The sequence below is a fragment of the Neolamprologus brichardi genome, chromosome 23, assembly GCF_056152115.1.
Source record: "Neolamprologus brichardi isolate AB-2024 chromosome 23, ASM5615211v1, whole genome shotgun sequence".
NCBI lineage: Eukaryota > Metazoa > Chordata > Actinopteri > Cichliformes > Cichlidae > Neolamprologus > Neolamprologus brichardi.
Genome location: NC_142125.1, coordinates 44204028 through 44276116, shown reverse-complemented (window position 1 = coordinate 44276116; position 72089 = coordinate 44204028). Strand labels below are relative to the sequence as shown.

Sequence of the window (72089 nt, the reverse complement as noted above, 5' to 3'; positions counted from 1 at the left end):
ACGCATGCTACAAACTTTACCCGAGTCATTTAGACAGCCGTTAGCACATGATTCTCCTTATGGGGACCTGATATGTTTAATATGCTGCTGAGAATATAGCCCAGAAGAAGCGTATAGTAGAGCTTTTATTTTGGAAAGAGACATTCCTCTGTAATAAACTCTCTTTTCCAAAGATGAGTGATTCCTCCATCAGATAGATTTATTTTTTTTTATTATTTTGTTGTTTCAGCAACATTAAATTTAAAAACTGTACTTTTGAGTTAAAATATATATTTATAATTTTAATAAATGACAAATTAAAAAGGCATGAACATTTTTTTTGTATCGAAAAAATATCAAACCGTGACACCAAAGTATCGAACCAAACCGTGAATTTTGTGTATCGTTGCACCCCTAGCATATATGTATATGTATATGTATATATGTATATATGTATATGTGTATATATATATATATATATATATAAAGCTAAAAAGTTCAAGTTATTTTTACTTCCAATAGTGTTAACATACTGCACAGGTCAATGACTAGATTTTTTTACATTTTTATTGTAAGTGGGCTAAAGCATTTAATTAAAAGTACCCTAACATAAATGTAAATGCTGTAATTTGATTATTTTAATAAACCATGTAACTTGCATGGATTCGATGCTGGTGTGATCACAGTGCACACGTCTGATGTCGCTCACAGTGGTCCAAGGGATCGCTCAGGGAGTTTGTGTGTTTGCTCAGACACATGAAAAATTAGAGGGAACATTGAGTATGAGAGCCATGTAATGTCCATGTGTGCATGCTGACTGTGCTGCTCTGACCCCCCTCCTCCTTTCAGGGTGGAGCCTGCTGGAGTCCGATGGTTGAGACCAGGTCTGAGGAAGTGTAAGTGTGTTTTTAATGGGATTCATGACAACAAAGCAGCACACATTCAACCATCTTCATCATTCTGATGTCAGGAGTCATCATCAAAGTGTCAATCAATGAACAGATGATGGATCAATAACTGCAGCTGGATTGTGTTTGTTCTCTCCATCAGATTCCTGTCAACTCACAATCGACACAAACACAGTGAACACAAAGCTCCAACTGTCTGACAACAACAGGAAGGTGACACATGTGGAGGAGGTTCAGTCATATCCTGATCATCCAGACAGATTTGATTATTGGGAACAGCTGCTGTGTAGAGATGGTCTGACTGGTCGCTGTTACTGGGAGGTCGAGTGGAGAGGAAACGTTTATATATCAGTGAGTTACAGAAGCATCAGAAGGAAAGGAGACTGTGACTGTGTGTTTGGATTCAATGATCAGTCCTGGAGTCTGAACTGCAGAAGACTTGGTTACTCTGTCTGGCACAAAAAAAGACCATTCCATTCCATTCCCCTCTCCTTTCCGTTATTACTTCCTATTTTTTCCTCTCTGTTTCGCCATTCCCCCTCCTCCTCCTCCTCTGTCTCTAACAGAGCAGCAGTGTATGTGGACTGTCCTGCTGGCACTCTGTCCTTCTACAGAGTCTCCTCTGACACTCTGATCCACCTCCACACCTTCAACACCACATTCACTGAACCTCTTTATCCTGGGTTTATGGTCTTGTCTCGTGGTTCCTCAGTGTCCCTGTGCTGAGTGGGGTGTAAAGAGTGTCTCCTGTTAGAGAAACACTCTGACTGTTGAACAGATAGTTCAGTCTGTACATGTCTGTCTCTTTCACTCACAAACACGTTTTCAGATTCATGGATTCAATCAGTTGATGTTTGAAACTCTTCTAAATGATTCCTTGTAAACTTCTTCCTCTTCAGTCACAAACAAACAGGAAGTGATGTCACATGTGTTCCTGTCCACACAGCAGAATGAGTCTATTGGTGACAGTGATGTACAAACAGAGTGAGCATTTCTGAGGCCCCAAATAAACTGAGTAGTTCACTGAATGAACAATGGACTGTGAGCTCAGTTCCTTCATCATTAGTATGGATTATATACAGTGGGGCAAAAAAGTATTTAGTCAGCCACCGATTGTGCAAGTTCCCCCACTTAAAATGATGACAGAGGTCAGTAATTTGCACCAGAGGTACACTTCAACTGTGAGAGACAGAATGTGAAAAAAAAATCCATGAATTCACATGGTAGGATTTGTAAAGAATTTATTCGTAAATCAGGGTGGAAAATAAGTATTTGGTCACCTCAAACAAGGAAAATCCCTGGCTCTCACAGACCTGTAACGTCTTCTGTAAGAAGCTTTTCTGTCCCCCACTCGTTACCTGTATGAATGGCACCTGTTTGACCTCATCATCTGTATAAAAGACACCTGTCCACAGCCTCAACCAGTCAGACTCCAAACTCCGCCATGGCCAAGACCAAAGAGCTTTCGAAGGACACCAGGAAAAGAATTGTAGACCTGCACCAGACTGGGAAGAGTGAATCTACAATAGGCAAGCAGCTTGGTGTGAAAAAATCAACTGTGGGAGCAATCATCAGAAAATGGAAGACATACAAGACCACCGATAATCTCCCTCGATCTGGGGCTCCACGCAAGATCTCATCCCGTGGGGTCAAAATGATCATGAGAACGGTGAGCAAAGATCCCAGAACCACACGGGGGGACCTGGTGAATGACCTGCAGAGAGCTGGGACCAAAGTAACAAAGGTCACCATCAGTAACACACTACAACGGCAGGGAATCAAATCCCGCAGTGCCAGACGTGTTCCGCTGCTGAAGCCAGTGCATGTCCAGGCCCGTCTGAAGTTTGCCAGAGAGCACATGGATGATACAGCAGAGGATTGGGAGAATGTCATGTGGTCAGATGAAACCAAAGTAGAACTTTTTGGTATAAACTCAACTCGTCGTGTTTGGAGGAAGAAGAATACTGAGTTGCATCCCAAGAACACCATACCTACTGTGAAGCATGGGGGTGGAAACATCATGCTATGGGGCTGTTTTTCTGCCAAGGGGACAGGACGACTGATCCGTGTTAAGGACAGAATGAATGGGGCCAAGTATCGTGAGATTTTGAGCCAAAACCTCCTTCCATCAGTGAGAACTTTGAAGATGAAACGAGGCTGGGTCTTCCAACATGACAATGATCCAAAACACACCGCCCGGGCAACAAAGGAGTGGCTCCGTAAGAAGCATTTGAAAGTCCTGGAGTGGCCTAGCCAGTCTCCAGACCTCAACCCCATAGAAAATCTGTGGCGGGAGTTGAAAGTCCGTGTTGCTTGGTGACAGCCCCAAAACATCACTGCTCTTGAGAAGATCTGCATGGAGGAATGGGCCAAAATACCAGCTACTGTGTGTGCAAACCTGGTAAAGACCTATAGTAAACGTTTGACCTCTGTTATTGCCAACAAAGGTTATGTTACAAAGTATTGAGTTGTATTTTTGTTATTGACCAAATACTTATTTTCCACCCTGATTTACGAATAAATTCTTTACAAATCCTACCATGTGAATTCATGGATTTTTTTTCACATTCTGTCTCTCACAGTTGAAGTGTACCTCTGGTGCAAATTACTGACCTCTGTCATCATTTTAAGTGGGGGAACTTGCACAATCGGTGGCTGACTAAATACTTTTTTGCCCCACTGTATGTATATGTATTATATTAGTATCATATATATATCAGGTGCTGCTGCTGCTGGTTTCAGTCATTGTGCAAATGTGCTGTTTGTAAGGTTGTAAAGCTGCAGTCAGCTGAGACTGAAGAAGTCACCTGATCAGTGAGCAAACGTTTCTGAAAACGTCCAGATGAACAGAATTAACCTTTTGCGATCAGCAGGCAATGCAGCATCATTATTGTTCAGGTTCAGAGGTTTGCAGGAATGAACTGATGGCCAGAAACAGCTGCAAAGTCCAATAAAATACCAGCTGGAGTTTAGCTGCATTTGAAGAAGTCAAAGAAAAGTAAGGTTGGCAAAGGGCGATGTTTTCTTCCAAAGAACTGAAAACATGGTAGACGCCTCATTAGAAGAATAATCTGGACATTTGTGAGGAACTCTAACCAAGAAAGAAAACAAGAAAGCAACGTCAAACAGATCCAACAGACAGTTTCCATGACTGGAAGTGTTGAGTGTAAAAATGCTACATTGCATTATTGCATCCTCTCACCACAGGAGGTGCTGTTGGCACCACTGATTGCTGATCAGCTGTTCTCTGATGATCTGATTGATACTGTGAAAAACGGGACTCACTGAACTCTGTGACACAGTGAAGATTACAGAGTTTAACTTCAACATCTGACTGACGTCACACAGACAGAAGGATGAACCAGTGAGGCACAGAACACAGTTACTGGAGATACTGGATCAGCTCCATGTGAACCTCTGATGGAGAAGCTGCTGAGCCAGAGAAACATCAGGACATGACAGGCAGCTGCACTTATCTAACAACATGTAGCAGAGCTGATCTATGTTAGAGGATCTATCACAGCAGCTGAAGCCAAAGTCCAACACTGGATACCAGCTGAGCCTGTGCTGAGTGTAGTGTTACAGGAAAAGGGCAGAAACACTGACACTGGTAGCTCACAGTGATGCTGACTGGGGCACAGAGCTGAATGATGCAGCATCAGGACACTGTTTCAGTCTGACTGACAGAGAAACCTGTAGCTGTATCTACATGTGAGGCAGAGGCTACACAAGCAGCTTTCTATGTTTCACAGTGACTGAGATCTTCAGTGGGGGTGGACATGCTCCTGTACAGACCTCTGAGGAGAACCAAGGTGCAGTCAAAGAGTCCAGTCTGTCCTCACAGATGTGAACATGTGGTTTCATCAGGTCTGCTGTCAGCTAGCAGGCTCACATCAGAATCACTGTTCCTGAAAAACACAGTCTGTGTGACATCATCAGTCAGCTGATCGTCCCAGATCTGAATGGTTTCTGTCTCTACTGAGGAAGTCAGAGAATATCACTGAGGTGTGGATCAGGTCTGAGTGACCTGTGGAGGGACAGCTTTAAACAGTCCACAGGTCTCACGTCCTGCTCAGTCTGGTAGCAGATACCTCGTATTGTTCCAGATGTGCTGACATCACCAGCAGCAGCAGCACAGCTGTGTGATACGATGGATCTCAGTTATTGATCCAACACACAGTAAATACAAAGATCAGGATTTCTGAGAGTAATCATTATGAGTCTGAACACATGATCACTGAATGTTAGTCTCCACAATAATAAGCTAACACAACCAAACACAGCTTTCAGCTCTTATTTTGAAACTGGCTTATTTAGAGAGCTGTGATGTGAGCGTGCCTGGCTCTGAGGCACTTGGGTCAGCCTCTGTTGTTTAGAAGTGTTACAGACTGTGAATGACACAGACCTGTCAGTTTTCATGTTTGTCTGTAACACAGCTCAGGGGCTCCATGCTGAACGCATCCATCCAGTGTTATTGATCCAGGACTAATACCAGCATTGGGATCAATACTACAATACACAATCACATGTGTCCATGTATTTGACCAGCTTTATTAATTAATGATCAATCAAGTTATTTACTGCATCTGAGTCCAGCTTCATTTAAATGATCAACCCATGAAAATGACATCAGTCCTACAGAAGCACTGAATGCTAACAGGAAGTCATTGATTAAGGTGGAATAACACAGAGACACAACCACTCACAGTTAACCTGACCCCACTAACTGCATGTGTTTGGACTGTGGGAGGAAGCCGGAGTACCGGAGAGGACGCACACAAACACGGGAGAACATGAAGCTCAGCACTGAAACAAAGATGGTGGATTTGACCTCAGGACCAGGTGCGTAATTTCCAGGGGGGTTACGGGGGTCATGACCCCCAATAATCAGATCCAGCCAATATAATTTCATCATTCCAGTTTATAAAATTATGAATTACTTGGCAATAATAGCTTGTTGATTTTCTTTAATCATTTCAATTATTACCAGCAAAATAGTTTCATGTTTAATCATCTAGTAATGTAACCCCCCCTCCTTCGCCGCATACTTGGTATTACCCAACCAGCTTTCTCTACCAAACCTTCACTGTTTGCTGTGTTTGTTAGCGCAGTTGCTGGTGCCAGAGACTGTCAGTGACTTCAATCTGAGGGTTTGAAGTTTCCATGTCTGTGTGGTGTGAAGGCTGCTGGTTAAACTGGGACTCACTGGTTAAAGCACTGAGTGCTCATAGAGAGATGCTCCATGAGTCCCAGTACAGACTACAAACATGGTGGAAACTTAGCTTTGATATCCACACACTCTGCACGTCTGTGAGTAACTGTGATGAAGATGTGCAGAGATCTGTGTACAAACAGGAGAAAGACTGTAAAGACTCTGTGCTTCTAACAGCCTCTGTTAACATATGTGAGGCTGTTTGTTGTTGTTGCCATGGAGCTTTTCACTGTTTGGGTCAGCAGGTCATGTGATCAGGTTTGTTCTGTGAAAGCTCGACAATGGTTCAGTGTCAGGGTTTGTTTGCATTCATCAATAAATATCTAAATAAATCAAAGACTCCATGTTTTTTCTTTCATCATGTGACCTCTGCTCATCCATCTCTGTGTGTATCAGGATACATTTAGTTCATAATACACAGAAAAATCAGAGTTATTACCTGTAATAAATGTGAAAGTAAAGATTCCTGCAGCGATAACCAGGCAGGACTGAAACACATCCAAGCTGTCACCACGGTAACAGCACCGTCCATCCACAGGTGAGGGGAGGAGCAAAAAGAGGGACTTTCACCATACATACATACACCACAGTTGACAGGTAACCCTATTGGAGTCTCCATAGTGACCGGTGGTGTCCCAGCTTCAGCGTGTTGATGGGCACAGCCATTGTTACCACAGCTGCTGGTGGGGACCTGGAGTTGGTATACGCCGAGTTGTGAGAGGACAGAGATGGAGAACAGACATTTAACTATTTAACAGGAGATACGTTACGACTAATAGACGACTACTGTTTAAATGATGTCTTTGCAGCCCCCAGAACATTATATATATATACAGTATATACATTGGGTGAATGTGCAGTAGTAGCAGCAAGCAGGTGAATTCTGTACATTAATATGAATAGACATCTGACTATTTTACAGAATAGACAATATAAACATATTTAAAATTGAAGGAATTTGGCATGTACATTGTGCCTGGGTTTAGAGTGTCTGGAAGAGAGTCCTGTCTCAGTCAATTACAGATGATGTGAGAGGGCGGGTGTGTGTGTTTAGGGCCCGGATGGCTTGGGGATAGAAGCTCCTCTTGAGTCTCTCTGTCCTTGCCCGGATGATGCTGAACCTTCTACCAGATTGCAGAAGTTGGAACAGTTTGTTGCCAGGATGGGACGGGTCCTTCAGTATCTGCGCTGCTCTAGTCCGGCATCTCCTGGTGTAGGTGTCCTGAAGCGGGGGGAGAGCAATCCTGCAGCAGCGTTCTGCTGTACGGATCACTCTCTGGAGAGCTGTTTGGTCCTTCACACAGCTGTTCCCAAACCATGATGTCATGTTCTGTGTGAGGATGCTCTCCACAGCGCCTGTATAGAAAATCCTGAGGATCACTGGAGAGACCCTGAACTTCCTCAGTTGTCGTAGGTGATACAGGCGCTGCCTAGCCTTTTTGATCTGGACCTGAATGTGGGCAGACCATGTCAGGTCTGAGGAGATGAGGACACCAAGATACTTGAAGGACTGCATCTGTTGGGTCGGTAGGCGAACTGCAGCTGATCTGTGGTGTCTGGGATGGAAGAGGAGATGATGTTCTTCAGCAGCCTCTCAAACACCTTCATTACTACCGAGGTCAGTGCAACTGGCCGGTAATTGTTCAGGGATGAGGGTTTGCTGTTCTTGGGCACAGGGATGATGGTGGATCTTTTGAAGCATGTGGGGACCACAGACTTTGCCAGGGACTCGTTGAAGATGTAAGTGAACACACCTGCTAGCTGGTCAGCACAGCAGCGCAGCAGACGGCCGATGATGCTGTCTGGCCCCGCCGCTTTCCTTGTGTTCACTCTCCTCAATGCTGCTCGGACGTCATGCTCCGCGATGCTGGTCACCGGTCTCTCGCTGATGACATCACTGTCCTCGGTAGTCAGACGGTAGATAGCATTAGCCGCCTGGCTAACCTCGAAACGGGCGTAGGACTGATTCAGCTCGTTGGTGAATGCAGAGTCGGCATTGATCGGCGCAGTGTCCCTGGCTTTGTAGTCCGTAATGGTGCATAGTCCGTGCCACATACTCCGTGTGTTGCCCTGGTGGATGCGGGACTCCACACGTTCCCGGTACCGGCGTTTGGCATCTCTCACCGCGCGCCGCACACCATATGAGGCCGCTTTGTAGGCGCTCATATCGCCAGTGGCGAGACCCGCGTTGTAGGAGGCGGTCCTGGCGTTTACTGCAGTGCGGATTGATCTGTCCATCCACGGTTTCTGGTTTGGGAATGTGGTGACTCTCGCAGTGGGGATAATCTCCTCCGCTAGCATATTGACGAAGCATACTGCTACTTCTGTAAACTCGTTGATGTCGACTGCGCATGCTCTGAACATGTCCCAGTCGACGTTGTTGAGTGCGTCCTGTAGCGTAGCTTCTGATTGGGCAGACCACCGTTTTACCTCCCTCATGGTTACTTCTTCCCTCCGTATGTTTTGTTTATACTGGGGGATGAGGAAGATGGCATTGTGGTCAGACTTCCCAAAAGCCGGGTGTGAGACTGCTTTGTAGCCCTGCTTGTATGGCGTGTAGCAGTGATCCAAAATTCGATCCCCACTCGTTGGACAGGAGACATGCTGGTAAAAGTTTGGCATGACTTGTCTGAGGTTCGCTTTATTAAAGTCTCCTGCTACAATAAGGGCTGTGCCCGGGTCCTTGTTTTGAAGCGAACTCAGCACATCATGTAATTCGGACAAAGCCATACCTGTGTCCGCTTGGGGTGGGATGTAGACCACCGTGGCGATGACCGAGGTGAACTCACGGGGCAGATAGAAAGGGCGGCACTTAATACTCAGGAACTCCAGATGTGGCGAGCAGCCGCTGGAAAGAGTAAAAATGCTCCCGGCATCACACCACTTTCTGTTTACCAACACACTCCTCCACCTTTGGTTTTGTTTGACTCTGCCGTTCTGTCCGCGCGGAGCCCAAAGAATGAATCCGACGGAGTTACGGTCTGGTCCGGCACGGTGGGGGTCAGCCATGTCTCCATGAGTTACACAAGAATATCCAGTAATGTCCCTGCCTACAATTAAACACATTCACTTACCGAAAATCGGGGGTATCTGCTGTGGCAAATGGGTGCAAGCCTTTGACCACAAACTTAGTCACTGCTCGTCTATCCTGGCCTGAAAGGAGACGCTACCGGTAGACTGCAGCCAGAACTGCCAGCATCTGAGCCAGACTCTGTCTCTCTCATCATGGTCACCTAAATGCACAGTAATGGCAGGTTTTGTAATAAGGCAGATCGCGCTAACATAATATGCACTGTTAGTTGATTATTTACCTGCCGCATTAACAGGAGAGGACGTGCAAACATTACCGCTGCTGCTGGGTTGAGGTTCACGAGTCCGGAGCGGAATTAAAAACACGACATTCATTTAAGGTTATCGTGTGTTTTGTGAGTAAATGCTTTTGCATATTCGTAGTGTTTCCTCCCTTAAATGAAATATCTACTTTGCAAGTATTGCAAGTTGCCCTGTTGTCATCCGTTCTCGTAAAGTATAACAAAACTTTTGAGCGTTTGAGCCGCCATGTTTCCTGCCAGGTAAATGACACTCCGCAACGTGGTGACGTCATTCAGGGCGACTGGAATCGATAAGGGAATCGTTTGCAAAAATGGCAAACAATTCCAAGGAATTGAAACAGTGGGAACCGGTTCTCAACAAGAACCGGTTTTCGATACCCAACCTTAATGACGAGTATCCCTGATTCATTCCATCAAGGCAAATGGGAAAGAAAGCTGTTGTTAACAAACTAGATGGTAATGTGGCGTTTAGCTCTGATTCTACGCTCTGCTGAATCCTTTGAACCTGTTCTGCTGATCAGTAAAGCTCTACGTGCTGCAGCAGATTGACCTCATCTGTTTTCACAGGTGTGGACCTCAGTGCTGAGGTGCAGGAGAGTTTCATTCAGTTCTCCCTGCAAACCAGCATCCAGCCTGAAAATATTGTCATCTTTCCCAGAAATGGTCCTCTTATCTCAGAGAAGAAGTTTGATTTAAATAACTGCAATCAACAGTGATGTTCTGCACAGATCACTTTTCCATTTTCCTCTCTCTAGATGAGTCCCAGCTGCCTGACCTTGTGTCCAGGTGATCATCTCACTGAGGAGCTTTTACTGCTCTGAAAATCTCACGTCCATGACCTGTTTTTACTTTACTATCTCTGCTCTTTCTTTATTAACAATGCTCATAATATCACAAAATTATATTTTGAATGCTTTTATCCACCTGCTGTTAGAACCAAACAAATAAAAAGGATGAAATGCCTACAGTCCTTTGATTTATTACATTTTGAAACAAATATGAGTACATCCCTAACAGCACAGCTGAGACCTTTGTTTTAATCAAGCCTTTGTATCTACACACTTTGTAATGATTCATATACAAAACATAACTTAAATAAATATAAAATACACATAATCACAGAAGATGACCAAAAAATGCACCCATGTTCTGAATTTGCATCTAAAAACATGAATGTTTCCCTTTGTACAGGCAGATTTACAGCAGACAAAGCAACACGGGTGATAGACTTTGACTGCTCCAAAAACAAAATACCCACCAAGTCTGAAGTAGATCAGAGGAACTGTTGAGCAGACAGACTGACAGACAAACATACAGATGCTTGATTCATTAGTGCGGTAAAATGTTCTTCTTTAACAGCATCACTTCATGTATTTGTTTTCCAGGAATAAAGGTCTATTTAAACTGGACATCTCCTCAGCATCACTAGTGGTGTCATGGTTTCAAAGCTGTGCAGTAGAGAAAAGAATCTGAGGGATGATACAGAGGTGACCAAAGTTACAAACAAATCCAGCTGTACTGGAAATGTTTGCAGAGCTCCAAACTCTTTGGCTTTCTGTAGAGCAAGTATGGAAGAAGTACCTGAGCTAACTTCAATTTAGACGATATGAGGAAAAATGCCGCTTCCCAAAGTTTCCTACAAGTATCCAGTTTATATTTAGAGAAGCGAAGGCTCTTTATCCTGACAACTATTCCCTGGTGGATCCCTGTCCTGTGACAGTAGCAAAGAATGTGTATCAGTTAGGGATGGGTACCGGTATCCGGTGCCATCTTCTGACATAAACGGTAGTAACCAGACCGAAAAGCAGCGCACATTTCGGTGCTTTATTTCTGTGCTTTTTTTCCCTGAGCTGTGATACACTTTAGATTGTAGCCAATCATTTTACGTTTCCGAGGATAGTAGGCGGGCCCAGGTACGTACGTTCTTTTAGAGCAGAGCTTCAAATGGTAAATGGTAAATGGCCTGCATTTGTATAGCGCTTTACTCTGTCCCTAAGGACCTCAAAGCGCTTTACACTACATTCAGTCATTTACCCATTCACACACACATTCACTCACTGGCAATGGCAAGCTACATTGTAGCCACAGCTGCCCTGGGGCGCACTGACAGAGGCGAGGCTACCGGACACTGGCGCCACCGGGCCCTCAGATTAAAAATGCCCAAGGCGAAGCGGTCAAAGTCTGGCTATACTTCACAGCAAAAGATGCAAACTCAGCAGCTGCAACAAGTGCTTTAAGCTGATACTGTGATACTGTCAAAGGAGGTAACACCTCAAATCCGATGAAACACCTGGCGACGCATAGCGTTTTTTTTAAAGCCGAGAAATGCGCCGTATTTGATAGCTTGCTGCGAGACCTCACATGATGGCAGATACTCCCTTCACCCTGGCCAAAAAGGCTAAAACGGTACCGGTTTGGCTCCGGTATCGGATAAAACCTAAACGATACCCATCCCTAGTATCAGTATTATCAAAGCCACTTCACTAAGCAGTTTTTAAAGCTCTCTAGCAGATGGACTTAAGTGCCAGTAGCCTCCGTCTGCTGTGTACAAAGGTTATATGATTAATCACACAGCAGATACTGCACTACAACAGCAGCAGCAGTTCAGCTTCAGTTTGGTTCAACGCCCTTTTTGACCTATGAAACAGCAGAAAATGAAACATTTCAACACCCATTTGTTAGCGTGAGCTATTCTGCTGTTTTTCATCATTTCACAGGTGAAATAAAATCATAGTACATTTACTTTGCTTCCTGTAGGAGTGATCATGTCCAGTCTGACTGAGACCATGTATTACTTATGAGGAAACCCAACTTTGAGATTCCTAATCAGTCAGCTTTGGAAAAAACTGTGTGAACAAAGCTCTCCTTTTCACTCTGAGGATGCTACATCCTGCACGGATAATAAACCTCTTACATGAAGGGCTTTCAAGTAGTTTTTAGACAAATGGGGGTAAAAGAGAAATTAAAACCTTAAAAGAGAAACTACATTTTCTAAGAACTGTCTGACATTCACCTCTCACACAGTGGATTGACTGGAGTTTGCTCTAATTTCAAGTGGTTTGCTGTCACAAAGCCAACATGAAGTCCGGCCATGGTTGAGCCAACTGAAGATGGGGTTTGAAGGTGGCGTCCTCATTTCCTCTGTGAGTGCGAGAGGATAGACAAAGCAAACACCATTTGGACAGCATTAAAATATTTACACTGATGATTAATGTTATGTCTTTGCACCCGTAGCGATGCATGTTGGAAAATAGAGACCTTAGCCACCAAGACTGATGTGCCTGGAAAATTCCCTGTGAGTACGCCCACAAAGACAGGAAACAGTTTAACCACCACAGTTAATCCTCCATCATCATCATCCAGTATTACTTTTTTTTCACATATTTTCTTCTGCTGTTTCCCTTTTTTGTCAGTCACGGGGTTTTTGACTGAAATGCGTGTGGTCGATGGGAAGCCTGACGAGCATGGCCTGAATCATTACATCAACACCGGACGGAGTGAAACCTTTGTTGAAAACAGATTATATGATAAAGTTGCATTTAGATTGGATCGACAGATTGATGATGTGTTATTGTCGAACTTCTTGCCAAATAAAGTGAAGTACAGTGCACTGCACTCTTGGTGCAGATGTGTTTAGATTGACACAAACTAACACTTTTTTGGACAAATGATGTCAGAGCTGGGTTACATCAGGGGGAACAGACGTCTCATTTCATTTGAATGCCTTTAATTTTCTAAGTGTGTAAGGAAAGTCACCCACCTACAATCATCAGCAAATAGAGACATTTTTATTCCCTTTGTTTTTCCTTTGTACATTATAGATTTTGAAGCTTTGTGAATTCATTAGAAGTTTGTATTTCTTGTATTAAAATTATGTTATTATAATATTTATATAGCAGGTGGGGGAACTTTGTGCTGCTTCAGTGCTCAGCTGCTCAATCTTCTGTCCCAGTGTTCATGTCACAGAGGACTACTTTCACTCACATCCATAACCTGCAACAGTTTTCCTTTTCATTTATTATCTCTGCTCTTTCAAACTTTTAATTAATGAAATGTCTGAAAACAATATTCATCACTTTGCTTTTATCTGCCTGCTATTATAACCACGTAGCATATACTGTATGTTTATTACAGCTGGCTAATAAAAAGTCTTAAAGATAAAGCACCTGTCTGCTGAATGTGCATCTAAAACAATGTTTCTCAGGAAAAAGTGCATCTATGTAGGAGAAAACAAAGAGTTGAGCCCTTGGTTTTAAAAGAGCAGCAGCAGATAAAATGTTCAACTCTCATTTAGGCCAGACAAAGCAACAGGGTCTGCAATTTGGAGATTAAAGATTATTTGTCTTGGGAGCTTGCGCTTGCTGAGTGGATGAGTGAGTAAAAGAAGATGGCTTTGTCAAAAACACTTATAAAGTTATAAAGTGGAAATCTGAAGAGCTATTATGAAATAAAACATAAGAACTTCAACCAAAGCTGTCCGCCTGGGTCTGACGGTAGAACAAGAAGAATAAATGAACTGAGGTATGAGCGAGCTACATGGCTGATAACACAGTCTGTGACAGCACAACAGCATACGAGGGTTCACTGTGAGCACGGTGGATTTTAGGAGAACACAAAAAGACTTTCACTGACTCGAAAATGATAAAGAGTGAATGGAAGCTGAAGCAGAAACACTTTTTAGTTTGGAAGAGAAACAATGTAACACTTTTAGTTGGAAACAAACAATGTAAAGTGCAACAATTTGCCTTAAATAAAAAAGAAATTAAATCCTTACTAAAACTATAAACATTTGAACCGTTTGATACTGAAAAATGAAATGAAATAAACTCAATAAATAATAAAAATGCATTCAAACTGATCAGCAACATTAACTCAGGGGCACAATATATGAAACACTTTAACCTACAAAACTAAAATGAATAAAACAGTTTGTGCTGATTTCTTTCTTTGATCAAAATAACAAAGTCAGCATTAATGGCTCCGACGAGCACGTTTTGCAGTGCACAGCTTTTCAAAGCAGGTTTGAAGCAGGATCCTGCAGCTCTCAGCTCCTGCTCAGTGTTTAGCTGGGACCTGTACTTGGTCTGCAGCAACAGCAGAGAAGCCAGTCTCACAAAGATGAGACTAAAGGAGGAAGAACGCCCACAGCCTTCTGCCCTCAGAGTGGATACAGTTGGTCCCAGTATCATCTTCTTCATCACTGCTAGTGCCAGGTTTATCACCTCTAACATGACTTCTTAACCTTGTAGTGACTTGGCTGCTCATGTCTTGTTGGATTTTTGAACTATCAACTTCAAAACAATCAGTGTCACTGTCCTTATCAGTTGCACAACTGCTTAGTGCTGATTTGGAGCTGATGTGGGAAGGATCTTTGTCTTCATCTGATTCACTCTTCAACAGAGAAAGACCAAAAACATTTATCAAAAGCAAGTAATTATAGCTTATCTTAAAATGATTAAAATAAGAAATATCCATATTGATTGCTCCCAAACACTTGTTTTAAATAAATATATTCTATTTTGCTAGAAGCCCAATTGTTGACATGTTTTTTCCCAAATCAAGATTACTTTTCATTCTTTTAGGAACTTACTAAAAGTGTCCTTGATGGCCTTACATAGAGGGATTTGGTTTTAATAACCTTTAGGATCAGCATCCCATTCATCTCCTGACCATCTTGGAGCTTTGGAGACACCAGCTTATTGCCACAAGCCATTAGAAACTCGAGGCTACAAAAAATAAATAGGGACAACAGCAATTGCTAATTAGTTAAATATTTTAAATATTAGTTAAATATTTTATTATATACTGTTTTGTTTGTGTGTATGCTTTTATGACTTTTAAATTCTACTGGTATAGTCCATATGTTTTTATGATGATGAATAATATTTTAAACTATATATATATATATATATATATATATATATATATATATATATATATATATATATATATATATATTATCTTTAAGTACAAGTCATTACATGAATACACACAGTAACAATAAACAATAGTATTCTACCTGACATCCTCTGGAATGCGTTCACCAAAGCTTTCCTTGATGTGTTTCACGACAGTTTGGTTGTCCCAGGTCTTCTGGAATTCAAAAGCACTGAGGATGTGCCCATGTTTGTGTAACCATAATTTTGAACCTTATTTGCACACTAATCCCCATGATGGAACTGGAAGTAGTATAACATCTTTGTTGAAATGGTCATGCTGCTGTGCCATAGCTCTGAAATATAAATATAACTATTAGATACCATAAACAACAGCAAGTGATAACTAATAATACTGAGATGCAGACAGCAGAACACTATGCAAACCCCTACACAGAATGCTTTCATAGACAAAATTGTTGTAGTTAGGCAAACATAAGGGTTAATTTTATATACTGTATTGTATTGTATTCTATATAATTATAGTATCTGCCTTGGTAGGGTGATAATGAGTGGCAGTCTGTTATTAAATTAAATTAATTAATTTATATTAATTAAATAAATTAAATTAAAAAACTGGAAACTTTGCCATTATAGGAATATGTTACACTAAGGTATTGCAGTACATAGGAGCCAGACTTACAAACACTTTGCGACAGCGCGTAAAAAAAAGAACGAAATAAAATACTGTTGGTATTTTAAAAGACAAAGCAGTGACAATATTGCGTGCAAGACACGGTAACTTTTGTGGGAATTTTTTGCAACTGACCCTGTGACATATGCATTTCTGGAAGTTTGTTTCTTAATGTACAAAATATGGAATGGGTAGATGGGGAAAGCAAGTCTGCAAACCGATTTACTAAGTAAGGTAATTACTAACTAAGTCACTACCTTTTTCTTCTGGTGCCTGATGTCCAGCTGCCGAAGCATTGCCGAGTTTGATAACGTGGTGCAGGTGCACATTCTCTCCTGACTGTAGATGTCGCTGGCATGGGCAAGCTGCTACGTTGACGTGAGGGAAAGAGGGATGTTAAGTGACTATCCAGTCCGTCCACACTGGTACAGCCCCATGGCTGTCGCATTTGACAAAGTTCTGATGGTCTCTGCTGAGGCTAATATACTGTTGAATAATGCGGCTGCTTTGCTTAGGCTACTAGCAGGTTGCTGAGTAGACATCTGTGTAGTGGTTTGAAGTGTACCACTTTTTCCTTCACTTTCCTGGTCTGGACACAACTTCCTGCTCATCTGAAACTCCTTCCTGTTCTACTGAAATGTCTTGGTTTTCAGTTGTGTGTGTGTGAGAGCGTTTCAGTTGTATGTGTGAGAGCGTTAAAATTAGAGAAACATAACCTGCACAAACAAAATAATTTGCAGGACAAATGTTTGACATCAATTTTGAAGAAGGTAGGGGGCCAACTTCACTCACATGTGTTTATAAGGTTGGGAAAACCTGCAGTCAGCTGAGACTGAAGAAATCACCTGGATGAGTGACGAAACGTTTCTCCAACTGAAAATGTCCAGATGAACAGAATCAACCTTTTGGGATTTACTTACCTGGATGATTAAGCACGCATCAAGACATTATTTTATTAAATTTTTTAAAATGATAGCAGCACAAACAAAAAATTTTGCACCACAAACCAACACATACGTAGCACAAACATTTGACATCAATTTTGTTTGATTCCACTAATGTGGGGGGGCTGGTTGACCTCTGATGACCTCTAGAAATTTTTATTAATATCTTTAAAATGATAGCAGCACAAACAAAAAATTTTGCAGCACAAACCAGCACAAACGTTTGTTGGATTTGGACACTCGTAATAACACAAGCTGAAAATACTCCTCCTGTTGTTCTTTTGCAGTACCTTATACCACCTGATGGTTTTGCCTCCTCTCTCTTTGTTCTTTCTCTTTGATTGCCGAAAAGCAGTATAAACATGCCACAGAGGTGGGTTCATGCATTTCAGTTTTAACTGTTAAGCTTTCTGCGTGCATGCCTGTCTGGTTGTGTGTATGTGTGTGTGTAAGACATTTGCTGTGTAAGTAACCTTCCTGTCGTTGCCAGGTCAAATCTCACAAAATTACAAATTAAAAAAAATTTGAGGCCTTGGTACATCCTCCACACTACGCACTTGAACATATTAAAGTGATGAGAACGTCTTTTGTTTAACTTGTGTTCTTGTGTTTTAATCAAGTTACATATGTGGGAATGGGAATCCACCTCCCACCCCACCCCCTTTTTCTACTGAATGAAAAAATGAAAGGCCCACTTTTACCACCTACTGAACAACCCACTAAACGACCCACTGAACGACCCACTGAACGATCCATTGACACTGAACTAAATTTTTTGGTGAAAAATGTTTCTCATGTTAATTTAAGAGCTGTTAAAACTAACTGGTCCGTTCTACCAAGGTTTATTTTGTTCTTCATTTTTGTTCTTCGTTCATTATCCTTCCATTTTCAGTGGGAGAATTGGTCCATTTTGACCATTAATAGTAAAGTAAGGGGTGTGGGTGCACACAACAGGACGGTTGAAAAAAACCCCCACACAAACAAAAGAAAAAAAGAGATCCACCATGTATCTGTCAAATATCACCCTTCTTCCTTTCAGGCCATATGTCTTAACTAGCTGTCAGCTTTAGAAATCGACATTTCTAAATGCTCTCATCACACTCACCAAAGATGAGCTTTCATTTTGTGATGGTGGCCAAAGTGTCCATTTTTTTTTTAAATGTGTGTGTCCATGTGGAGTCCTGCCTGTGGCCTCAACAATAATATTTAACTATTTAATGTTAGTGACAGAAGGAGCTGTGTGAGGCTGCTACCGGCAGTGATTCCCTCAGCAGCTGGATCAAAAAGAGCACATGTAACAATAACACATGTATCAGTTGTTCCATTGCGGAGTGATTTAAGTAAAAAACAATAACAAATACAATTTCTAGGTTCCATAACAGTTTCTATCATTACTTTATTATGGATTAGGTCAAGAGTTGTTAAATGTGGAAAATTAAATAATAGATTAATGCAATAGCAAATTGTGCCTTTTTCTCAGATGGACAGCAGATCAAGAGTGATAGAGGAGATGAAGGAGGAAGAGAGGCAAAGATTGAGTCATGGGCAGAGCCTAGTTTATTTCCCACAGTTTTTTTTTAAAACAAATTCTCTTGCTTCATGGTTCTTAGTGCTGTTACCAATCTTTGCATTTTATTATTATCTCATAACACTTGTTTAATCAGCTACCGTCTCTCTTATGAACTTTTTAATGTCTGCATTCCCAGTTCAACACAAACCTGGCCTCCAGAGTTGGCAGTTCGTCTTGTAACAGGAATGTTGCCGGTTCGAGCCCCGGCTCAGACAGTCTCAGTCGTTGTGTCCTTGGGCAAGACACTTCACCTGTTGCCTACTGGTGATGGCCAGAGGGGCCGATGGCGCGATATGGCAGCCTCGCCTCTGTCAGTCTGCTCCAGGGCAGCTGTAGCTACAACTGTAGCTGCCTCCACCAGTGTGTGAATGTGAGAGTGAATGAATAGTGGAATTGTAAAGCGCTTTGAGGGTCCCAAAAAGCGCTATATAAATGCAATCCATTATTATTATTATTATTATAAAACTTTATGGCACTCACAAAATTATGATATTCATAAAATTATCATATTCCATAACTTCCAAAAAATAAATTCTTTCATTATTAAAAAATAAAGTTTTTAAATATAAAACAGCATTTTTTTTTTTTTTTTACTTTTTTTAAATGGGTAAAAAATGGCATCTGGTGGTGGGTCAGTGCGTGTGCATGCGTGCGCGTCCGTGCCTGTGCGTCTGTGCGCGCCCATGTGCGCGCCCATGTGCGCACCTGTGTCTGGGCCTGTGCTTTATTTCAATTTATTTGCATTTGTTTAATCCGAACAAGGAAAATGAGAATCTAAATTTGATTCACAAACGCTCGCGGTCCCCCCAAGCATAAGCTCACCACGGCTCCCCATACCATAAACTTGATAGGGACCCCTCTATTCCCAAAACCTTATATTCAATAACAGGGGAAACCCTTAAAAAATCTTTAGTCTTTTTTCTTCAAACGATCCATCTTTCTCAAATTCAGTGCACAGCCTAACTGTGTGTTCACACCGAACGCGATGGACACGAACAGAGCGTCAGGTTTACATGTAAAGTCAATGGAAAAGCGCGATGACCCGCGATTGCGGGTCCCGCGAAAATTCGGAAGCAGATTTGCGTTGCGAAAACGCAAAAACGCCTGAAACGCGCATCAGTGTAGCGCATCTTGCGCGTTTGACTCACGAAAAAAAACACGCGCGTGAGTTTTTGTGTTGCATTTTGTGCATACATGCGTTTCGCGTCTACCGCTCGAGTTGGAAAAATCTGAACTCCAGCGTCAAATCGCGCCGCGACAACCAATCAGGAGCCTGGTGACGTGGCTCTGACCTAGGTCAAAGGGGCAGATCCAGCCAAAGCCCTTCATTCTTCAATGGAGGGAAGGCTAATCAACGCTGTAGCAAACAACCCGGAGCTGTACGACACCAGCTGCTTTCTGTACCGAGACAGGAATATAAAGGACGAGCTTGGAGGAAGATATGTGAAGAGATCGGGCAACCTGGTAAGTTCATTCATTTCTCTTTTGAAAGTTTTCACTGACCCGAGGAAGCCACACAAAAGCTAGCAAGCCACCGCTATTTTCCCACTGACATACAAATACTGTTCTGCTTTTATGCATGTTGTCATATAGGAATATATTTTATTGTTTATTAATAAACAGCACACAGTGGTCCCGCTCATCCGTCACTGCTTCGCTTTTTCGCTGATTTTTTATTGCACCGCACAGCATTGCATTCTGCAGCCTGATTGACAAATCTCCTCTGTGTCGTGTCTCCTGCGCTTGGCAAATTTATCATTTTTGGTTTTGATAACCATCATGTCCAATAGAAAAAACAGCACAAAAACAACCATAACTATGACCTTCATTCGGAAATACACACCTGCACCTGGAGGGAAAGAGGCGCATGAAAGTGGCAGGCAGATGAAGACAAAACGCGGCATAATAATACTTTTACGTTTTACAATCTACAAAGGTTTGCACTTTGAGAATCAATTGTGAGTACTGTGAGTAATGTTCATGTGTGTGGGGGGGAAAAAGTGTATAAAGTGCGTGGCGAGGGGCTAGTTATTCTGAGAACCCCTGCTGCAATAAATGAGGGACCTCTGTATATACTTTCTCTATGATTATTATATTCAACCTGTTAACATTTAATACTGTATTGATAGAACCAACTGATTCTGCAGCAGAGCATCCCCTGTTGCTTCTCCTGGCTCCCTGAGCTCCTGCTGCTGCACCCACAGGTATGTAAAAATGTCAGTTAAATATATCATACAGGACACACACAGTGATATTTGAGAAGTGAAATGAAGTTTACTGGATTTACAGAAAGTGTGCAATAATTGTTTAAACAAAATCAAGCAGGTGCATAAATTTGGGCACCACAAAAGAAATGGAATAAATATTTAGTGTATATCAGTGTGTGTGTCTCCTATATGATATATGGGGTGCCTTTGTCTGGACGTGCTTCCCATCCAGAGCTGCACAGCAGAGAGGGAAGTTCCAGCGCTCCTGGAATCCCTCTGTGATGGACCGCCAGTCTCCAGGTGAAGGCACAGCCATGAAGTCGTCCACTACACAGTCCCAGATGGCCGTCGCTACCTGGGGGGTGATCTGGTACACCGTGGACACACCGACTCTGAAACTGAACGCGATGGTCCTGAAGGAGGTGGCAAGGAACCTGGACAAAATTGTTCAAAATTAGTATTATGTGTACTGCAGTTACAAATACATTATTCAAATTCCAAAACACTTTTGTGATGTCAGATTTAAATTACAAAACATAAATCTTAAATAAAACATTTTGTAATTATAAGAATACTTACATGATATATATTAGATATAAAACAGTCAGTTGTGTTTTGTTTTAACTTTAACATATCATAATTTGATTTGTAGCAACCTTTACCACTACAGTGTGCCAATCACTCATAATTCCTAGACATGTCAATCAGGTAGGAATGAAGTAAGAGATTAATAGAAATAAAGAGTTGTATGTTGACATTTAGCCCTTCCCTTGCTTAAATCATTAATATTTTTGAAAAATTAACCTGTGATAAAACAGCTTATCAAGATAGAATATGCTAGATAGAACCATATAACTGTGAACCAAACTGTTCACAGTTTTATCTAACTCTCAGCTTTAAGAAAGGCTGGTGACCCCTGTTATAGAGTCTGACAGCTGCGAGGATTATATACAAATATTCAACTATACCAGAATTAAACCAGGTCTAAATAAAAAAAAAAGGAGTGAGTATCACTACAAAGATTAACCCACAGTGGTCCTCGTACCAGTTTGATATCAGCAAACAGCGAGAGCATACACTGATTAAAAAAAAATGTAAGCGGAAACAAAGAAATTAGTTTCAATTAATTGTTTTTCACTATCAATTTTTTTTTCAGTTCCAATACAAGATTTTTCAGTACATTTATTTCAGTTACAATATTTTTTTTCGGTTTCATTTTTTTTTCGAAGCAGGAGGTGTGTGCTCAACAGAAAGTCCATGCAGTGTTGTGTGAATCAGACCACATTTCCCATAATGCTTAGAGTTCCCAGCTAAAATAACCAATAACAAAGAGTCTCATGCTTAGGGTCAAAGGTCTTTATAAAACACCGTTCTGATTGGTCGTACCCAGGCATGTTGCTTTCAGGAACCGTTGGAAAACAAATTATCAATCTCCACATTATGAGACCGTACCAATGAACAGTAGTGAGGCAAAATGGCCGTTCAAAGTCTGTAAAACATATAAACATACTTATCATGTCATGAGTATAACCCATAGAACAGTTTGCCATGACATGAGCTTCCTCAAAAAAGTTTCTTTTATGTTGAGCCCATCATGCTTGTCCATAAAAAGTCCTCATAATAACATAAATAAGTGGGTTAAAAAACATCAAATCGGAATTAGGCTTCAGATTGTAAACAATAATGGATGTACACAGCTTATAATGATCCTCCGAGCTATGTACACAATCAAAATACACAAAAGGCACATGTTTTTATTGTCCAGTTCAGCTGATGCCACCTTTGGTGGCCAAACTCCATGCACAGTCCATACCTGTTCCCATCCCGGGCCCCCACGTCACTCACAGATTGCTCTCCAGGCGGGAAGTGTCCCCTCTTGTCCCGAATAAGGGGGTTGAAGCTGGGCTTAGGGAACCCAGAGGTTAGGTTTAGGATTGGAAGAAGATGGGGATTGAAATTAGGGCCCAATGTCCGGTTGGGGCTCCAGGCGGTTAGGTTTAGGGCTGGAATAAAGTCCCTGCATGGGGTTAAGGGGTTAAGGTTAGGGAAGGCCTCAGGGCCAGGAGTTTATAATGGGATGGCCATAAAAGGGCCTATACAAGTAAAAAGTGAAGGAAAAAGGAAAAAAGTAAAGAGAAGGGGAAAATTCCCTTAATTGGAGTTACAGCACCCTCTAGTGGGTTGTATTGGGGTTAAACTCTCACATAATGGCATCTGAAGCCTCCCTCAAGCACAGAAATGCATAAAATCAGTCACTCCGATTGGTTTCATGGAGATGCCCCATTAACATGATCATTCCAATAATCCAACATGTGCTCTGCAGTCTTGTCAGTCCAGCGAAGATCGTCTGATTCCGTGCTGAATTTATCCGCAGGTAGTGCAGGAATGTGCTCCTTTAAACCTGTAATGAAATTGTTTATGTGCAATAATGTGTCTTGTTCTGTTTTGGGAAGAGCAGAAGAGAAGTTAATCACTGGGATATAAAAGTCAGCTTGGGGGAATTTTTCTTGTGCTGTCCTCAGCGCCCTTTCAGCTCCGTTATTGGTGCATTTTTATCCCTCGCCTGTTATTCAGGCCGAAGGATAGAACCAGCTTCTCCACCGATGTGTCAATATCTGCTTTATCCAGAAGGATCTCTGCATGGCCCCATTTGGCTCCTGGGAAGCTGTCAATTTGTACTCCCTCCGCTACATAGGGAGGGATCATGCCCATGCAAGATAAGGTGAGCTGGCTTCAAACAAATGATTTTCACAGCATATTCTGCACCACATCTCTGTGCGTTCATCATTTCTTTGAACCCAGCTCACCTCCTGAAACCACTTTTCTGAGAATACGCACTTCTTTTGCTGTTCGGACTCCTGCTGACATTTATTCAGGAGTGGAGGAACACCACAGTAATATCTTCGGTGGCTGTAGCTCAGCAGATAGAGCAGGTCACCTACTAATCGGAAGGTTGGAGGTTCGATCCCTGGCTCCCCCAGTCTGCATGTCAAGTATCCTTGGGCGAGATACTAACCCCAAGTTGCTCTCCGATGCGTCCATCGAAGTGTGAATGTAGTGCACTCAGTATAGATGAAGTGCTTGTGAGAATGGGTGTGATTTGGTGAATGTGGCATGTTGTATAGAGCGCTTTAAGTACTCAGAGAGAGTAGAAAAGCGCTCTATAAGAATCAGTCCATTTAAAGGAGTTTGCTTCTTCGACATTTTTAAGAGTTCTAAACAACTTGCAACTTCTTATCTGGTGCGCGTCTTTGTTTGACAGCACATGTGCACCTGTAGGACCACTTATGTGCACTCCTGCATATATTTAAGGAAAGAACTGTGTTTAATGGAGGCTGTCAGTGACAGTCAATGCCCAAAAGGTTTTTGTTCAAGCAGTCCTGGCAGACGGCATCGCTCTTACTTTCCTCATGTTCTCATTTTATTTAACTGGAGTTGATAAATGACTTCATCCACTCATCTAATATGTTGAAAACATCAAAGCAAGAAACTTGCTCACCATGTTTTCTTGATACTGCAGTTAATAAATCTTTCGAGCTCAGTAACTTTAACAATTTATTTCATCAGCATTCCAGTACCTGAAAACATTCCAGCATTCATCATTGATAAATCTTGTATGAGAAGAAAGATTAAAAGTAATTGAGCAATATAGAGTTTAATAAATAATCACATCCGGTGCAGTGCAATAAAGTTTGCTTAAAAGAAACCTCAACATAAACAGACACTTAAGCTGTGTACATGCCGGAAGTGATTCGCTCATCACACATTGCTTTGAAGCTGGTGGTCGCTTGCTGACATTCCAGGCCCCAGTTGCCCAGATTACCCTGTAATATATTTACCACTACCCTGTAAATCAACAATATTCTTCATTCCCACAGGTAGCACTTCAGGCTTTCACCTGACGCCTGAAAATTAATAAACTTTTATTCTGAATCCCGTCTACTTCACATCACCAGTGGTTATTTTGCCCGCTGTAGTCGTGGAATACCCTTCACTTTCTGGTCAGCGTGTAGCTGTGAATCTCTTCCAGCGTCACAGTGGAATCTGATCTGAGTTTCAGGATTGCAGCTGTTAACTCAAATTAATGCAAACTTCTTTGTGTTGTGTAAACTCTCAGCACTTTCTTAGTTCTTCCATGTGTAGCTGTAGTTGTTCATGGTGATGTGTGTCAGGGCCGTCTTTCCCAGGGTGGAAGGCTGCTGCAGCTGCTGGATGGAAGCAGGATGGAGACCACAAGAGGACAGTTCTACCGAGGCCTCACTAACCTGCAAAGTGTTCACAGAATAAATACCACTACACTAATTCACACTTTCTCTCCAACTCCTATTTTAGAATAAATCTGAGGTTGTTAGCTGGCACTAAGTGCTGTGGACAGCACGTTGACACAGGTTAACAGACAAACAGTAAAACCAGCCGTGCAAACTAGCTCGTTCAACATCTGCATTATTTAAATTACCAATGCACGTGCCAGAAACCTGAGCGCCTCAGTGGGTACATTCAATAAATTATAGTGAATTAAGTGGCTGGCCTGACTGTGTGAAGAAGACAGAAGCGTCACACATGTTACATGCAGATAACCCTGGTTATGGTTTAGGCATCATCTGCAGGTTGCTTGCTAAGAAGTAAAGTTGACATTAAAGTTGATTTGATCACATTCAGGCTACAGCTCACACATACATGACATTCATGACAACTAAATCAAACAAAAAGCAGCTTCATGTTTTCTGTGTGTGTTACCTGTTGCTTGGTGCTGTGTACGTTCATAACCGCGGTAGGAGTATGTGTGTAAAGCGCAGCTGAGAAGTTTCCTTTCTGTGCAGGCTGAAGTAAAGTTAGGATAGCATGGAGAGACGAGGGGAGGACAGGTCCTGCAGTGTGGCAAGTACACGTATACTGAACACTAACACACACAGTGGGAGCTGAGAACTGATACGAGACAAAAGTCTGCTTGTCCAGCTGCGTACCTGTGATCTCCAGACTGCCGATGTTCTGGTAGGAAGAACCAACTTGACTTCTCACATTCACACAGCGGCTCTATAAAAGCATAAATCACACACAGTGTCAAATTCAACTCAGAAGTACAAATGACACATGAGATGGTTACAGACTGAGCTTCGTGTGTGTGCTGCAAACACCTTCAGAGTGTGCATTGTAGCTCCTCTGAAAGCACTGGGAGCCAACAGCGTGGGCGGTAACCCTGCCTGGGAGCCGGATGAAGCAACCACACCCTTCCAATTGATGAAGAAGTTGATGAGAGTGAAAGTGTGAAGTCCTTTCACACATATCACAGACTCAGGCTTATGGTCCAGAGACATGACGTGGCCCTCCTTATGACTAGAGAAGAGGTCAAGGAGTCACAGAAAAACACACAGAGTACACGTAAAACAGACTGACGTGACAGTGCTAATGAGGATACAGCTGTAGGGTGTGGAGGTCTGGCTTCTTGATTTTGTCCTGGACTCCCATCTCCTTCAGCCAAGACAAAGTGCTGTCTTCATCTCTGTAGTCTCCATCATGGTCTCCTCCATCAACTGTATTGTTCAGCTTGGAGCACCTACACAATGAGACCACATTTACACACGATGGCACAAAAACACCACAACAAAAGCTCAGTATGTCTGACTGATTGCTGTTTTTAGACCACGACTGATTACACTTTTAAAATTTCCAGGTTATTAGTGCCTCATTTTTCCTTATGGTACATTTAAAGCATGATGACTGGTTATATCTAGTTCCTTCTACAGGCCTTTATGGCTTAACTCACCATCGTTAAGGTAGACTTTCATATGTGGTGCTCTCTGCTTCTCCTTGCTAACAGTTTTATGGCCCTTGGGTCATTATCATAAAAATAACTTTACTTTTCTTATCTTTTGTAGAGTGCTTGTGTTAAGTCTGTAGGGTGCAGGTTTCTTTTTATTGCCCAAAAAGTTATTCCAGTCATTCCCCGTTTAATTAACATTTAATTTTACCTAATTAACAAGAATAATCCAGGCATCTGAGTCTCTTAAAAAGTATTAGATCAGTATCTGACACATGAATATCCTAATCTCCACCATGTATTTGGACTACCGAAGCCTCTGCTGCAATCTAATGAAATCCTTTCTTTATTCCTCTTGATTGGGTTGTGCAAACCATTTACATGAAGGGTAATCATACTATGTACTTGATTTTGCATTTGGTTGCTTTTTGTTCTAACAGTTGAGTTACGTGATGACCAAACGTGAGCTGTTGCAGAACTATGAAGCACACTGATGGATATTTTCAAACAGAAAGAATGAGAGAAAACAAAACTGGAAGAACTTCATTTTAGCGTTAGCTATTTTGGTGTGTGAGGGATACTGTAGCTAACCCAGCAGAGCCCCCTTAATGCAACAGGAAAAAAACAACTTCTAAAGTGTCTTCTGTGCATTTTGTCCATTTAGATTCGATCTTTCACCAAATGTTTCATTATTCAGTGGAACAAACAGTCATAACCCACCAAGTCATTGAAAGTTGGGTTCAATGATATAGTGAGGCCAGACACTCCCTGGTGCACTCGCCTTGCTGTCAGCGATACAAGCATCCAGTGCAAAGGCCAGGAAACTATGAATGTTAGAAGAAACATCTGTAGCACTGAGTGTTGCCAGTACTTGGCTGCTCCATCCAGTATTTGAATCCATAGTGTGGTACTGCGCCTGTATGGACATTGATCCACAGCCGGGTAAGAACGTCCACACGGACCAGCTTCAGTGAATAATTCTGTGAGAAGACGACTCCGCTGAGTTCTGTCCACGCAGGAACCAAGAAAATGTGGTTCCATAAAAGTGAAATGTGAACCACGATCAGTTATTAAACATGCCAGCGATGGCATTACTCCACATGCTTGGTGTCGACTTCTCTAACTGCACATTCTCTTATCCAAATTCTTCATTATTGTGATGCAGTTCTTTCAAACTGTTGCCTTCAGTTGCAAAGTTGTAATTTAGCACAGCCATTGGAAGCTTTGCAGGGTTGCTCTGTTAGCTCTCATATGTCCTGACTAGAGATGGACCGATCCGATATTACGTAACAGACCTAAATTACTGGATCGGATAACAAAAAGAAATAAAAAATGTAATCCGATCCATTAAATATCAAAAAAGCACCTCACAAAACTTGCAACAACTCGCAACTCGGCTCATAACCGTAGCACGTCGGAGCAGTATGCATCACGTGATAGAGCGGCTGTGGCGTGCCAGACCTGTCGGTGGTCTGGGTGAGCATTTGTAGCCTCGCTACCAAACCAGCATTTCATCTCCGAGAAAGTTATCTCAGAGAGAAGTAAAGCAAGTGTGTAAGTTCATCTCTGAATGTTTGTAAAGCATTCCCACGTTAAGCTTAACAACCGATATATGGAGCGACTGCCTCTCTCTCTCTCTTTCTCTCCTGCTGCTACTTCAATCATAAACTGATCAATGATCAGCTGATTGGAGTGCATTTTTTTCACACTGCATCAAATTAAAGTTGAGGTTGAGGGTTAAGTTTATTAGATTGATCAGTTTTGCTGAACTATGAAATATTTTGGGTGCAGTGTGTTTTTTGCATACAGGTATAACAGAATAGCTTTAGTGTTGTTTATTTAAACTTGAGTATGAACTTATACAAAATGCAGCAAGAAAAACACAGTTTCATTGATTAAAAAACACTATATCGGATTCATATCGGTATCGGCAGATATCCAAATTTATGATATCGGTATCGGACATAAAAAAGTGGTATCATGCCATCTCTAGTCCTGACTTGGGCGCTTCTCAGTTTCCGCCTCGAGGTGTCCTGTGCAGCAGATCCCCTTGGTCTCCTTAAATCCTCCACTGCCTTGTTTGCCCTGCTGTACACTACCAGCCTGTACACTTGTATTCTGGCAGCAGGGCTGGTGTCTGGGATCAAATGTCTTGCTTCGAGTTTTGCTGCTGTATTCTGAGTTTGACTCCACTCAGGGCTGTTTTAATAAAATCATTTATAGGATCAGATGTTGTATCCTTCCAAGGCCTCCACATGTTGGGAGCCTCCAGGTCTGCTCATGAATGCAGATTCGAGTTCCACTTTTCCATATCAGCTCATCTTCCCACCCTGTTGGTCGTCGTCTTCAAATCAGTTATTAGGTCGCCTAGTTTCTGTTAAAGTTCTGCTATCATCTCTCAGATTGTCTCTAATGTTTTCTTGAAACTCACCCAGGTCGAACTGGACCTCTTGACTAATGTCTGTGTGGATGGCAGCTAGGGCTGCCACTAGGGCTGCCACGATTAGTCGACTAACAAAATCATCGACGACTAACTTAATAGTTGACGCACCGTTTAAAGCTTTGTAAGATCCAGAAAGATGCAGGAATAAGCAGTAGGATTTAAGAGTGTAATAACGGACTGAAACAGAAGATGGCAGCACTGCATGTACAAGGATGCCAGCTGCCGTTAAACCCCGAAGAAGAAGAAGCTGTGTCCGGTATCGTAGCTGTGTCCAAATTCAGGGGCCGCATTTGAAGGCCGATTACGTTACAGCAATGCGATGAAGGCTGTCCAACTTCGAAGACTTCGGCAAATACAGTCAACAAATGCGTCCTTCTTTTCCCCAGATTTGAAGGACGGGTCAGGCGTATGGCCCAACCTATCCCAGAATCCATAGCGCAGCCCAGCAAATTCCAGTTTCCAACAATGGCGGCAGCTACTAAGTTTTAATATTACTCTTATTATTCTTTCTGGGTCGCAAAATAAACGTTTAACAACACACATAGAAGTGTGAGATGCTCGAGAATTTACTCCGGTGTCCTGTTATATTTTAGATAGCAAGGAGTTTATTAAACTTCACCGAAACAATCTGCAAATTTCATTAAAATTTAATAAACTATCATCTTTATTTTTAGTTAGCACAGACCTTACACACTTAAAGCTGTAAGCTAATGATAGTTATATAAGAGCAGATGCATGTTGATGCAATAAGCTGTACGTTTTATGTTCAATGGATGATGATCTGATTGGTCGACTAATCGGATCATGCATCTGTTGGACGTAAAACATACAGCTTATTGCATCAACATGCGTCTGCTCTCCAAATTCAGGGGTCAAAAGATGTCCTGAATTTGGACACAGTAAGCGGAGACTGCTGCTTCTTCCGCTTCTTATTCGGGGTTTAACGGCAGCTGGCATCCTTGTACATGCAGTGCTGCCATCTTCTGTTTCAGGCGTTATTACACTCTTAAATCCTACTACTTATTCCTGCGTCTTTTGGGATCTTACAAAGCTTCAAACGACGCATCAAATATTAAATTGGCTCATGGCCGCTCAGACATCGTGTTTGTCTCTTCAATCGTCTTTTTAAAAATCTTTCCCATCTGGCAGCTCTGCCAGATGGGAACCACCCAAAGATTTTTCATTTTAAAAAAGGAAGTATTATTATTTATTCTTAGCTGTATGAGAAGTCAGCTATTCTAGAATGATATGAAGCTGTGTGGAAACTGCTGAGTGAGTCCAAACTGATATTTTACACACATTTTAAAAACAGTGATCAGAACCCCGACAGCTCCCAGCCCTACTGAGCACAGACAATGAAAGAGCAGCACTTACGTGACCTCTTGTTCCTTCTGCTCCTCCTCTTGGTGAATGGTCTGCTTCTGTGCCTCCCTGCACCTCCTCTGTTCCTCCAGCAGAGGGAGGCTGAACTCTATACCTATATGGGTAAACTGATCAGTGAGGAGCAGCGAATGATGAAGCTGTCATGTCCTCTGTTCAGTCCTAACCTAGAGGTCTGACATTGTTTAACTCCTACAGCTAATTTTTCTTGTACTTTTTTATTTGACAAGTCATGTCTTAAAGAATAAACTACAGGCAAAGCTTTTTCACACAGCGGTCAGGTTTGTGGACTATTTTACTGCCACTACATGTCACATTTCAGACGAGTGGAAAGAAAATGTTGGTTGTCCACGCTGCCTGCCCGGCAGGCTGACAACAATACCTTATCAGCCTTTTACGGCTGTAAATGTATCAAATGAAAATTAATTCTGAGACCAAAGCTACAGTTCAGCTCTCACCTTCAGCCTTCATCGCCTCTCTGAGGCCCCTCGTTGTGGGGGAAATGAAAGCAGTGATGCTGCTGGATCCTCCAAGACCTGCTGCCCGGAACAACACTGTGAACTGACAATGAAACAGATGAGCTGAAGGACGGTGTTGCTGAGCACAGTTCAGAGTGCATATTAACACCTACCTGATAGGAACAGAGGTAGAAGTATGGACACAGTCTGGCCTTTAACAGACTGTAGAGAGATGACAGACTGACGGACCTGAGCAACAAACATGGACAAAGGAAGGAGTGTGGGAATAATGCCACTGAATACATGTACAGTATACAGCAGCCAGTGTTCAGCAGTTTCACAGTACACACAGCATTCATTTGGACTCTGGCTGCATCGAGTATTTTGAATCACAAAAAAGAAACCTCAACAAGGCAGCACCTGTTCCTGGACACTCCACTAAAACCTTTACTGGGTACAGGCTGGCGTTAAAACACCTGTTTCACTTTATAACTACGCCTGACCTGTTTGTCACAGCTACAGTAAAGTTACATTCAAACTCACAGCTGAACACACGCACACATCACCTGGTCCAGGAGACACAGCAATGTCAGAAGTCTTTTTAAGGATCATCACCATGGAGCTCCACCTAAAAATGCTACTTCATTGTGTGGCTGCTCTTACTGGGCCATGAAACACTTCACTGTACAAAGGTTCGTTTAATGTGCAACCCTGCTGTGTGAGATTTAAACCCATCTGTGAAGCTGGACTTAGGAAAGAAGTGTTTAAACATGTTTAGTGCTAGTACAGAACGTGATGTCACTGATGGTTAGCTGGTTGCTGCTAACAGACTGAGTTTGTGTTAGCTAACTGTGACAGAGCTGATAACTCGGCGGGAAAAAGGTCCCTGATACTAAAACACAGTCTAAGGAGGTCGTAACTTCCTTCTCTCTCTGACAGATTTATTGGGGCTACTCAGCCTAACAATGACCTCTTTCATCTACATCTTCGGACCTCCAGTGTAAAGATCTCAAATCTTAGAATCAAGTTCAGTTTTTTTTAATGATTCATTTATCAATAGGACATATCAGTGAAACCACCTGTCAGTCAGTTATACATAAAAATGGCTGTAATTCCTAAACAAACAATATTTTTATTAAAATCCGTCGAGTTAAAGCTGAAAGTCTGTGATTCAATCGCATCTTGATTCATTTAAAATCAGGACAGAGAGAAAAATGAAATCACTGCAGTAAAACTTGTCACCCTATCAGCCTCACCATTCTGTCATGAGACTCTGCTGTATCGTTGCATCATGAGCCCAGGGGGCGCTCTTGCCAAAGAAGCTCCTTTCAGCGTTGATCCTAGGGAACAGAGACAGCCAGGGTATGGAGGGATGCTGCCAGTAGACCAGGCTTTGCTGGAAGGCACAACGTAGCTCTGAGCAGGACCTGGGATCCTATAGCAGGCACAGAGACAGGTCGGGCTGAGGAACAAGCTACTGAAGAACCCAAGACAAACTAAGAGCTGTCGGGTATCCATATCAGCATACTTCATTAATACCTAAGGAAATTATGTCTTTGTTTTAGACTGAGAGTCAGAATCATCCAACTGATCCAGGTTTCCATGGAAACTGTGACACTGATCATCTCTGTTATTCTGTGATCTCATTTTTTAATTTGGTTACAGAAAAAAAAATCTGGCTGAATAAAAAACAAGATTTTAGGTTTAAACATCTGAAGTAGGTCTAAAATCGAAAAGTCATGAAATGGTGAGGGCTCAACAAGTGCTGAAAAAAATAACTGGTGTCACTAGTGTCTCAACATATAAATGCACAGTGACTATTGTGTGCCTGTCCATCTTCCACATGTATGCAAGGAGCCTACCTGTGGACTGTGTGGCAGTGAACTGAACTGTGCCCTGCAGTGCTGGCTGAGCCCCTGAGCTTCTTCCTGAGCCTTGAGCTGCTCTGCCCATGAAAGGGAGACCAGAGAGGTCAGGAGGAGACGCGTCTTCAGGCTCCAGTCTGCTGGATACTGGGTGCACACAGGAGCTGCAGTGGGAGCAGTGGCTTGGGGGCTCTAGAAGGACAGAGGGGATCCTTTGAATGCACAGTTATACACTGCACAACAGAAAACCTGGGAAACAGTGACAATTCTCACAGATATGTCAGTCAGCATTTAAAAAAATACAGAAGAAATTCCCACCTTTAGCAGGGGGCTTTTAATATCCTCCGGTTCTTCTTCCAACAACACATCACTCTCAGACAGAGATCCAGATTTCTGCAGCAGGACACAGACAAGAAAGTAAGAGGGGGTCCTAAAGTGTCTCCCTTCATGTTTACATCTCTACCACGTGAACACAGGAGCTTTCTGATGATATGGGCAGTGCAAAGGACCGAGACCAACCTGGCTGGAAGCTTGTCGGTATTCCTGTTTTTGTGCCTCATCGAGCCTGGAACTGAGAGCCAGATCCAGCGTGCCTTCTCTCTTCGATGATTCTTCATCTCGCTCATTGTTTGTGATCCCGGAGCTATCAGAGTTTTCGGGGTTACAGCTGGCGTCGTTGAAAGTTAGACGTTTCTTCGTAGGACTGTAAGTGTTTTCTATTTTTGCGAACGGGTTCCTGCGTTTTATTCCAACCCCGGAATGGTTCTGGGCGCCGGAGAGCGGTTCCGGGGAGAAAGTCCGCACGCACGTCGGAGATGAGCCGCTTTGTTCGGGGCGGTCTGTGGACCCGGCACCGGTGTCGCTTCGGGCTCTTTTGCACCTCATTCGCAAAATTTCCGCTGGTCGCTTGAAGCTGGGTGAGTATCCAAAGTGTTCCGACATCCTGTGGAGATGCAGTTTGCCCCAAACAACCCGCTTTTAGCGCTGTTTCCTTTAGAAAGCGCAGGACCCGCGGCTGTTTTTGTTTTGCGCTTTCTGAGCTGTTACAATTTGGCGCGCAGCGTGCTGACGTAAAGAGTCCCCGCGTGTCAATGGCTGTGAAAAGGAGCTAAACGGACGTCATTTGCTTACGTTTGTTTTTGTGACGCACGTTAAAAATAAATACACAATAATCTACAGTGTTAAATGCAATTATTGTATCTGTTGGAGCCTTTACTCATCGGGAACTTTGGACATTATGGTAAGTCAGGATGTGACGTCGTGTCGGGTTTTACTACATTTGAATTGTATGATTTAAATTAATAATTTAATAATAATTAGAGACATATACACAAGGAGATGTTGGAACAGTTTGAAAACTTGAGGGTTTGTGGAAAGACCTTTTCAGAAAAACACAAGGCAAAGCCTTGACTTCCGGCTTTGACTTCTTCTCTTCCTATATCAGCGCTTATGTGGCGATATTGTCTGAGTGGCGACGCCCATCATCCAGGAGAATACTGCAGTGGCTTCCTGTGCCTTACCGGCGGATATACAGTGACGAGTACCTGGAACTTAGAGAGGATTTGAGACAAATTTAACGTCGCCAGCTTCGCACAGATCTACAAATGTAAGCTGCTTTCAAGTTCCAGTGTAAAACTGGGACATTTGGGCACATAAATAAGCACATAAAAATAGCTCAAAAATAGAAAGAATAGTGATATTTCTGCTGTCAATTTACCAATTAAATGATTATGAAGCGATCTGTAAAAGAAGAACTGTCCCCGTCATTAAAGCAAGGACATCTCCCTTTAATTCCCCAAACCAACAAAGATCCTTTATTTATTGATAACTGGAGACCAATTACACTCAACAATGATTATAAAATGACAATTTTCATTGTAGCAAAGCGTTGAAACACTGATCCAAATAAAAGAATTCAGGGATCCCACTGTGGATTCATGAGTAGCATTCATATCTCATAGCTCAGGAGGTAGAGTGGGTCACTTTAGTGGTTTGATCCCTGTCTGCATAAATAACCCCACGTTGCTCTCTGATGCATCCATTAGAGTACGAATGTGTGTGACTGTTAGATAAAAAGCACATAAGTATAAGAAAAAAGTGATTGTATTAATGGTAAATGGACTGATATGAATGGTGCTTTTCCACTCTCTCAAACACAATAATAATAATGTGTACGTTGCTCAGGGGTACCTCAGGGTAGCCGTTCAGTGGAGTCAAACCCCCGACCTTCCGATCATGGGGCAACCACGCTACCTACTGAGCTATCCCTGCCCCTCAATGTGTCACAATGACACAAATGAAATCTCAAAGTCTGATCTGTTATTAACATCAGGCTTAAACCTTAATTTAAATAATTTTGACATTCTTGCTTTAAAAGACATTGCTGATACAGAAATATCCCAGTTAAAAATATTGTTAAATATTTGGGAGTTTTGATCCCAGTGGAGGACAAAAGCTTGATGGATGATAACATAGACCTGGTGATTTGATATGTTCAAATGAAATGTAGCTCCTAGCTGGCTAAAGACTTCCTCTTTATGTCAAAGTGCTGTTAAGCGAAGAAATAAGCTGCACAACATTTTTCCCTTCATTAATTCATTTGAATACACTGCACTACAGCTATCTGGATCTACCCCCACCATCATATGTACTGTTTATCGGCCACCTAAGCCAAACAAGGAGTCTTTAAATGAATTTTCTGCTCTTCTCACTCATTTTTCTGTACTTTCTCCAAATCTGATCATTGCTGGTGACTTCAATATTCATATGGACAATAATAAAATCCCTCTTTCCAGAGAATTTACCTCCTGCCTGGAAGGTTTTGGGCTTCTACAGTACATAAAATTTCCTACCCATTCCAAAGGTCATATCCTGGATTTGGTCTGTTGCTCTGGCATTACCCCCACCCATTGTAAAGCCACATTGTTTCCCCGGTCTGATCATATGTTTATTTCTTTTGATGCAAACATAAGCGCTTCCAAAACCTGCTCTCGTTATATCACTTTTAGGAAAATTAGTAATATCAACCCAGCTGTTTTTTCATCTGCCGTCCATGACCTTCCATCTATCCACAGCCCCTCAACCCCTCATGAACTCGTTTGTCATTATAATGTCGACCTTCATAACCTTCTTAACATATTTGCTCCCCTTAAACATCGAACTGTCTCATTTTCCCGTTCAGCTCCATGGTTTACCCCCGACCTGCGTCACCTTAAAGCTAAAGGACGCCAACTCGAACGTCTATTCAAGAAAACCGGACTTCCTGTACATAAAGAAATGCACAATGATCATGTTTTGTTCTATAAGGACTGCATTGCCTCAGCCAAATCTGCTTACTACTCTGGTTTAATTAGTTCTAATGAAGGTAACTCCAGGTCCCTCTATTCATTGTTCAGTAAAATTACAAAACCTCCAGACACATTCCCCTCCCAGATGTATTCTGTTGATTTTTGCAACTCTGTTATCTCTTTTCTCACGTGGACCCAAATAAAGCAAAGGGATATATTTACATTGATTTATATATTAAAACTGGCCTCTGGAGATGAATGAAGGGCAGCAGGAGAGCGCAGGCTGAACAGGTGAAATGCAGGGAGTAAGTAGGTAGGTGCTTGGTCATGAAGCATGATGAAAGTGTCAGTGGCGTTTAGGTTGGGTCATGAGCATGGTGGGTGACACTGGAGATTCAGGGGAACAGCGAGAACCATGGTTGGTACAGTGAAGATCAGACAGGACCAATCAGACAATATCACGTATGTTATGCAGTCAATACAAGGAAGAAAGTAAATGTAAATCTATAAATTTCACTTCAACAGGTCCCGCGATGGTGGAAGATGGTTTGACTTCCAGTGACAGGTTTCTTTCTTGGTCTTTTTATGTCCTGTCTTTTGCAAATAAAGTTTTTCTATTAAATGTGCTTTAAGTTGTGGAAAATCTTTCTTTAAACTGTGAATGGCAAGTAGAAGTAAAGATGAGGGCAGCTGCGAATGAGACCTCTCAGTCTTTTGCTTTCTGATTGGCTGACTTCCACCCCCACACCCCCAACCACCACTCCCCCCTTCAGCTACAAGTGCAACAAGTGTTGCAAAAGTCAAAGCATAGAATATGTAAATATGTGACTTGAGAGTGTGCAGTTGAGCACTTGTATTCACTGATTTAAGAGCTCACAGAGCTGTGTTTGTAAATATTAAAATAACAAATAAACATGAATAAAATGTGAATACAGGTTTGGAGATTTAAACTGTAACTGTAATTTCAAATTTGTGTGAGAAATTTTACAAATGAAAATTTCAAAATACAAGTTTAAATTTTTAATGAGTTTGTTCAGACTATTGAAGGAAAATCATAAATATAAACAGCGAAACAAATAGTCTCAGGTTGTTTTCTCACTGTAGCTTCTGTTTCCCTGTCATGATGATCACTGAGACTTTATGAGAATCCAGCTTCTTGTTAATCTGTCATCAGTCATACAGAGCTCATAAAAAAAAATGGAGCACCTGGATCAGAGTAAAGTATTACATTTCTGGGATACTCCTCTGGTCAGTTGTGTGGGTGGTGTTAATCAGGGGGAAACAATTGGCTGACTCTATCCTCATCTTTTCAGAGAGTTTTTTCCACTAGTCTTGATTTGGCAAGGCTCAGTGTCACTATGGGCAGCATGAGGCGATACCTGGACTCTACCATTGCCTGAGGGTTTGCTGTGTCTCCCAGCACAGTCTCAGGAGCATGGACGAGATTCTAGGAGACACACAGCTACTCTGGATAGTTGAACAAAAACTTCCTAAACAGTCAGCAGGAACAGTATCCGGATGAACACTGCCAATCCCTTACAGAATGACCTTCAGCAGGCCAGTTGTGTGAAGGTCCAATTGTCATTTATGTCGTTTGTATCATCGTTCTACATAACCATTTGGGTACTGTGCCAGTAATGATCTGGGAAGACAAATCAATGAAGGGATTGCATAGACCTCTACAGGCTAGGCAATGGCACCCTGACCACCATTAGATACTGGGATTAAATTGTCTAACACATTATTAGACACTACACTGGTGCAGTGGGCTCTGACTTCCTCTGACAATGCATGACAATGGCCTCCATCATGTATTAACAGTAGTTCATCCTTTTGGATGGAGGAAATAATATAATGCACTGGGCTCCACGCTTGCCTGATCTAAGTCCAATAGATCATCTGCTCAGTACTCAATTTTCTGAAGGGTCAATTACTACAGACCTCCAAGCTTCATGTGGCCTTCTGATTAGCTCAAGAACAGAGAGCTTAATCGGAAGGGTTTCCATGAATGAGGACCTACATCTAAGCTTTACATAACCAAGCACAACACAAAGTGTTGGATAAAAATAAAGCATGCTGCCACTAAACTCTAAAGCAATGAAGATGTGGTATCTGGAGTGAAGAGTCATGCCTCTCCATTTGGCAGTCTAATGGGCAAGTCTGGGTTTGTTGCCAGGAGTTAGTTGTCTGCACCGTGCCAGGTGTAATGGTTGGTGGAGGGGGGATTATGGTGTTGGGTAGCTATTCAGGACTTGGGCTGGGACCCTTAATTCCAGTTAAAGGAACTCTTAATAATTTAAGATACCAAAGTATTCCAATTTCAAGCCCCAAACTTTGTTCCAACAGAAGTGCACACCAGTGCACAAAGCGGTTTGGAGTGGAAGAACTGGACTTGCCTGCATATAGACCTGGGAATGAGTTAGAGTGGAGATTGCAAGCCAAGCATTCTCATCCTTCATCAGTGAATCACATCATAAATGCACTCCTGGAAGAATGGTAAAACATTCTTATAAGCACACTCCTAAACCTTGTGGAAAACCTAATCGATTAAGAATGGGATATCATATGTATGTGAAGTCCGACAAGCAAATGCTTTTGACAATATAGTGTGTACTGTGTCATATATCAAAACTCAAAAGAAAGCACCAATACCTGTCGTCATAAGATGGAAACCTAATGCTACACACCTTAGAGAGTCCCAACTCTTGTTCTTACATTTGGGAACAATATTAGGTAAAGAGTTTGAGAAATAAATCCAAGAACTTTCAACGTTTCTATTTTGCACACAACCTCAACTGAAATAAAAACTGTTTAAAAATAACATTTCATTCACAACAGTTTGGAGAGTAAAGACTCTGAGTTTCATTGTGTTAGAAATATATCCAGCTGTCTCCAACGATACCTTGGTGTCCTTTTTATATGAATAGATCCAGTCATCTACAAACTTGAATTACTCATTTGGTATTAAATTCCAGGCTGCAGGTGTCAGGTATCTCACTTGACTTTTAAGTGTGTTGGTGTTGCACTTCAGGGTCAGGGTCAGAAACAGCAAAAGATCGTGTGTGTGTGTTGTGTGTGTGTGTTTTGTCTTAGAGCAGATTATTCATGAAGAGACAAATAACAATGAAGACATATTAAAGGACCAGGAAACAGTTGTGTTTTCTTTATATTTACATCAGTCTAATTGAAATATACACAACAGTGTTATAGCAAACTATGACGTAAGTGTGTGTGTGTGTGTGTGTGTGTGTCTTTGTATGTCTCTCTGAGTCTGTGTGTCTATTTGAGAGAGACAGTGAGAGAGGAAGGGGTGATGAAAACAATCTTAGGGTGTCATATACAGTCATTGCTATATATGGTACAAATCAGTAGTGGATCACTGGAAAATTTGACACACAGACACACAATTACATGGACTCTCACCCAAACACACATATGCACACAGACAGGAACAAATATGAAATAAACTCTAAAAAGGTGTCATGAGAACAAATTCAATGCTTTTACCATGGTGCAATCTTTGGTGCGATGGTTTGTTGGTTCAAAATTAAATGGTGGTGGATTTGGAGAACAGAGAAGACCATCTTGGATGAACACAGCTAATGGAATACAGTGAACTTTGGAAATGGAAACAATGGAATTAAAAAGCTAAGAGAATGCCAGTGGAAAACTATTTCATGTCTAAAATGATATTTCTTGAACTTTAGTTGAGAAAGAAAAAAGGAGAAAGAATGCTGATGTATAAAGAGACAGAAATTGCTACAGTAAACACAAACAGTTCATCACAACATTTGTCAGGAGCAAATAATATATTCACATCATCAACCACATTATGACGAATAAGTCCTGGTACTGAACAAAGGATGCTTGGCTGAGATCAGTCCAGTCCTGCTCGAGCACAGTGTCTTCAGTTTGTTGTTTCTCCACTACAGAGAGCAATCCTATCTTGATAGACCCTGATGTGACAGTATTTCCTACTGGCTGTACTCTTCTGGCTCCTAGTTGTATGATGTTTGGTACCGACATTAGCCAGTTCTAACATAAACTGGTCTTAACATGCAGCTTAACTTGAAACTCAATATTGCTTGCTAATTAGTAGGCAGACCCACCGGATGTTACCGTTTCATTTTATTTGTTCCACCCTTGCCAGTGTGTGCATCACATGACAAAGTGGGTGGGTGCACCATTCACTTCTGCCATTGCTCGTTTAGTAGGGTCTCCAGACAGCTTCAGCAGGAGCCATGTTTGTTGGTGAGCTACTGTGACTGGACTCCACCTCCGCACCCACCCCTTCGTTCTGACTGGGTAAAGAGGGGTGCAGGAGGGAAGAGCCTGTGGAGGCATTGGTGCATGGTGGCAAGATCCTTGGTGGTGAGCGTGAATCACTGCTGCCTGCTCCGCTTGTCATCATGGAGAACTGGTAGGAGCCAGCAGCAGTGGAGTAGTAGAGATATGGTGAGGAGGTGGACTGGAAGGGCCCGTTCTGAGCTTGGGGAGCATTTGCAGGATAGGGTGGAGGCAGGTAGGTGTGGTACCTCCCTGCAGGGGTGGTGGCCATGGCTGTTGCCATTGTGATACCGAGTGCACCATTGGAGACTGGATTGTGGGATGGGGTGTAGGTAAAGGCAGCTGCAGTGGGAGGATAGTGCACCCGGGGATCAGAAAAACGTGAGTCAGGCAAGGAGGGCAGGGAACTGAAAGGCCGTTCTAAGGTCATCCTTGGGTCACCAAAGGCAGTGAGCTCAGAGCCTGAAAGAAGACAAAGGTTGATTGTTACAACTTAATCACAGTGTTCCCTACGTGTGTCACCACGCATAGGTTTGTTACCTGTTAGTCGAGAGGACAAGTCACTGAGAGAAGAACGACCAGGTGATAGAGAATTAGCCGTGGGAACAGTGGGTGTAGTTATCTGGCCAAGATAAGGATACGATTGATCGTAAGACCATGATGGTGATGACTGCATCTGTCTGGAATCTGAAAGAGATACAAGCAGACAGGAGAAAGGGACTGTGAGCAAAAATACATGTAATATATAATCACTGATACCTTTGGAGCAGTAAAATGTTTCAAGAAATGTTTATTCCTTCAACAGTGTTAGTTTCAGTTACTGTGCAAATGTACTGTATATAAGGTTGGAATCCCGCAGTCAGCTGAGACTGAAGAAGTCCTCTGGATGAGTGACGAGACGTTTGTCCCACTGACAACATCCAGATGAACAGGATCAACGTTTGAGGTTCAAGAAAAGTTTTTTTCACTTGACTTTTTCCTGTGCTATTGACACTCCCAGTTTATGTTATGTTGCATGTGGGTGGGGTGATTAGCACTGTTTCTATTTAGTGAGAAGGTCCTGAGTTTGATTCCACCCCAGGTTTTTCTGTTTGGAGTTTGCATGTTCTCCCCGTGTTCGCGTGGGTTCTCTCCAGGTACTCCGGCTTCCCCCCACAGTCCAAAGATTAGCAGTTGGGGTTAGGTTAGCTGGTAATTCTAAACTGTCCATAGCTGTGAATGTGAGTATGAATGGTTGTCTGTGTTAGCTCTGCGGCAGGCTGGCGACCTGTCCAGGGTATACACTGCCTCTCGCCCTATGACAGCTGGGATAGGCTCCAGCCCGACCCTGACAAGGATAAGTGGATGAGACTGGATGGATGTTAACTGACTATTAAAAACTTCAAAGCCACACTTTAAAGAAATGTTCATGTTCGAAGTAGCCATTCATTTGACCCCAATCTCTCCCTTCCATGTCCCTCCATCTATTTTCTTACAATGTTAATTATGTCTTCCTTACTCTGTTGTTGGGGCTGCAATTAAGTCGAAATTCTTACCTCAGGATTGAGGACTGGTATGATATGTTCGTGCTGAAATACTGTGTTTTTTTCCTTTCACCAAACAAGCCAATTTGGCCAAACACATCCACATTAGACTTGTATATCCAACATCGTCCCAGAAGTCTTGCTTGCTCAGATGCCATTTTGCAAAGCTAAATGTTTTGGGGATACAAGGCTTTTGGCTGACAATGCTACCAAACAAGCCATACCTCTTCAGTTTTTTCTAATCAAAAGAAAAACATTGAAAGAAACCTGGAACTGATGAGCCTCTAACATTGATCTCTTTCTACCTTGGTGTTGCATTAAAACACAAAGGAATGCCCCACCGAGCAAACTACCAAAAATGTGGGCACACTTGCTGATGATCATTTAATCATGACCATTTGATTAACATCTTCATGGAAGTAGTAATGGTGTGCTTGGTTTTTTATACACTGCTTCTGCATTTTGGCTTATTTTCTTTAGTAAATAAATAATAACACAGTGTAATATGTCACATTTTATAGTTTGTATTAAACTAATGTTAAGACCTACTACAGACCACATTATTTCTTTTACATGTTCTGAGATATAAAACTTTAGAATTTAATTTTAATTTGTTAACTATTACACTGAGAATTTGGAGTTACATTCATCGTAATAAGCAACTGTTCTATGATAAGAAAAACTGTGTGGTACGACTGATTCAAAAAAAATAACTGTCCTGCTATACTGAGATTAAATTAAGGGAGAGGTTCGTGTCAGTAACTCTTTAAGCATAAACTAAACATCAAATGAAAAAATAAAATTACATGACACTTCAAGAAATGATCATGTACGAGCTTAATAAATTAAATGATGCATTGCAGTCTTTCTAGATAATTGATTTTGGCTCCTGATTGTTTCTTTTTTTGAAGGAATTATGGACTGATGCCGCATACAAACAAAAATCGCCCTTCTTACAGCTTTATTAGAAAGGTGGAGTGAAGACTGACAGGAAAGCAGAGGGGGGAGACGTGCCAATGGGCCTCGGGTCGGACTCAAACCTGGCCTGGCCACTCTCAGCCATGCAGCATTTGATCGCCTGCTTATCCAACTGAGCTCAACCAGCACCCTGTTTTGACATTTACTTGCTTTGTTTATTTCAAGGCTTTTACCAAGGCTACTGGCTCATGGGTGGCTCCTGGTTAGTATTTAATGAAGTGGCAGGACAGTGTATTTCCACCTCCAACTTGTGGTGGTATTCTGTACCCACTGGCCCAGAGCTTAAGTATGGAGGCTTGTTCTCTGGATTTTCTCCCAGTCACTCACAAATGGAATTGGTTGGGTTGGCATGGGTTTTCACACTGGTATTGATGGTAGTCCTATGAGTTAAAGGGCTATCTGCCTGTATCAGTATTAGTAGATCCTAACCTTTCACACAGTGAGGATACATCTGAGCATTCCTGTGCTATAAGAGGCAAACTGGGTCTTAATCAGCCCAACAGGGAATATTTGTGGGCAGTGGAAGACTTGAAAATTGCAGCTATGCAGACAAAGTATGTAAAGATATATAAAGCTTTTTTACACAACACGTGTTAATTCTAACTCTGTATTTCTTGGACTCACTTTGTCAAGTCTTAACAAAATTATCAAGTCTTGAGCTGTTTGAGGTCCAAAACACTGGCAGGAACAGGAACTTTGAAATGCCTGTAGAAAAGCCAGAGAGGCATCAGAGTCCTTTGTTTTTAATGGTCCTATCTGATCTCTTCAGAGGTTTTGTAACAATAAAGGCACTGATCCTATTAGAAGTCCATCTGTAAGGAAGACCATTGATCATTGATCAAAGACTACTGATCAATGTCCATGAGTCCCATTGACAGAGAGTTGGGGAATGGCTGCAATCACAGCATTGTAAGATGGTGTAAGACACTTACAAATGTGGATTGCACAACACTGGACATTATATTTCTTCATTTCCAGTTAATACTTGTACAGCTGCTGTTATTGTATATATATATTTATATTTCTTCATACATTCTTATATATTTCTATACTGTGTATTGTGTATTTTGTTGTACAGTTATTTTATTTTCAACTTTAATTTTTATATTTTATTTTATTTTATTCCTTCCTAGTTAAATTTACCCTTTTTAATTTTCATATTTATTTCCTATCTTATTCATAGCCTTTTCTTTTTTTCTTTAGGTCACGAGCAGTTGTGTAAGCATTTCACTGCATATCGTACTGTGTATGACTGTGTATGTGACAAATAAAATTTGAATTTGAATTTGATTTGATTTGGTGACAGATGTACCCTTAGGCCCCTCCTCGATTCAGAGATGGTCTTTCCCTTTTCACGTAAATGGCCTCCTTGACTCCGCCCTCAAACCAGCGTTTCTCCCTGTCCAGGATGTTACATCCTCATCCTTGAAAGAGTGTCCACTGGCCTGTAGGTGTAAATAAACTGCAGAGTCCTGGCCTGACGAGGCGGTAAATGGTAAATGGACTGATTCTTATACAGCGCGTTTCTACTCTCTTTCTATTCTCTTTCTACTCTCTACTCTCACGGAGTACTCAAAAAGCTGTATACAACATGCCTCATTCACCCATTCACACCCACTCATACAGGCACTTCTAAACTCAAGTGCAACTAATTAACATTCACACACATTCACACTCCGATGAACGCATCGAGGAGGGTGGGCAAATTGGGGTTAGTATCTTGCCCAAGGATATTTTGCATGCAGACTGGGGAGCCAGGAATCGAACCACCAACCATCCAATCAGCAGCTGATCTGCTCTACCACCTGAGCCACAGCCAACCCACAGCTATTCTGTTTTGCGCCATCCGCTTCGCCAGAGGTTTTTTGGTTTCCCCGATGTATAAATCCTGGCAATCCTCCTGGCACTTAACAGCGTACACTATGTTAAGGATTTCCCAGGTTGCGAAGGCGCGTTTCCAATTCACTAAACCTGGCCTCCAGAGCTGCAAATAGGCTACATTTCTCACAAATATTTGTAAAGGATGCTGAAGAGTAGTGATATATCTGACATGCTGAGCAGGAAAATGTGGGAGGGACAAGTGACTGTGGGAGGGGCTGCTAGTGACTTGGCTATGAGCTAAGGTAGCGAATACCTAAAGACAAAATGAATGAATACTAGAAATAGACTTATCAGCTGGTTCAGTGGCGTGTGCTTTGGATAAGGCACGTAGAGATGAAACTATGTGATAAGTCATTATCTGAAGGTTTTAATTAAATTGACTACAAAAAATACCACTGTGCATTTAACAGGAACTGGAAGTGATACAATAGCACCGAGAGAGCCAACAACACAAATGTGTAATAAGCTGCCATTTCAAATGTAACGGAGATACAGCTAGGTGCATGTTTGTTTATTCACAGCATGGAGAAATTATAGATGTGAAAGAAAGGAAGACAAATCAGAAATGAACGCTTGGTGGGGTTAGTGAGAGCGACAGGTTGTTCAGAGAAGAAAGGGCGAGGAAAAAGTAAGTTAACTGCTGAACGTTGATTTTTCTTTTCATTTTAACAGGGTCCATGACAGTAGGAAGCACTTAGAGATCACCTCTCTGTTTCTTTTTCACTCACTGTACACATACCTCTTCTGCTACTTTGCATCTCCGCTCATCGTCACAGCTTGAAAATACATGAAAGAAATATCAAACTGTTCATAGAAAGCAATCATCCACCACAGTCACATTACCTCCATGCCTCCATGCCATGCCACAGTACAGTCAAAGGTAGTAAGAATGTTATAACATGAGATGGCTAAGGAATCCAACAAATGTATTTTTTTTTGCGTATTTGAACTTAAGGTTCCTTAAAACAGGTTAGTTTGAGCAATGTTATGATGTTTGGCTGCTTAGTTATCTGGAATTTTACTTTGAGTTTTATTCCTTTTAACATATTTTTAAACAGCACAAAAACAGTTCAGTTGATTCACTTCTGAACTGCTTCAGCTGGAAGGGGCATTTAAGCTGTATATGGCAGCTATAGTATGTGAGCTCTTTCTTTTTAGTTTGTGACAGTTACATACAAAATATTTCTTCTCTCACAGTAGCACTTCCTGCTAGCTGACTCTCATTTCCTCCTTAAGATGCCAGTTGTGTCCTCACACACACACACACACACACACACACACACACACACACACACACACACACACAGATATATTTAAATGCACACATAAGTAGGAACTGACATTCTGTGTCACCTCCACTAAAGACGAGGAGAAACAAATACTTTCTTTTGGTACAACATAGAGCATTCATGGAGAAGATAACAGATCTCATTAACTAAAGCCACAAGAAGATAAATGACACACAAATGCCTGTTATCACTAGAAGCGGAGTTAAATGGACTAGCTGTTCTTTTCCTTCTTTTCCTGGGTTGCTGATCGAGGATTGTGAGCTTTGGCATTTTTGGTGGTTGTCTTGTTTTTATGATTATTCTTGGTTCTTATTTCTGGCTATGAGTTTTGGATTATTCCTGTCATCTGTGCCTTTAGTTGGTTAGCAGTTATAGTTTCTCTTCATGTTCCCATTCTCTTCTCTTGGTCTTGTCTCCATGATTTGTCTTCTGTCCCTGTGTCAAACTTGTGTTTCTTAGTCTTGGTCTCAGTGCTACTTCGGTTTTATTCACTTGTCCTGTGTGTGGCATATTCAGTTTTGCTTCCCCTTTCTTGTTACTCCTGATTTGTCCCTGATGTGTTCCCAGCTGTCCCCACTTCCCTAACAACCCTCCAATATTGTGTCCGAGTCTCCCTTTGATCTTTGTTCGTGTTCTCCCTGGATAGTGTGATTTCCTGTAGACAAATTTGGACTCATCAGCCCAAATCCCCATTAGTTAACGCGTTGGCGCGGCTAGCTCGTTAATGCGTTGATGCATTAACGAGCGTCATCTGGACCAAGTACCCGTCACCTTTGCCAATGTTGGTCCCCTACCAAGCCTCCAGAGGTGTTCCATTGACTCCACCTTCACCGATCCCCGGTGTGTCCGGTACAGCCATCTGATGGGGTCTGTCAACTCCACTGCCTATGTGGACCTCCAACCCAGCTTAAGGGAGTCTGTCACTCTAATCACCTTACAGCCATCTGAGAGCTTCCTTCGATGCTGTCCTCCATCCAAGCCACCGGAGAGGCTCTGCTGCAGTCGCTGGAATCCAGTCTTTGCCACCATTGTCAGCCTCCAGTCATGTCGCTCAAAGGTTTCTGACACCACAGTTGGCGTCCAATAAATCATCGCCAGAGTAAAAAATAGCCTCCTGCCATATAACTGGATTTGCCACATCTCCTCAAACACTGTCACCCATGATGCCCCCTCAATTCCTTTCTAAATTGTTGGCCTCCAAGGCAGACCTCCTCAACGCCTGCCTGCATTGAGGAGGTCTGCCTGTAGACCTTGCCTTATGGCCAAACCAGCCACTCAAGCTGCTGCAGCCTTTCAGACTAACCTCTTGGCCAGGCCAACTCCCTGGCCTCATTATCTGCTTTGTTTAGATCTGCTTTTGGTCTGTTACTGTTCGCATTGTCCCTCATGGCTGTGTCGTCCCTTGCACGTCCCTTTGCAGTATGAATGTAACAGCAAGATAATCGACTTCTGCCGCAGTAGACTTTAGATAGCTGCTTTGTACTGTTTTGGCACATGGTATTGAAAAGTGTAACAGTAGAGGAATTATCTCCTTAAATTTAGTTACAGCACTTTCCAAAAGACACTCTGCTGTAATGAAATGTATTCCCACTGCTGTGTAATCAATTACTGTAAATTTAAATATCAGGAACTGATCGAATGAGCAAGATCTTGCATGGAGCTTCAGAAAGAGACACCACTGACTTTCCCCCATGCTCACCTGACCTAAATCTAATGTTTAATCCTCTGGGACATTATGGTTTGCTCCATCCAACACCACCAGGTTGGAGGTCAGGTCGTCCAGACTGTTATGCCCTTGTCCAGATGTGGGAGGAGATCCCCTAGGAGATGATCTGTAGTCTCAACAGGAACGTGCCCGTGACACATGGCAGCCATACAACCTATTGACTACCATTTTCAACTGCTGCAATGAAATTTTTGCAAAAATTTTGTCTTTGACTTTTGGAGTGTCTTTGAATTCAGCCCTCTGTAGGTTGATCATCTTCATTTCCATCAAACAATGTGGCATCCTTTGGTTCCTAACACCATACCCAGTCCATATCAGTATAGCTATCCAGCATGATTTTTTTTTTTCCTTTACAATCCGAAGTGTTCATTCATATGTGTACTTACGTCACTCAGTGACATGCGAATCAATTTATAACGTTTATGTAATGTGGTTTTTCTGAATTTTGGGTTGATATTCTATCTGTCTTGATTAAAATTCGATATTGGTCATTTCTTTGTGAGCAAACTTAGAAATTCAGCAGGGAATCAAATAATTATTTATGTGGCTGTATTTTAATCATATTCTCAACCAGTGTTGGTCAAGTTACTTGAAAAAAGTAACTAGTGACTAATTACTGATTACTTCCCCAAAAAAGTAATCCAGTTACTTTATTGATTACTTACTTTCAGAAGTAATTAGTTACTTAGTTACTTTTAAAACATGATAAAACATGATTAGATCTTTCAGCCCAATTCTACTTTTTCTGCATAATCCATCATACAAAATGTAATCAAATGGAAAAGTTAGTTAGTTTTAACCTTTTAACTTTATGCATCAAGCAAACATTAAATTATATGCACCATTCTCTGACTGGGAGAAATTTGTTTAACATTTAAACCTGTTTTCTGTCATTCCTGCACATAAAAATATTTTTTTTGTGTTTACACTCACTCTTTTAAATAGATGCAAGTAAAACACAGCAGAAAATAAATAAAGTCAAAGACTAGCGGTCCTTTTGCTCTATTTTCACCTGCAAAGCAGGAGTGGGGTAGGCGGAGGTTTACCCTGGTGCAGGTGTGCCGCAGTGGTCAGTGGAAGGATACGGCAGTTTCTCTGTGAATTTCACATTCCAGCGACAGCGTATTTGGCGTTTGCTCAGGAGTTCAGGGGTTTTTTCGCTGTAAAAAGAAGTTTTCTTCCCACGCAGTGTGACGCTAATGTTTTTGTCACTTTTTATGGAATCAAACTCAAAGTAAGGTCGGTACTTCCACGCTTTAAACGCTGCACGCTCATACTCTCTGCTCATACTCTCTGCACGCTCATACTCTCTGCAGCACTTGTTATATTATCCATTGTTGATCTGCACACAGCTGTTGTCACAAACGTTGCACTCGCTTACGTCACTGTCATGAGACACTCTTGCAAAAAATCACGGTTTTAGTAACGCAGTAACGCAACATGCTTAATGACCTTTTTTGCAATAGTAATCCCTTACCTTACTCGTTACTTGACAAAAATTAATCGGATTACAGTAACGCGTTGCCCATGTCTGTTCTCAACACAAATGATTAAGAGATTAGAGTTTTTCCCTCTTAATCATAAACACCTTCATTTAGAAAATGCATTTCGTGTTTCCTTTTTTTTTTGTCTACTATTTAAATTTGTTTAATGATCTGAAACATAAAATGTGACAAACATATATAAAAAAGTAAATCGGGAAAAGGACAATCCCTATTTTCAAACCAGTATGTACAGTGTGAAGACCTGGATGTAGTGACCCACTTGGATCCAACTTAGTTTTCTTTTGAAGAGTTTAGAAGTTCATGTGTGTCTTTCCTTTGATCTAACGTGAAATAAACCCAGACCCACTTCACAATCGTTGATGGTCATTTCTATGCATTTGGACTGGTTGCCCATGGTGATAACAACTTCATCTCACCTTCGAACTTGCTATTTAACACTGACACATAGTACAATGAACCTGGGTCTGGTTGAAAACAGCTACTATATCCTTTACACCTACATCAGGAAAGCTGGATGACTGTCATGGATATGGATCCACATGAAAGGGGCATCAGTTAATGAAAATGGTGATATATATAACAGTTGTACAGTTGTGGACAGGTAGGAACACGAGTGACTGATTTGAAGGACATAAACATCCTTACCAGGAGTTATCTGAGTGTGTGTGGGGCTGGAGAAAGCGGCAGAGTTGAGAGTTGGAGGTTGGCGACTGTTGGCTGATGATTGATGATGGTGATGAGGAGGTGTCACCCTCATGGAGCTCCTTCTTAGCTGTTCCAGTTCTGTTAGCCTCTCAGAGAAAGCCAGGGAGCCTGGTTTGACTTCGTCCATCTTCTGACGATGACCTGAGGCAGAAAGTTAAGAGGAAATAGTTAGAATTTCAAGTATCACTCCTGAGCTCAAAATTCCTGAAATTTATTGAGTTGTCAGCAAAGCACTCCATGCTTGTGATGTGATTACACTGTGTGTGTGTGTGGCTGCACTTTAAAGCTCTGATACTGAGCTCCAGTTACAGGCACTTCCTCACAACAAGGGAAGTGTGCATTTGTGTATTTATACTGTGTGTGCATGGGCGAGTTATAGACGAGTGATGGGTATTCACAGCTAAGCAGATTTGACAAGTGCTCCTGTTGTTTGGTTACTTCTCTTGTTCTGACCAGTATCACTTTGTTCATGTTATATGGAAGTGGACTAATGTTATTTTAATGACACTTATTAGCATTCATTAGAAGAAACACGTCTATCTTCTTTCTTCTCCCATTCGTAAGCCTAAAGAAATCCCCATGTTTCATCATACTCAGTGGGAGAGGAAGTAAGTGTTGCATCAGGTTCCCCTTATGAAAACACTCAATTGAAAGTTTGTCTGCAGGGGTGCTTCTTCACTGAGTATACAGTTCACAAAATAAAATAAAATTGATGAAATAATGACATTAAATAAAACATATTATCCTAAGAAATTGTTAATAATATTATTATAATTCAAAGTGTTTATCGTCATGTGTACAGAAGAAATAGCATTTCTCTGTGCAATTAAATTCTTCCTTTGCTGTCCATACACAAATGCCAAGTAGGTAGGGTTGGAGGAACAAGATAAACAAGGATAACAATAAGACAAGATATTAGATATATAAAGATAAAAATAAGGATAAAAATAGTGAAAGATAAATAAGTACAAAAATAAGTAAGTGAAGACAAGTGAGGTATGCAGATGTAAATGTAAATGGATGTACAAAGGAGCCCAATGTGCAAAATAAAGTTGAGGTAGGTCAGCTGTTGTTGAGTCGGAACAATTAAAATTGCATGATATAAATGCATGGCCAGCCTAGCACCAAATACAGTAAAAAGCACAAGGTCTTACATTTGGTAGGTCGACCTTTTGTAATAAACTAAATAAAATAATGTTGTTTATTATTGGTGAGTCTAATGTGTTGTTAAAAGGAAACCCTTTAAACAATGGCACTGGACATAAGTTTGTTTTTTAGTTTTCAGGTTCATTTATTATTACCATGCCTTGTTCTGCGAGCCCAATAAACAATGCCAAAATACAAACCGGATTCCAAAAAAGTTGGGACACTAAACAAATTGTGAATAAAAACTGAATGCAACGATGTGGAGATGGCAAATGTCAATATTTTCTTCAGAATAGAACATAAATCATGGAACAAAAGAAAAATTTATCATTTTAAGGGAACAATATGGTGATACAAAATGTCATGGTGTCAACAAATCCCAAAAAAGTTGGGACAAGGCCATTTTCACCACTGTGTGGCATCTCCCCTTCTTCTTACAACACTCAACAGACGTCTGGGGACCGAGGAGACCAGTTTCTCAAGTTTAGAAATAGGAATGCTCTCCCATTCTTGTCTAATACAGGCCTCTAACTGTTCAATCGTCTTGGGCCTTCTTTGTCACACCTTCCTCTTTATGATGCGCCAAATGTTCTCTATAGGTGAAAGATCTGGACTGCAGACTGGCCATTTCAGTACCCGGATCCTTCTGCTACGCAGCCATGATGCTGTGATTGATGCAGAATGTGGTCTGGCATTATCTTGTTGAAAAATGCAGGGTCTTCCCTGAAAGAGTTGACGTCTGGATGGGAGCATATGTTGTTCTAGAACCTGAATATATTTTTCTGCATTGATGGTGCCTTTCCAGACATCCAAGCTGCCCATGCCACACGCACTCATGCAAACCCATACCATCAGAGATGCAGGCTTTTGAACCGAGCGTTGATAACAACTCGGTTGTCCTTGTCCTTTTTGGTCCGGATGACATGGCGTCCCACATTTCCAAAAAGAACTTCGAAGCGTGACTCGTCTGACCACAGAACAGTCTTCCATTTTGCCACACTCCAGTTTAAATGATCCCTGGCCCAGTGAAAATGCCTCAGCTTGTGGATCTTGCTTAGAAATGGCTTCTTCTTTGCACTGTAGAGTTTCAGCTGGCAACGGCGGATGGCACGGTGGATTGTGTTCACTGACAATGGTTTCTGGACGTATTCCTGAGCCCATTCTGTGATTTCCTTTACAGTAGCATTCCTGTTTGTGGTGCAGTGTCGTTTAAGGGCCCGGAGATCGCGGGCATCCAGTATGGGTTTACGCCCTTGACCCTTACGCACAGAGATTGTTCCAGATTCTCTGAATCTTCGGATGATGTTATGCACAGTTGATGATGATAACTGCAAAGTCTTTGCAATTTTTCGCTGGGTAACACCTTTCTGATATTGCTCCACTATCTTTCTGCGCAACATTGTGGGAATTGGTGATCCTCTACCCATCTTGGCTTCTGAGAGACACTGCCACTCTGAGAAGGATTAAAGGGTTAGACTTTTGATCTGTCATCTACGTTCTATTCTGAATAAAATATTGACATTTGCCATCTCCACATCATTGCATTCAGTTTTTATTCACAATTTGTTTAGTGTCCCAACTCCCAACAATGATTGCACTGCATACATTTTTAGTGATTTAAATGAGAGGTGGGTTATCAAGTTTGACTTTATTTGGGATTTTCTCTGCTCACAGGTTCAAAGGTGATTCTGACGGTTCACAAGGCTCTAGACTAACTTTTCGCCACAGTTGCACTGGTACGCCTAACTTTTTTTCTTAGGCGCACCAGCACAAAAGTTAGGCGCACTCAAATTTTTCAACCGCATCGCTTAACACCACAGTTTTACATGTGCACTTTTTGGGGGGGGGGGGATTGCAGTCCATATAGACAGTATTCATTTGTAAATGATTAACTAACAATTTTGTGCTTAAAGTGCTTTGGCACTCTTTGGCAATATTGTAGAAAATGTTCAACTTAATCATCATCTCGACCTCCTCTGATGACCTGTTTGCTGCTGCCTGCCGCTAAAAGGCAGTGGTAGAGGGGACACTTGGACAGTGCATTTATGACGACATATAATGTGTTTTCTGGATACACTGTGCTTTTCCAGCGTTCAAAGACTGATGGTACTGTGTCAGAGCACTGGCTATGAATTTCAGATGGATCAGGCCTTAACTTAACAAAAAAGTTATCAATAGTTCTTTTCATCTTTTCTCATTACCCACAGCTACATCCACTTCTGTCAGGCCTAGGCTGCTCACTAGGGCTGGGTATCATCACTGATTCCTATAATCCATTCGATTCTGATTCACAAATCCTGATTCGATTCAATTTAGCCTCAGACAGTCAGAAATATTATAATTCTGATCATTTATCAGTACTGACACATGTGAGAGTTCATCAGAATTGTGAACATCACAGCAGATGCCTTTGTGTGAAAGTAACTGAGAGTAAAACACAGAAAAACATGAAGAAGATTTTCCTGGTCTGGCTTTTTATAGCAGATAACCTTAAAAATATTCTGCAATATTCTGCAATTTTGCATAATTTAAAAAAATTAAAATTTCTTCAGTATAGAACAGCAGAAATTAGTCTTTCTTATCCAAGGTCATTAAGTTAAAAAGAAAAAGAAAAAAAAGACAGCGGCCGACAGCACTGTAAACAACGGTAGACTGGTGGGTAATAAGCGAAAGAATAATGCAGAAAACAGAGATTTGAGACGGGAAACTGTTCTTGAAGTACACTGAGAGAGAGCTGTGCAGGAAGTGTGATTTTTATCGTGGTGGAAGCAAAACAGCAATAGTAAGAGGGAATTAATGACGACATTGATCAAATGTGAAGCGTAGTTTGGATCTTCTTTTGCTGCTGGCTCGGTGAATTTTGGTTGGAGAGAGACAAAACCTGCAGCTCAGAATCAGCGCAAAAAGACATAAAGACAGCGCAGACCCGACGCATCAGAGTCAGTGAGCTGTCAGCTTTCAGCCCCGACGGCGTGTCCGTGTCCGTTTACTGTTTGGTGGTTGTTGAAATCGTTTTGTGAGCTTTAATCTTGGAATCTGGCAAAACACGGTTATATTTAAAAGTGGATTTAATGAATCGATATCGCTTTATTCAAGCTACTCATCTCTCTCTATCCACCTGCACTTTCAACTGGACCACGGCCAATCAGAGAGGTCCCGCCCCTGACTATCTCTAATTGGTTTAGTCCACGATAGGGGCATAATGTGTGTCTGTTGTTGACCACGGAGACTTTCAGAGTTGCAGAGATTTTTTTTTGTTACCCGAACATTTGATCGCACCGGTGCGACCTAAGATTTTTTTTAGTCGCACCATCGAAAAATTTGGACCAAATTGGTCGCACTCTAGAGCCTTGGTTCATGTTTTAAAGGCCAAGCTCTATTAACTTCATGTTAGCCATTAGAACTTGTGTGGCATAAAAAGAGTTTGCTCGACAGCGCTTGTTGGATTGACCAATACTCAGAACCATGGAACTGGGGAACTACAAACTCAGTGAAGATCTAAGGACAACTATAGATTAACACAAGTTGCGAAGGTCTTTTGGAACCATTTATAAACGAAAATGCAGTATTCATCAAGGATCAATCCTAGCATGGACTATGAACACTAGTGTCACCATCGACTGTCAACCCCTATTTCAAAATCAAGACCTTCAAGCGTGGCTAAAACTAAATATTTACAAGAGAAGAAGAAAAGAAGAAGAAAGAGATATACAAGAGAAAAACTGAGCTATTTGGCCAAGGTGTCCAGAGGTAATTTTTCTAGGTGTAAGTCTGAAACATTCAGGCCTAATAACACTGTACCAACTATCAAGCATGGAGATGGTAGTGTTAAGCTCTGGGGCTGTTATTCTCCTAGTGATGAAGGAGGAGGATGACCTCCAAATTCTTTAACTTCAGTCAACAGCTAGATGGTTAAAACTTTTAAACAACAGGATAATAATCTCAAAGATAACAAAGATACATTAAACTGGTTTTGTAATGGATAAAGCAGGCTAACATAAAGATTCTGCAATGCCCTTCCCAAAGCTTCCCAAAGGACAACAGGAAAGGAAACAATTTAACCAGCCCGTGTAGATTCTAGAAAATCCTAAATGAATTCAAATTTGTTCACCCAATTCCTCATTTTTAGTCACCTTGAGGCAGCTGTGGTGATTTGATGCTTTATAAATAAAATAAAAAATGAAAATGAAATGAAAATAAATATATACATATACAATCCTTCCACTCTGAAAAAAGAGCAATTTAAACCTCACTAAAACCCCCAAATTACCATGACATTCATGCCCAACATGACTGTACAGAAACTTCTGACCACAAGCATAAGTATTTTTGTAATTTGATTTGATCTACAAGCGAACTGTATTTAACACCAGGTTAGCGTTTGCCTAGGAGGAAAATGTGAACATTTGTATGTCAGTAGTACTCACGCCGCGGCTCTCTGGGACCATCCACTGTGATTTTAATGGCTCTTTGGTATGTGGCCACCTGTGGAGGGTTGGTGAATACTGTGATGGTCAGTGTGAAACTTTTCCCTATGAAAACACAAAAAAGGGAGAAAAAGGAAGGTGAAAAGAGAGAGATGACGAGAGAAAGGGAATGGACAAAAATCACAGGGCAAAACCTCGATACAACATATGTACATATATATATATATATATATGTGTGTGTGTGTGTGAGAAGGCTAGGACTCGGGGGGAAAGGATTCAGGCTCGGGTCCTCTAACAAAGGCCTGGTTGGGTCCTGCGCCAGTCCCATTCAATTACCGGCCAATATATATGTATATGTATAAGGAGCCAAGGAAGATGTTTGTGGGGTGCTTGTGGGGGAGCTTGTCCTACAGCATGATTGTATTCAAAGCAGAATTACGGTCCACAAAACCATTATACTAAGTTCCTGCAGAGTTCAGATGCTGGATGATGAAGTCTAGTGCCATGCTAACTACATCACCTACTGATCTGTTGGCTCTGTAGGCAAAACACAGGGAGTTCAAGAGAGAGGGGGTCAATCATTGACTGTAGATGGGACAGGCAGAGGTGAGAGCGACAGGTCTGTAGTCATTAAGGCTTGTGATCATTGTTTTTCAGAACAGGAATGATATTAGGCTGGGACATGACATATCTGCAGTGAGGTGTTGAAAATGTGAACACTGTCGACAGTGTTTCAGGGTGGATAAAGACATTGAGTGCTGAGGTGCTTTGTGGGGGTTCTGGCTCTTTCTATATAGTAATCCTGGAAATTACATTGCATTTGGTTTTTATTGGTAATGGTCGATGTGTAAACTTTATTCCAGCTTCTGAGTGTGATATACAAAAAGTACTGAAAGTAAAAGAGTTTCTGAAAAGCAAACAACATGTATGAGAATAAAATACTATTACTTTGTCCTGTGCTGGATGTGACTTGATTCCTGAGATTGTGGAGCAAAGAAAAAAGGATGCAAATGTTTTTTCATGCAAACTTGTGGTCATAGACAAAGTTAACAATTCAAATGTAGAATATTACATATTCTACAATAATACAGAATATTACTTGTAATCATGAATATTACATGGTGTTATGAAGCTATTCGCACATATCTGCAGTCAATCTTTTCAAGTAGATATTTTTAAAAAATGAGAGAAAAACTAAAAAACTGTCTTCCATTTATAAACGAAATTCTCTGCTTTACCTTAAATGTTATAAAAAACAAGTTTTTGTAAAGGTTTGATCATTTAAATTACAAATACTTTTCTGAGTGACTTAAAGTTTGGCTTTGGATGTAGCCTAAATACTTATTTAGAAAACTACTGTGTCCCATTTCTAATAGACACCTGCCAGCCAATCACAAACCAGTGTTTAACTGCGGTCATATCTAAGAGATATGAGTGTATGTTGTAACAACCCTTTTGGGTTATAGCACCACTAGGGGGGGTTGCCCAACTATTGTAGTAGCTATGGGGGTCTCCTAGTGGGTGTGTGTTGTTAGCGGCAGCCATTCCATGCTGCTCGTGTTCCATTCTCCAAAAAACACCTTTCTGTTGTAGCAAGCTGGCGCTGGCGATACCAAGCCCCGCGCATGTATGCGCGGACGAGTACAGCCGAGGAGACCTGGCATTATAAAGTGTAATGTTGCTGACGGCGAATAAAGGTCTGTTATTGGATTTAACCGACTGGCTTCGGGTTATTCAGCTAACCCCCACACCACACGCTCGCTGGACCTGCTAGCCGCTCCTTCCTCGCCAGACCGCTGTTACAATGTACCACACATTAATAGGACTATCTCTGTGTCTGTGTGAAGTAGCAGTCACTTAACTCTGTGCTAGATGTAAACACTACACATGGCAGAGCCCCACTGCTGTTGTGTGTCGGGTGTTACTCTCATTTCCCTCTCCCTCCCTGTCTCCTCTCATTATCTTAAATTATGATAAATGAAACGTAGTCATATATTATATAACATATATAGTGATATACAAAGCTCAGACCTGAATAACAGTTTAAGTTGTCTAGAACCGTTCTATAGGAAACACTGACGATTAACAGATGACATTCTCAGCTGTATTAATGGCCACTAGATGGCAACTGACATCAGTGTGTCTCTGCTGTCTTTGTGCAACCAACAGAAAGAGATCGTGATCCTGGTCTACACAGTGTTTTCTCTCTTTGCACTGCTCTATATAAGCAAAGGAAAAGCACACCATGAATGAAAAATGTATAACAGCATTTCTGTTCCCTTGTTTACAAAAAGAGTTACATGCACATGCACACACACACACACACACACTCTACATTAACAGATCACAAAGAGCCTGTGTGCGTCTCAACAAATGTTTTCTCTACAGTCACTCTTGCACATCTCACTCTGGGAAAATAGGACGAGATGTGATTCATGAATGTCCACATCATGTTACTCAGTTTAGCTAACAATCAAAGTTAAATACACACAGTGTGTGTGTGTGTGTGTGTGTGTGTGCGTGCGTGTGTGCGTGTGTGTGCGTGTGTGTGTGTGTGTGTGCGTGTGTGTGTGCACATGTATGTAACCAATTTTTTTCTTTTTCTCAGTTCCTCTTTCAAGACCATGATTTCTGTATTTCACGATATATGGCCCCCCCCCCACACACACACACACACACACACACACACACGTCTGGTTTGCTATCCTCATGGGGACATCTCATTGGCATATTGCTTTCCTGAGCTGGTTACCCTAACCATCAGAAATGCCTAGCCCTAACCATAACCTAATTGTAACCATGACACTAAAACCACATTTTGAGTGTGAAAAATGCCTTGAACCTCGTGGGGACGTGGATTTTGGTCCCTATGAGGGAACTGAAAAGTCATCAGATAGCATAAACAAAGAAAAAATACAGGTTAGCGAGGCAAATGTTCTGAAGTCAGAACATCTCTGTGCAAAGCAAACGCAGCACTCATGAATAAACGAGGCTTTGATCGAGTGAGCATGAGATGATGACATCTGCACAAAAAATGATCTTGACTTGAATCCATAAGTGTAAAGGTTTATCAAAAGCAAACAGAAACACGGTGAGATGTGATTTTACACATGTAGAAAACGGTAAGAAATAAAATATGTATTTACTGCACAAAGCATATTGTATGTAACTGTCTCCACTACATTTATTCAAAAATGAAGAAGCAAGGACCAGATTTTTCACCAGATTATTTCCATATTGACTGCTTTATTTTTCCAGACAGATTCCAATAACTGCATTCTGAAAACTGATCCACGAACCGGCAGTTTTGTTACCAAGTCTGTAACAAATTTTTCACCAATTTCCAATTTAACTTTTGGCCATTTAGTGGAAATGAAAGTGACATTTGGGCAGGTTTGTATCGTCTCCGTCACATCTGTACGTCTCACACATGTGTGTGTAAATGATTTGCGTCCTGCGTGTTGTTCCTGTCACCTTATCATGAAACGCATTAATAAGAAATAGATGCACAGAAAACAAAGCACTGCGTGTCACAGCAGTTTGGGTCAGACACTGTTTTACAGATGGACAGACAGATGCAACTACAGTCTTCGAGCTGTAAGTCAACATTACAAAAATACTATCTTAAAATGCTGCTGGGAGAGAAAATGGTCCCATTGTATTCTGTGCTGTTAAATTTGCATGAAAACAAATTTAGACTCCTCACTCTTCATCATTTGAATTCTGCTGCACTTGAAATATTAATATGCTCATTTTTTCGACCTAAGGTCTGCACAGCTGATAAAATATTGACAGTTATACCAATTTCTTTTGGCTGGGGGAGGATTTATCAATATTGTGTGTGTCTGCATGTTAGCAGGGTTTGTGTACACAAGACTGGTGTTTTAAATAGATAAGTAGGGACATTTGCCTGTGCCTGATTTAGAGTAACTGTGCTTGTGCGTCCGTTAAAAAGAGAGGGAGAAAGAAAGAGGCAGACACTGGATGGGATACTAGGAGGAAGTTGTGTGAATGCTGCTTTTATTCACATGTACTTCCCCTAATTTAATGCTGTGCTGTATGCTTGTACAAAACATGTCTATTAATTTTCAACCTGTGTAAGGTTTAAAGTTGAAACTCTTCTGACTAATGTCACTCATACTAATAATCTGGTGCTTGCTGATTTCACACTATACAACTTTTACACTATACAGTAAATCTGCATTCACATTTCCATGCATGTATTTGCGTGTCTGTGCGTACCTCTACCGCTGCGGCCCACAAAGCGGAGGTCGTTGAATCTGGCCACTTGGTTCTTGATTGCAGCTGTCGCATTGCGAAGCTCTGCTGAGTAATTCTCATCATTTCCTGCCATCACTGTAACCAAGGTGCCATCTGGAATGTCGCCCAGGGCAACCACCTAGTGACATGTTGGCACAAACAGAGAAAAGCACGAGTGTGCGTTGTGTCTGCGTGAGGGTTTAATCCAAGTTTTCAGAACATCTTTGTATCCAACCTGCTCGGTGCCATTTTTCAGTGCACACGTCCCACAGAGGTTTTTACACGCCTGATGCTACTTTGCACCAAATGTCAGTCCATGCAAAGCAGGAGTGCAAAACTCCTGATTATGCAGATGGGATGATTGTGGGATGATCCAAAGTAGAGTACAACAAAAAAAGTCATCTATTAGTGACTGAGCAGCTAATGTTCATATATAAAGGCTGAATTGCTGAGAGGCTACACGATTTCAAACTGACCATACGCTTGTTTGACTGAGAGGCAAAGCGGCAGTTTTACACTGAACTTCATGGACAGTAAAAGATGCAAATGATTAACTAAAAGTTGTTGAATAAAGCTTTTGTGCGTACTGTTAGGCTTTACCCTCCACGAGAGCTCAACGCACTAGAAAGCACACTCTCCTTTTCCACACCTACACAAATATAGAGCCAGGCAGGCTGATTTCCATATTATGGCTAATCCCACCAAAGCATCATTGTGCAAATAAGCAGGGCAGATATAGTACTACGGAGCATCTCTGTCTGCAACCCAGAGCGCTCCAACCAGCGCTGACTGCCACACTAGTATTAAAACGACTCAATTATACCTTCCACCTATTGGTAATCACTTAAAGTGGTGTGAGACTGAGTAACAGTGCCGGTCACAGTAATGAGATGAGTTGATGGAATCACACTGGCTGCAATAAGCATTTCGCTGGGTTTGGAAATTATTCAAGAACAAACAGTAAATTCACCGTCGGGCAGACTGTGGAGCAGCAGCGGGGCAGAAAAGCAGCCCAGCAAATATGTGTGTCTGTGTATGTATACAGAACAATACCTGCAGAGTGTGTGTTATCAGCTACATACAATATGGATGCATGTCTTTCGCTGTGTGCATAAAATGTGCGTGTTCATCTCAACAGTCATCCATTATCAGTAAGAGGCAGTGACATCCGCTCATGACACTCCATAATGATGCATAATGCACCGAACTCTCTCTTACACACATGTATGCGCAAACACTAATGCATAAAACTCAGTAAATCAATCCACTGTGTTTTCTGCAGCTAAAAGCCGCTTTTCCACAAATGCATTTTGTCTCAAAGTGCAGGAAAACCATCCACACGAGGGAAACGCAGCAAAAACAAACAAACTTGTGTTAAATCACTGAGGGTGGACGGATCATATGACCCACTGGTAAGACAGTATAAAGGCCTGTAAAAACGGACCTTTGTGAGTGATGCTGGAAAATGTACAAAATGTTAGATTTTGTACATTAAACACTAAAGTCGTAAATCATCCGGCCCATTTACATCAATTAACTTTTAAAGGCAAAATGTCAAAGATTTGTTCCCAGATGTGAGGAAATGCTGCTTTTCTCTGTTTGTCAGTGGACGGTGAACATACTGAACAGTTGGACAAGAACAGTAAAGGTAATCAAAGTAATAGAGATGAACTCATGATGATGTAATAATATATAATACACATGTTATTATCAGGAAACTTTGAGTAGGTGAAAGGTTAACTTGGTTAGAGGTGGAGCTGACTGTATACGTAACAGTAAAACCTGGTGTGTATGTGAAGTACACGCAGTCCATTACGATGTGCAGCACGGCCCGTGCTAAATGACAACATACACACCTTAAAAGCAATGGGCAGAGTCTTATTACACCTCCAGTGAGTAGGCAACACAGAGCACAGGAAATTGGGACTGTCTGTCTTCACCAGCTCTCCTGGATGATCTGGCATCACCTGAAAACACAGCAGCACAGTTATTTTAGTCTAAGACAGAAATAAGCAACCAGTCCCATGCTGCCCTACCTCCACCATGCCGTGGTCTGCAATTCGCAATTTTCCCACCATAGCAGCTCCACCACCGGCCTCCTGGGCTCCGAGAGGCAGGGCTTCGGCCATCTTCCCCCCCGAGGCGAGGGTGGTAGAGGGGGGAGTATAGCGGCGACCGGGGGCAGGGTCTATGACAGAACCCAGGAAAAAATAGTCTTTGAATCACGTAATCATCAGAACAGTATGAGAATATATTTTCACTCTTCTTTCATTGTTTAAGAAATGATTTCAGCAGAAAAAGAAAACGTAGCGATTCTGTTTGCTCACAAATATTTTCTCCCCCCAGTCTGCACTAATAAGGACTTTTTTCACTATTCTGTTACAACTCATGATCAGTCAGCAAGTAGATTAGTAGATAATGACTAGAAAGATTTCTATAGATAGTGTTTGACAAATTATGACTACGCTTGCTTTTTATTCAGGTTAAAGACACACACACACACACACACACACACACACACACACCTGTTTCACTGTACAGGTGTGTGTGAGCTGGGATCTATAAAACACACACACAGAGTGAGACTGAGAGATGTTTAAGTTGTGCACTTGTCACCACAACCACAGGAGAAGGTAACCAGGTGAACAGGTGTGTTTATTTTGCTAATAGTTACATTTGTGTTATAGAGCATGTATCTAAATGTTAAATCGACTGATTCTTATATCTGATTTTTTAATTGCTAATCTGGAGCCTTCAAAGTATTTTATACAACACACCTCATTCACGTCCTTTCATACAAGCACATTTGCTCTAACATTCACACACATTCACACACATTCACACTGAGAGCACAGAGAGCGCCCTGGGGTTCGTATCTTGCCCAAGGATGGCATGCAGACTGGAGCAGCTGAACCACCAACCTGATGACCTGCTCAGTCAAATCCAAAGTTTTGGATCCTAGTGAGCTCAGGTAACACTCATTTGTATTATAGCACACATTTGTTAGTTCAGAATGAACACTTCAACACTTGGTTAACATTTTGCATCAATCTCTGAAGAATTCTGGTAGCAGTGCAAAACTCCGACTCCACTTTTTCCCCTTTTACAAACACTACAAACCACATTCACCAGTTCACACAATAACTCTGTGTTTCCATTCACAAACGCAGTCACTGAGAAAAGGTGGGCTTGTATATTTAAATCTAAGAAACTTTGACTTTGACTTTGGATCAAACCAATAACCTGACAATGATCGTTTGAGCTGATTTGGATGTCACAGAGTAAACCGGTACACGAACGCTGGATTATGCTATATTATGTATAAGGCTACAGTTTTCTACAGGCCTGTAAATGACTACGTTGTTGTACAATGACACACATTCCAGTATATGGACATCACCATCACACACAAACACACACGGACCGACAAACCACGGACTAACACCGCACCAGAGACCATTTCTCCAACAGCTCAGTCAGTCAAACTAATGTGACAGCTGGAGAGAACAAATATGTTCTCTGCGCATGTCTTCATACTTTATCGTGAACAATAACCAGAATAATGCGTCGTACCGTATTTGGCGTCCCACGGAAACACCATCTGTGCGTCCACAGTCTCCTCTCGCTGACTTTCACTATAAGCCTCCTGCTTTCCTCCTGTTTGCGGCCAAGAAGCGGATTCCTGTGTGCGTCCAGTACTTATCTGTCAAACTACCCCGACCAAACGCGACACATTTAAATCCGTGCAAACATGTCCCCGACGCGTTCAGATGTGTTTAATGCGTTCTCCATACAGAGTAGAAGTCAAAGGCAGACTTGAGATGGGTTCTGTAGTCTTCAAAGCTCAGCAGAACAAACTTCCGCTCATACTGAAAGTGGAAGGAAATGGGCAGACGTTGGAGGGGGAAAAAGAGAGAGAATCTGACTGTATTTCAGATTTTGCTTCGGTAAGTAAGCGCTTTCATCATAACTACTTCTATATCCTTTCCGCTGCAGATGAATGGCCATCTCCGATCTTGGCGTCAGCCTTTTACCGGCACCGCTCTGGATTTGCATCTCGTCTGCGCAAAGACCTGCTCTCAGCCAATCAGGACACGTTCTAGAGGCTGTCGCCGAAAACACAAGACCAATCAGCATCCTGTGCGTCCGAAAGGAGGCGGCTTTAGCAGAGAAACAAGGAGGCAGAGCTGCGCTTCTTCCTGCGTGACACTGTGTGGTTATGTGCGTTATCCACACATAACAAACTAACGACATATGAATGCATTCACTGATCAAAGTCAGAGTCACATGCCTCCAAATCTTTGTTTTCTTATTCTTTTCACCACCGCAGACCGAGGCGTGAGAATCTGTGTGCTTATATATGCAAGCTGTCAGTAGCACATACAGACGATAGAGGGCAGCAGGTGATCTAAAGCACGTTACTGATCCTAAATGAAGACGGGCCGAACGAGCCGACTCACATTGATCCACTTTCATGTGATTTCATCTGTTTCTAATAGTAAGAGTTCGAATACACATTCAAACATCTGCATTAGTACTTTGATATAAATGACACCTCTGAACTCCTGACCGTTTTATAATGCACTCAGCCTCTAACTATACTAAACTGCATTATTGTGATGTTATCATCATAACTGTGAACACTGTGTTATTTGTGTTATTTCTGCCTATACTGACCAGGGATAGTTTAAATCCCGCTCAAGTTTTTACTGGAAAATATTTCACAAAACAAATTAAGCACCAAAAATAACTTTAAATGAAGGAAAAGCTCTTTTTATTATATTGCTATTATATTAATTTCATATTTGAACAACACATGCACATTGTCTTCATGCACACACAAAAACTTTAATGCACAAAAAATGGTTTAGATACTGAGTTCATTTCAGCACTCTGTCTTCTGCATGTACTGTATGTAAAGTCTATATAAATGAAGATGAAGATTATTATTATGGAGCTATTAACCATTTCTGGAAGAAAGCAGCAACAGGGAAAGAGCTGACAGATGAAATAAGTAACTATGACTTATCTGCTCAACTAAAAAAAAGTCTCAATGATGAAGAACTAAACTGTGTTTAAACTGCTGCTGAAACTCCAACAGCTCTTAAAGAGTCAAACAGTAACCACGTGTTTCAGTTTTACATTATGTTCTAATCTTAAAGACTAAAATGAGTGTATGAGATCACGTTTTTCTTTCTTTTTTCATCCAAAAATGAGAAAATGATCCATTCATTTGTGTGTGCGTGACGCTAATGTTCCTCTGTGTCTGTATCTGTATGTCAAACCGCAGCACACCAACTTATACGTGAACGTATCTCTGAAATCATTTTGCAGTTGTTTGCTTTGAAGCCAAATTCAAATATCTGTTTTCCTCTTCCATTAATATTCCTTTGGAGGAAACTGATTTTCAAATGAAAATAAAAACTAAAAAACGAAATAAAAAATCAGGAACCAGCAGCTTGGAGTTTTTCCAGAAACAGGAGTAAATGTATGCTGTACACACAGTAGCGATGATTCCTTTCACTATAAAACTATATTAAATACAGCTTTGTGTTGCCTGAGAAACACATGCTGTCCATGCAGACCCCGTCTGTCTTTGTAGCCAACGGGGGATAATAAAAAATGTAAATGCCCCAGCCCCAGATGGACACGGTGTGTTTTGCTCTTGGAAATATCCATTTTTCACATCATGCCTATTTGTCCACACTGTGCAGGTTATCAGGAGTTAACAGAAATCAAAACGTTAAACCTATTAAAGGCTGACTTCACAGCTTTTTACATTATTTTCCTTCAAGTACGAGTTAAAGTTGTTTTAAAATATAGTTTTTTTAAACGTGACATTTCCTTTTCTTATTAGTAAACTGCTAAATATTCCAAATACTGAAGGATTGTTTGAAAGAGTACATCTCTGAAGACAGAATTAGAGTTCTGGTGCTCATCACAATAAAAGAAAAAACAAAGAGCAGCCTGCTAAACATTATTTCAATGAAAGTCCTCTGTAGACATCTGAGAAGTCAAATAAAACAACAGATAAAGACAGAAAGAAAGAAAGAGTGATGACAGTGGCAGTGGAGTTGGATTTCACGAAGCCAGCATTTACCGCTGACTATCTTGTAATGTGAGCTGCTTACTGCCCTCTGATCCATAATCAATACTCAGCCACAGTGTCCTATCAACGTTATTGATACTAACATTGCTTGATATCTTTCATAGAAATACAGTGTGGATCAGTCGTGTGCATGCAACTGTTTTCCTTTTCTAATTATTTATTAGACATAAAAATTTCATTGTGAAAACCAGAAGCTGCTTCCCTGAAATAGCAGAAGTTTACTAAAGAGATATGTCCTGTCCAGGGTGATTGACACTGATAACAACGATATCTGCAGTCAGAATCAGCTGTGCTTCTCACACGTTTGATGGTTTTTGTCTATTTCTAAGTTAGATGATTTATATCAATAATCAGGCACGACTGAATTGCAGATCTGAGACAAACTTTGGTAGCCTTTAGCCAGAACCAACTGGAGCACCCAGCAGAATTTCAAAAAGCCCTGAAACTCCATCTACAAATGCTTGTAGAAATCCAAGAAACAGAATTAGACAAGAAAATGGAACAGGTGATCTGATGATAGGCAGCACAGTTCAGTTTAACTGTTTTACTGTGAGGATTTAGGTCATGCAAAACCTCCCAATGAGGAGCAGCAACAGAACAAATAGTTAAGAACAAAAACAACATAATCACGAACAGAGCAGATAGTGATCAAGGTGACGTCAAATATGAAGAAGAATCAGCTTTACCGAAGAGTCCGCTGCCTGTCCGGCCTTTCCTCATCAGATACATAGCCCACGACAGAGGCCCAGAGCTGGAGAAAGCCCCGGGGTTCATGCTCCAGTCCTGTGTGTAGAAGCACCAACAACTGGGGCCCAATTTCAGATACTCAGAACGTATGAGGGAAAAACTGTACGGAGAAGGATAAGAGGAGGAAAAAGAGAACTTAAATAGGAAGGGAACAAATCAAGTATTTGTGAAACTTAAGAACAACACGTGTAAGAGAATCCAAAAAGCTGTTCAGCAATGAAGTGCTCCAGCCTGCCCTTACCTTCATGATTTGCTTTTATACCCCTCGTTCATCTCCTCAACCCCCTCCCTCTCCCTCCATGTCACCCTACATATTAGTGCAAACCAGAAGAAAAGTGAGGGAGTTAAAAGTGAGAGCAAAGAAGAGGAGGAGGGAGAGGAGCAAGTCAAGCTTAATTCATTCTCCCCTTCTTCAAAGCATAGCCACGAGGGACACAACTCCATTTTGCCCTCAGGCTCTTTAAAGCTGCTAATTTTATTTAAGCGCTCAAATAATTTTCTCTTTTTTTCTCCATCTCTCAATCTGCTCTTTGCTCTTTATTTCTATTTGGTTCTGCTAAGATCTGCTTGAACATTGAGGTCAAACAATCAGTATGATGAGCTTCATTTAGGTGTTGAACTTGCAGATAGCTTTGTGTTCGATTTGAAACCATGCTAACTAAATATTACATCACTGATATTTGACATAAGGACCATCCCAGTCCACCCAAAGCAGCATTATTCATTCCAAAGACCTGCACACAAAGCAAATTGGTAATAGAGCTGTTTTGTAATAAAATACAGCCCTCCCGTTATTATGCAGTCTCAGCACAGAGCACTGTGTACCCCAATTTCATGAGTGGAGAGTAGACATCAGTGTAGCAGCCATCCTGTGAAGTGTTACCATTCATATCAATGTTTTCTGTCTAGAATGTGCACTTTTAAGTGTGCTACTAGAAAGCACAGATCCTTGAAATACACGAACAATTACTTTATAAACAATAACGTTTGTTTTTCAGCTTCACTGTTTGCCCCGTCGTCCTTCCTGTACCCGTACCACCTCCCTGTGCTCTCTCTTAATTATTATAAGAACCCAAATAACTGATGAGAGTACAGTACACTGCTTAGTTATGTGAAATCATCATCAATAAATGTGGGCAAAACAGAAGCTACAGCTTTGTAATAATGGCATGTTCTCTGTCGTTTCTTAGTGTTTGTGCCGTTACCCAAAAGTGAGATTTTACACTGAATAAAAGACATAAAAATATTCAAAGTGATACCGGCTGATGCTGGACACTGTCACCATAGCGACCAGTGACAGCTCTGTGGGTTGTTTAAAAAGATGAGCTGAGGTTAGCTCAGGAACCTGAAACCCAACAAACTCATCCTGAGCAGGTTTGGCATCCCTGATATGCTGGTACATGTCCCAGTTGTTATAGACCAGGGTCGGCAACCTTTCTGATGACGAGTGCATCTAAAATTTACTCAGAAGTCAATGTGCCATATGATTACATTAGCAATAAATTTAATAATGCTCTATATGAACAGTTACTCACTATATAGAACCACTTTATAGAATTATATTTGTTCGCTGATGTTGGCAGTTATCAGCTATTTCACAACAAAAAAATACTTTTTATCCATAACAGAAATGAACTGAACAAGAGAAAATACAAATGTTATTTATGGTCTCCTCACAACAATGATGAGAAAAATAAACTGGGCCAATATGGCATGTTTGTTAATACAGAGACACACATGTTAATGTGATCTCTGGTCTCCCACTCAGAGACACAGGTCTCCCAGTGTCCAGCATTCAGACCTGAGGACTCATGTGAGAGAAAATCTGCTCACACAGACATGTAGAGCCAAATACTGTCAATAAGGCCTCTGCAATGTTCTGAAGACAGTTAAACTTGTCAGGTAGTGACGTCCAGCAGGTGAACATGCAGCTCCATGAACACGCACAGCTGTGGATTCCAGCTGCTTCAATGTTGCATTAACTGGCATTAACTCAGCCAGTTAATGCGAGACAAATCCAGCTGCTCAATAAAGATTTCTGGTTTGATCCAAAAAGAAAACATTGGTCCAAACACCTGAAAGTCCCAAAAACACATTGTGAATTCTGTCTCGAGTCTACAGATGTATCCGTGTAGCTCCGCGGTGCTGATGCTGCGCTGAGCAAACAGCTCCTGAAGCTTTTGAAGTGTCAGAATGTGGAAATTTCAACATCGCTTGATAAACCTGCCAGCTAGCAACGTCCCTCTCACTGGTAATTACAAGTTGAATCTGGTAGTTGGGTTGTTAGCTAAGATACCGTCATTAAGAAGCGGCACAACTAATGTGTCTGTGCGAGCTGATTTGTGATGTGCACCGTTGGTGCGGCCATTTATTTTTTAATGCACCTTCTCACATTAACTCACTGCGTGTCGTGCGCAGGGCTGGACTGGGACAAAATATCAGCATTTTGACTGGAGACCAACCCCCCAGGTATTAAAGACATAAAGCCTTTGAATGAAAACAAACACTGCTGTGACAGTAATGTACAGTCTTGTTGGTATATGTATGATTTCTATACATTTTATGTCAGATGAAAACTTTGGTTGTAAGATTCAGATAATTATTTATTATAGTGAGACATTTTAAATGAAAGTATTTCTTTGTGTCTCTCAGAAACAGTTCATAACTTCAACTCATCCATGTCACCTAAAAGGTAAACCTGTTTCTCCATCACAGCTCTGATGATTCAGTAAGGACGTCTTCATGTTTCCCTCTCACCTCATATCCAAACCATCATGACCAGCAGCTTTACAGCTGTGGCTCCAGCAAACATCAGCTGATACTAGAAATTAACATTAAAAAAATTCTAACAACAGCTGATCAAGCTTAAACGTGCTGCTGTTGTTTAGCTCGACATCTGCTGGTTCCCTGTTTCTGGCGCAAAGTGGGCGATAAACAAACAAGAGAGACGATCAGCTGATCATTGATCAGTTTCATGATTGAAGTAGAAACAGGAGAGAGAGGGAGAATGAGAGAAGAAGAGGCAGCTGTGCAGCAAAGACACAGAATAACTCCAGCTTTGTGTGTTTTCCATTCTAGCTAAAGTTCGGGACAAACTGTTCCTTTTCAGCTCAACACGAAACCCGTAATAGTTTCTCTGAATACGAGACGATTCTGTTTTTTACGGGACAGTTGGAAACTCTACTAACTAACCTTATGAACAAAATAAAGTTCACCATCAGTAACATCATAGCACCCACCCAGCTGTATAGAAACTCTGTCATGCTAGCTCACGCAGTACGAGTTATTGTAACTGACTGTAAAAAGTCAGCACAACGAAAATAAACTCCACCTAAACTTGGTTTATATCTGACCCAGACAGACTGCAGCTCATAACTTCTTACCTGAAGTTCAGTTCACCTGATACTCGGACCGGTGCCGCCTCGGGTCTCTGCTCCTCCTGCCTCCCCTTTCTCTCATCCACCTGCTGGCCTCCACCACTTGCTAATGTTACTGAATCTGTGGAAGCTCCGCCATAGCCACCATCAAACAACTGAGTTATTTTTACACACCGACCAGCATCTGGCCAATCCACCATCGTTCATTGTTTATACCGTTACAAAAAAAAAATCATCGGCCCACCGAGCAAATGCCCAGTATGCCCGATGGCCAGTCCAGCTATGGTCGTGCCATCAGTCAACCCTTCGCGTGCCAGCTGTGGCACGCGTGCCCAGGGTTGCCGACCCCTGTTATAGACACATAAATGTGATTTTGATGTGAGTTTGAGTTTAATGGCCAATGGGCACGTGAGTTTAATGCACCTCAAGGGGATTAACAAAAGTATTACATGAATATTTAGGAGAATGGACATTTTTATACATGGCCCAAAGGTAAATGTTGCTGGTACTCTGTGTGTTTAGTGACACTCGAAGACTCCTATATAAATTCTAGTCCACCAACATGCTTACATGTATGTGCAGATTTACATTTCAACATAGATGTAAAGGAGTATTATACGTGGCAGAGATGGTGATGCTGCCAGACCTCACACCAACATCGGTGCTCACTTAACCTCCCACAGAGGATTTTTAGCTGGTGACGCCTATCTGACTCCCCTTAGTGGCTCTGGCAAACCTATAGCGTGTATGTGACTGCTGGACCAAAAACTATCTGTGATTTTGGTGAGCCGCTGTGGTCGTGGTCGAGGCCTGCCTCAGATCTGTTTGCTTTGATGCGTCGACATAATGCAGAAGTGAAAACCAACACAGACAGTTACCTTGATCCCTATGAGGGTTTCCTTGGATGCAAATACATCACTGCTTATCATCGCGTTGTATTTAGTGGATAATGAATACTGACAGGAAGAATGGCGCATAGATATTATCTGACCAAATAATGGTTTGAGTAAATGTAGTAAATGTTTTAAATCAATATCCCATAGAATAAGTTGACATAACAGAGTCACACGTTTGAGTTTAGAAAACGGTTCATGTCTGTGATCCTTTTGAATTAAACAGAAGTCAGTCAGCTGAAATTCAGAAATCTCCAAAACATGTAACACGAAACTCAAATACATTGAAAAAACAAAGCAAGATAGCTCTGAAACAGACTCCAGCTGTACTCTGAATGAATGCAGTGCTGTAGGTATGGTGCATGCATCACTTCCTCAGCAGTTGGCTGCAGTTTCAGACGTCCACACAGTCGCTTTGAATGATGATGGACTCGACAGGCACCTTCTCAGATTCGGCTCATCACATGATGATTTTACAAATCTCCAGTTTATTATTTAATGCTTGAAAGCTACGTATTATTTTAGTTACTTTGTATTTTTATAATTGTTTTGAGAACAAACGGAGAGATCAAAAGAGATCGTCTGTATTCTAAACAGCAATCCTTTGTATGGTCACCAAACCCAGAGGACAAACACAGGAAAGGCTGAGATGGTTTAGACACCAGCAGGAGGAGGGACAGTGGACACAGTGTGCAAGGATCTACAAAAGCACTAAAAAGAAGAAGAAGAGAAAGAGGAAAACAAAGTAAACTACTGGTCAAAAATCACATGATCTCTTTGCACTGTGACATTTTAATGTTTCACCTAAAACCTTTGCTGATTTGACTTTTTTGGTTGGCAGGCTGGCAAGTTTGGTGTAGAAAGTGTCCTGCATCCTCTGAATCCTCCTTTAAATGTTGAAACTCTGAGTAAACCTACACTGAAAAAAACAAGATGCAGCGTGACTACTGCTGTGGTATTTGTTTAAAAACACAAGTGTGAGGGATGTTCTGACCGGCCGTCATCCTGGCTGTAGATTTCTGCATTGCTTTAACTGAGCAGATGTGCAGCAACATATTCCACCCAAAACATTCATTTCTTTACATATCATACATACATATTATATCACTAAATAAAAATTCACTTCTCTTTACCTGGGAATAACTGCAGATGTTTTTCATCAGCTCTCCTTCATTCACTGATTCCCCTTCACTTTGAAAGGTTAGACTTTGTTATAATGTGCGTCTGTCCATTGCACCCAATAAGAATAGCACATTGTCTATAGTTTAAAAACTTAGAGGTCTGTCTCAGCTCCCAGATGTCCTGCAGTGATAGCACAGCTCC

The 72089-nt window shown here is 41.5% G+C and overlaps 3 protein-coding genes across 5 annotated transcripts in view; 1 reads left to right on the top strand and 2 right to left on the bottom strand.

The window, feature by feature from the left end:
- The window catches only part of LOC148096512 (protein NLRC3-like), a 45428-nt gene extending 43469 nt beyond the window's left edge, over positions 1 to 1959 (top strand). Inside the window, exons 12-13 of one of the 2 annotated variants that reach the window (XM_087836679.1) lie at positions 829 to 875; positions 1030 to 1959. In XM_087836679.1, coding sequence (XP_087692805.1) covers positions 829 to 875; positions 1030 to 1613 — 631 coding nt within the window. In that variant the 3' untranslated portion in view covers positions 1614 to 1959. The remainder of the gene's footprint in view (positions 1 to 828; positions 876 to 1029) is intronic. The other variant, XM_087836680.1, reaches the window with a different exon arrangement.
- A 22331-nt stretch (positions 1960 to 24290) lies between these two features.
- On the bottom strand, positions 24291 to 33842 carry donson (DNA replication fork stabilization factor DONSON). The gene is made up of 12 exons (XM_087836559.1): positions 33146 to 33842; positions 32945 to 33019; positions 32624 to 32818; positions 32018 to 32196; positions 30935 to 31010; positions 30762 to 30864; positions 30298 to 30400; positions 26139 to 26276; positions 25858 to 26056; positions 25687 to 25756; positions 25460 to 25590; positions 24291 to 24987 (listed from the first exon to the last, which is right to left on the bottom strand). The coding sequence occupies exons 1-12, from the start codon at positions 33566 to 33568 to the stop codon at positions 24847 to 24849; spliced, it is 1833 nt and encodes a 610-aa protein (XP_087692685.1). The 5' UTR covers positions 33569 to 33842; the 3' UTR covers positions 24291 to 24846.
- A 5259-nt stretch (positions 33843 to 39101) lies between these two features.
- Positions 39102 to 63615, bottom strand: runx1 (RUNX family transcription factor 1). 2 transcript variants are annotated; one of them, XM_087835629.1, is made up of 8 exons: positions 63214 to 63615; positions 61677 to 61828; positions 61497 to 61607; positions 59623 to 59779; positions 55381 to 55485; positions 49748 to 49948; positions 40741 to 40887; positions 39102 to 40662 (listed from the first exon to the last, which is right to left on the bottom strand). In XM_087835629.1, the coding sequence occupies exons 1-8, from the start codon at positions 63239 to 63241 to the stop codon at positions 40121 to 40123; spliced, it is 1443 nt and encodes a 480-aa protein (XP_087691755.1). In that variant the 5' UTR covers positions 63242 to 63615; the 3' UTR covers positions 39102 to 40120. The 2 variants fall into 2 exon arrangements, with proteins under 2 accessions (XP_087691755.1, XP_087691756.1); XM_087835630.1 differs by having other exon boundaries at positions 61716 to 61828.
- Positions 63616 to 72089: the final 8474 nt, after the last annotated feature.

Bases quoted from the DNA above. Each gene is read 5' to 3' on its own strand.
- donson (XM_087836559.1), bottom strand. From the start codon at position 33,568: ATGTCGGAACACTTTGGATACTCACCCAGCTTCAAGCGACCAGCGGAA. The intron at 31,011-32,017 runs GTGAGGCTGATA...TTTGTTGCTCAG, and splicing joins CAGAGTCTCATGACAGAATG to GTCCGTCAGTCTGTCATCTC. The intron at 26,277-30,297 runs GTAAGTGCTGCT...CTCATTGTGTAG, and splicing joins CAGAAGGAACAAGAGGTCAC to GTGCTCCAAGCTGAACAATA.
- runx1 (XM_087835629.1), bottom strand. From the start codon at position 63,241: ATGGTGTTTCCGTGGGACGCCAAATACG. The intron at 59,780-61,496 runs GTGTGTATGTTG...ACATGTCACTAG, and splicing joins CTCTGCCCATTGCTTTTAAG to GTGGTTGCCCTGGGCGACAT. The intron at 49,949-55,380 runs GTGAGTACTACT...TTTCTGCCTCAG, and splicing joins TGGTCCCAGAGAGCCGCGGC to GTCATCGTCAGAAGATGGAC.